The 59132-nt window shown below is 44.5% G+C and overlaps 2 protein-coding genes across 4 annotated transcripts; one reads left to right on the forward strand and one right to left on the reverse strand.

Annotated features, from left to right (window-relative positions):
* Positions 1–22493: 22493 nt before the first annotated feature.
* FTSJ1 (FtsJ RNA 2'-O-methyltransferase 1) lies at positions 22494–30723 on the reverse strand. 3 transcript variants are annotated; one of them, XM_079124675.1, is made up of 11 exons: positions 30338–30723; positions 28417–28616; positions 28075–28144; positions 27897–27987; positions 27373–27451; positions 24399–24451; positions 24259–24312; positions 24071–24173; positions 23883–23966; positions 23072–23169; positions 22494–22988 (listed from the first exon to the last, which is right to left on the reverse strand). In XM_079124675.1, exons 2-11 carry the CDS (start codon positions 28535–28537, stop codon positions 22761–22763), a joined length of 981 nt encoding a protein of 326 aa, XP_078980801.1. In that variant the 5' UTR covers positions 28538–28616; positions 30338–30723; the 3' UTR covers positions 22494–22760. The 3 variants fall into 3 exon arrangements, with proteins under 3 accessions (XP_078980801.1, XP_078980800.1, XP_078980802.1); XM_079124674.1 differs by having other exon boundaries at positions 23072–23175; positions 30338–30722; XM_079124676.1 differs by lacking the exon at positions 30338–30723 and having other exon boundaries at positions 23072–23175; positions 28406–28460.
* An 18251-nt stretch (positions 30724–48974) lies between these two features.
* Positions 48975–54935, forward strand: SLC38A5 (solute carrier family 38 member 5; the record flags this gene model as incomplete). Its single annotated transcript, XM_079124253.1, is given in 16 exon segments — positions 48975–49120; positions 49208–49277; positions 50629–50636; positions 50978–51042; positions 51528–51586; positions 51685–51822; positions 52036–52115; positions 52695–52795; positions 53025–53140; positions 53914–54058; positions 54152–54159; positions 54163–54190; positions 54417–54478; positions 54837–54853; positions 54855–54895; positions 54898–54935. Coding segments are annotated over 16 exon segments (1122 nt in total).
* Between the last annotated feature and the right edge of the window lie 4197 nt (positions 54936–59132).

Consider the following 59132-nt stretch of genomic DNA (forward strand, 5'->3'; position numbering starts at 1 on the left):
ATTTTACTTTCCCAGTAACAGTAACTTTCTCCTATCCTTGTCAATTTTATTTATTTTTAAATGTGAAACATTGAGATAGTTTTAAAAGTCAGAACTAAACCAAAAAGTATTCTCAGAGAAGTATCACTTCTCTTTCTCCTTTCTCCTATCCCACTCCCTTTTTTTTAATTTTTGTGGTGCTGGGGATTGAACCCCAGGGCCTTGTACATGCCAGGCAAACTCTCTACCACTGAGCCATGTCCCTGGCCCACGCCTCCCAACCATTACTCTCAAGGAACCAATCTCACTAGTTTCTGCTTTATCTTTCCCGTGTTTCTTTTTTGTAATGATAAACAAATACATGTATATTTTCTGTCATCTTATTTCTTATAGGAAGGTTTGCATACTATATTTATTTGTTTGTTTACTTACTTTTTTTTGAGATAGGATCTCCCTCTATTGCCCAGGCTGGCCTCAAGGTCTTGGGCTCAAGCAATCCTCCTGCCTCAGCCTCCCCAGTACTTAGGACTGTAGGTACACACCAATATGTCTGTCTTCTATACACACTTTTTTGCACTTTGCCTTCTTTGATTAACAGTAGTCAGTTCATAGATTTCTTTCTCAGTCGTTTTACAGCTGCATAGGAGCCATTGTGTGAATGTTCCACAGTTTATTCAACTACTGGGTGTGTAGGAACTGGTATTGTTTCCACTATTTTGTCATAAACCATGCTGCAATGAATAACCTCGTGTGCATGTATTTCCACATAGATGGAGGTGTCTCTTCACAGTAAATTGCTGAGTGGGATTGCTGGTGCAAAGGAGAAAAATGTATTTTTGTTAGATGACAAACCCTCCTCCATTAGTGTGATAAAAGGCCCTTTAAAAAAAAGTATGCTCAAGGCCCTGGGTTAAATCCCCAACATCACAAAAAACAGATAAGTAATAAATAAACAAATTAAATGAAAAGCACAAAGAAGAAAAAAGCTGTTCTTCACAAAAGAAACCAGTCTTTCTTGTGGCCATCCAATAGTCCATGTTGGTTTTAAGATTGAGGGATTTAATTTCACAAAGACTGGTTTTTACAGAGTGATTTATTTCACATTGTTGGAGACTCGGCTGGTGGCTCCACCCTCCACATAGGACCTCATCCAGCCATAGGAGCTTGCTATTTTACAAAGGTTGCAACTGAGGCTCCAATGTGATAAACTGTTGATAAGCAACCCAAGGGGCTAGATATATGTGACTCAAAGCTTGTTGGGGCTGGGCATGTATCTTAGGAGTACCACACTTACCTGGCAAATGCATGCAGCCCTGGTTCCATCCCCAGCAACACACACACACACACGCACACACACACACCAAACACACAGCTATAGAGATTAATCATTTGTTTCTTTGTGAGATCCCAGATCTTCCAGAAAATTTGGTGCAAACTAAGATTCTCAGTGTGTCATGCTGAGAAAAATAGCCCCCTAATAGCTGAAAGCTTGTACTGGCACCCACAACTAGGCCTTGGTGTCCTCCTGTTGAACTTGAACAATTTCACAAAACATCAACTTCAGACCAGCCTGATGTAATTATAATGGATCAAGACAAAAATAAGACCTGGCTGCAATCTTTCTTTTTTCTGGTACCAGGGATTGAAAGCAGGAGTGCTTATTCACTGAGCCACATCACTAGCCCTTTTGTTGTTTTTAATTTTGAGACAGGGTCTCACTAAGTTGCTTAGGGCCTCATTAAGTTGATGAGTCTGGCCTCAAACTTGTGATCATCTTGCCTCAGCCTCCCAAGTTGTTGGGATTACAGGCATGCACCATCATGCCTGGCACCAGCCTGTAGTCTTCTTGCCTTAGCACAGACACATGAACATTTTCCAAGCCAAAAAAAAAAAAAAAAAAACCAAAAAACCAAATATCCCCCTAACCCAGCTGATGTGGCTTTGTTTTTATTTTCTGTGGATCTGGGAATTGAACCAGAGACTTGTGCATGATAGGCAAGGGCTTTGCCACTGAGCTACATCCCTAGCCTCAACCTGGCTAATATGCAACTTCATTACCCATTACAGCTTTAGTCTCCACCCTAGTGTACATCCTGTATATTATTTATTAAGATACCTAATCATAGACTTACCTCCACTTCCTGTCTGGAGCAAATAAATCCCTGCTTCCTTAAACCCTCACCCAGCCTGGGAGCAGTAGTGTGCACCTGTAGTCCCAGCTACTCAGGAAGCTGAAACAGGTGGATCACTTGAGCGCAGAGATTCAAGAACAGCCTGGGCAACATATCAAGAACACATCCCACAATGAACGAGAAAGGAAACACAGGGCACAGGATGTAGCACAGTGGTAGAGTACTTGCCTAGCTAGGGCCCTTTGGCTGGAGGCTTTAACAACACTTGCAGAGTTGGCCACAAGTTCAAGGACTCATTGGAACCCCATTTATGGATACTTCTAGTCCACAGACTCATTTAAATGGCCTCAAGCCTAGAGCATCAATAATATTAAACAGATGGAGAAACTGAGGTTTAGACAGATGGACTTCTTTCGAGTTCCACTGTGAACTAGTTGCTGGGTGGGAATTGGAAATTTACACTGACTCCAAGGTGAGATATTTCCAGCAGATACAGGTCCCATCCCCAAGCCCATCGTGACCAAGACAGTGTCCTCCCTGCGTGAGTCACAGAACTTCCCAGCAGGACATGCGCATGCTCATCTTTCAATTACGGCTTCATTCCCTCCCAGCCCTAGCTTTCTTCCTATAGAATGCAGCAATGAGATCCCGGGTGGAGGTGAGAGGTTAAGGGAACCCTCACACTGGGGTGGCCCCATAAGGAGGCTCAGGCTGTGAAGTCTCATCTCAAAGGAGCTTCATCTTCCCTGTCCAGCAGCTCTGTGTCCTGAAGTCTGTACCGTCACAGATGCTGTTGCCAGGAGCAGACCTTGTTTCCTTCCCCCTGTTTCCCTCTTATACCCCCCTGCCTTTGCCATAGCCATGCTCTCTACCTGGAATGCCCTCCCTTCCCTTCTTATCTTGGAGGTGGTGCCATGTTCCTTCAAGCTCTATTGCAATTCTGAAGTGGAGGAAACTTCCCACCTCCTGCCTGTGGGGTTCCCTCGCCCTGGCCAGGTCATTTCTGGCCAGTAGTGTGCAACGGTCTCCCTAGGTGACCCCACTGCAGCCAGTGCATTGTGCTCAGCTTCCAGGTGATGCTTGACTAGTTTACTAGAAGACTTCATTAGCCAGCCGAATAGCAGGGCTGAGGACCGGGTATGTGCCATTGGCATCTCCCTGCCTGGAAAGCACATGGGATGATTTGCCACAGGACTCTCTGGCTTAGTGGGGAGCCCTGAGGCCCCTTCTCATCCTGTAGCCCCATTGTCCTAGCCTTCTTGACTCACCCCACCTGCGGACTGCTGCCCACTTCATTCCAGAGCCAACTGGTGTCTCCCCACAGCACTTGGCAACCCAGAACCTCCCAGCACAACATCCTCTGCCCCAAGTTCCTCTAGCACCCTAAGATCTGCCTGCACAAGCTGTTAAGTTTGAGGGCTTTTTCTGACCAGGCGTGATGCCTGGAAACCTGGCAGCATTGGGCAGGAGGTTGGGTCACTGAGCCCTATCCCCTGCCAGGTGTTATTCCTAGGACACATTCTCAACTGTTCTATCTCACTCCCTGTGAGAGCTTCCTTTGATGGAACCAACAGTGCCCAGTGTTCCTGAAAGAGGCCTATAGCAGTTTCTTAGACTCCAAATTGAGCTAAATTCAAAATAATTGAGAAGGTGCTGTCCTCTAAGAAATTCTTAGAGCCCTAGCTGGGAGTGGTCTTGACTTTATGGTTTTCTTCCCTTGGGGATATGGCTGGGTATCCTGTGAGTCCCCCAAGCCCTGTGAAGCCAGGTACATTGGGATGCACATGCCTGATGCTCCTGGCCATGTTGGATCACTGGCTCGTGTCCCCAGACTACATGGTGTGGACCAGAGCCCATGATTGCATCTGCACACCCACTTGTCTATCTGTCCAGCCATCCCTGAGGCAGTTCCTATGAATGGCATCTTTCCTGAGGTTTAAGGTCTTTTTATTTCTATGAGTTATAGGCTGGAATTTGGCACCTATGTATCCTTGGAATCTTGAATGGGAGCCTGATGGCCATCTTGGGCCTCTGGTCACAATTTCTGGGTGCTGGTTCTTTTGCTGAAAAGCCATCCCTGCTCCTCAGGCTCAGGAATTAAAGACCCCTAGTCAGCTTCCCACTCAACTTCTGCCTCAGCCCTCCATCCACCCTATGCTTCAATCCTACTTGTTTTCTTTTACACATCCCAAGGTTTACCCATGCTGTTCCCACTTCAAGGAATGCTCTTCCTCTTTTTATCTCCTGGAAAACATTGACAGATCTGTCAGTATTCAGTTATAACGTCAATGTCATAATCAAATGGTCCTTTGGATGTCCACAGCATTGATCACAGAATCATGCTGTGAGATACACCTGTGGATGTCTCTCCTGCTAGACTGGGAGGACTTCAAAGGCAGGGGAATGATAGTGTTCACATCTGTGCTTCCAGTGTGCACAGAAGGCTGGATCTCCAGTAGTCATAAGGGATGTGGGTGCCCAGATAGGTATTCAGACAGATGAATGGAAAGGTGGTTAGGTGGTGAATGATAGGTGGATGAATGGGTACAAAACTAGGAGAGTGGTTAAGTTGATACACTGTGGCTAGATAGAAAAGCAGGTTAATGATTGATGATTATTCTTTTTTTTTTTTTTTTTTTTGGTACTGGGGATTGAACCCAGGTGCACTTAACCACTGAGCCACATCCCCAGCCCTATTTTATATTTTATTTAGAGACAGAGTCTCACTGAGTGGCTTAGGGCCTCGCTATATTGCTGAGATTGGCTCTGAACTTGCAATTCTCCTGCCTCAACCTCCCCAGTTGTTGGGATTACAGGTGTGTGCCTTGCACCCAGCAGGCTGATGATTATTCTAATAATCTAACTTGTCCCATCTCTTTACTGGTCCTTCCCTCTTACCCTCTCACACACAATTCATCTTAAATTAGTCCATAAGAGTAGATCTCCCTCTTTCAAAATAATCAGTGTTAGATGCTTGGAGTTGAGGGTGTAGTTCCTGGTAGAGTGCTAGCCTAGCATGTATGAGACACTGGGTTCAATCCCCAGCACCACCAAAAGAAAGAAAGAAACTCATGATTAATGAATACATACCTACACAACAGCTTTGGAACATAGCTGAATTGATAGGATGACAGGGGACAGACAGATCCCTCAGAGAAAGGGAACAACAGAGCCAGAAGCTCAGATGTGCCTGGGAGGGCCATCTGCTCTGCATGGAGACATGAGCTGGAAAGGAGGTTTCTCTCACCTCCCAGGCTGTCTTTGAGCTGCTAGGTCTGTTGGGTACTTGTAAATCTCCCCAGAGATCTCTCCTGTCCTTTTTCCACACTGCACTAAAGTCCACCAGAAGATTCCATTAAGTCCATCAAGGCTTTGCCTTTTCTAGACAGCCTGTTTTACCGTTTCTGGGAGCCACTGACATTTTAATATAAATTACCTTACATGGCTCCTTGGCATGTACCTATAATCCCAGTGATTTAGGAGACCGAGGCAAGAGGATCACAAGTTTGATGTAGCCTGGGCAACTTAGCAAGACCCTATCTCAAAGAATAAAAAAGGCTGGAGTTGTATCTCAGTGGTAGAGCATCCCTGAGTTCAGTCCTCAGATATATGATCTCTTTTCCATCTATCATGGGTGCAGAATTTTGGTGATTAAGAGAGAAAGGGCAACTTTTTTGTGGCATAAACCCGGGGACCTCCAAATGGTGGGTAGAGGGAGTACAGCTGAAGGTGTTTTTACTGAAGGATTGAGTGGTGGCCTACTGTAGTAGGCACACATTCCTTTTGCCTCAGCATCCCTTCCTGTTTTGATTAAACACCACCAACCCTCCACTTTCTTTCTTTTTTTGTTTGCTGTGCTGGGGATCAAACCCTTAATGTGCCAGGCAAGTATCCTAACACTGAACCACACCCCACATTTTTTTTTCCTGGTTCAAGGAATGGAACCCAGGGTCTTGAACATACTAGGCAAGCACTCTACCACTGATCTACACTCCAGTCCTTTTTACTTTATTTAGTGAGACCGGGTCTCACTAAATTCCCAGACTAGCCTTCAACTGTGATGCCTTGAACTGTGATCCTCCTGCCTCAGGCTCCTGAGTAGTTGGGATTAAAGCCATGTGCCACCATTTTTTTTTTTTTTGGTGCTGGAAATTGAACCCAGGGCTTCATGTATCCTGGGAAAATGCTCTGCCACTGAGCTACAACCCAGACCTCCATTTTTTTTTTTTCCTTTGGTTGTGCTGGGGATTGAAACCAGGGCCTTGTGCGTGCAAGGTGAGCACTCTACCAACTGAGCTATATCCCCAGCCCTCCATTTTCTTTTGATGACATACTTCACTCTGCTCAGCATATGCAGTTCTTCTGGGTTTGGAATGCCCCTGAACTTCCATCCAAAGCTACAGGCATGGACCCATGATTAGTCTTGCCAATCAGAGTAATTTGTCATCCTGACTACAGGATCAGGAATGTGCATGTGACCCAAGTCAGGCCACATGACCTAAAGCTGGAACTGAAGATAATGAAACTTCTCCGTGATTGGTTCTCCTGGCTGTTAAGGGGTAGGTGAGGCAGCCCTACCTGGAGAACTGAGGGCCAGGATGTCAAAGGCAAAGCAAATCCCCCTTCCCAGAGACAGGTGGAGTGCTTGGACAAGGTATGCACATCTAGAGCTCACCTGGCCCCAGGCCTTGTCTGTTACCTGGTGTTTGTCTGTTACTTTGTGTTGCCATAACCAAAATATCTGACCAGGACAACTTGGAGGAGGAAAGGTTTATTTGGGGCTCATAGTTTCAGAAGTTCAGTCCATGGTGGGTCATGTCCATTGCTTTAGGCACAAGATGAAGTAGAGCATCGTGGGGGACAGGCCTGGGGGTTGCATGGGGCAAGAAGCTGCTCAGCTTACAGCAGAGTCAGGAAGCAGTGAAAGAGGAAGGGGTCACCAGAAGAACAACCCTTCCTGGGCATGCCCCCAGTGACCTACCTCCATATCCTACCTGCTTTAAAGTTACCACCCAGGCAGTCCATTCAAACTAGGATGGACTCATTAGATTACACCATCACAATCTGATCACTTTACTTGAGAACATTCCTACAATGACACAGGAGCTTTTAGGGGACACCTCATATCTAAACTATAATACCTGGGTAATTTCCTTCTACCTTAAGATGGCTTGACTTGTCTTTCTGCCACTTAAAACCCAAACATCCTTGGAGAATACATCTGCCTTCCTGTCATCTCAGCCCAGGTGGGGTTATCTTCTCATTTCATAGATTGGTCCTCTGAGGTCAGTGCATGCCAATACCACAGACAGGAGTTAGGAAAGGAAGGGATGACTTTAGGTCACTGAATCCATCCCCTGGCCCCCACAAGTTCCCCAGTCAGGCCTCAGGAGTGGCCTGGATCCAAACCTCCTCTTCACTGGCCTAGAAACTTGGGCAGGCAGGCTCTTTGCTGCTCCACCTGCTAGGTAACTTCCCACGCTGTGCAGGGGAGTATGTTTTCCCTTATTGTCTGGTGAACTTTGTCTCCAAGAGCAGCACCTGGGCTGGGGGAATTTCAGCTTCCAGGTGTTAAGCTTGTGGAGACCATCTGTTCTTTCCCCAAAAGGTGGTTGCAAAGGTCCTTAGCAATTCACAACTCCAAAGTGCCCTTCGTGCAGATACAGAAACCAAGGCCCTAAAAGCCAACTTTTAACCCTAGGACACCCCACAGTTACCTATTGGGAATTCACCTCTGTACTTACTCCTTCCTCTTTAATTCCTGGATGGGCCCTAGAAACCGCTGGATGGCAGCATGGGGGTTCCAGAGAGAGCAAGACAGGCACGTTTTCCCTGGTCAGGGTCTGACCTATCTCATCCATCACCCAGGACAACTTTTTGTGTGTCTTATCCAAGAATGGAGCAGCTGGGTCCTGCTAGGCAAGCATCTGGAAGAGGTTCTGAGGTAGGAGTTTAGAGACGTCAAGATAGCGGAGACAGGATACGAAAAAATGCTGACTGGAGTACAAGACAAGGAGAGGAGTCATCAGGTCCCTGTTTTTGATAAGTCCCATTACCATGACAATTCCTGCCACTGAGGGACTATCACTCATAGCAAAAATAAAATAAAATATTCAATGGGAAAAAAATGGGGTGAGGTCTTCAATCAGGTTCATCCAGAGAGGGTAATGAGACATAGCTCAGCATATAAGACAATACTTCCTGCTGGACCCACCCTGCTCTACTTCATGGGTGTTATTTTCACTTTCATTGTGATGGCAAAACCAGACCTGTGTTGTGAAATGAAATTACAAAACTTTATGGTAAGAGTCCAGTGCCTGGGGAAGGGGTCAGTTCCCCTCTCTCTCTTAGCCTTTCTCCAGGAAACCTGGTTAACCATGGGCTGCTACCTTTTGCATTGTCAATAACTGCCCTAAGAGTCTCACTACATCCTCCTGAAACGTAATAGATGTCTGTGAACACAGCTGTTTCTTCTTATCTGTTCTGTAAGCATCATTTATGTTAGAGACCCTGCACAGGCCTTCAGCTGCATAGATTAGGAATTTCTTTAAAAAAGAGGAAAAAGCCCCAATGATAGGATGGGTCTAAGATGACGTCAAATAACCTATAAATACTGTGAGAAACTGTGGATCAGGGCTCCGAATTAGGAGTTTTTGTTTTCCTCTTCGAGTGCTGCTTGCTGCTTCTCGACCAGTCTGTTTCTCACAACATAATAAATGTATGCTCTGCCCGTTGTTTCTATGTCTTTTTTTTTTTTTTTTTTGTACCGGGGATTGAACCCAAGGGCGCTTAACCACTGAGCCACATTCCTGGCTCCCCAGCTTTTTTTAAAAATATATTTTAGTGGGCTGGGGATATAGCTCAGTCAGTAGACTGCTTGCCTTGCAAGTGCAAGGCTCTGTGTTCAGTCCCTAGCACTGCAAAAAAAAAAAAAAAAAAAAAAATATATATATATATATATATATATATATATATATTAGTTGTAGATGGACACAATGTCTTTATTTATTTTTATGTGGTACTGAGGATTAAACCCAGTGCCTTACACGTATGAGGCAAGTGCTCTACCACTGAGCCACATCCCCAGCCCTTTTTATATTTTATTTTAATACATGTTCTCGCTGAGTTGCTTAGGACCTTGCTAAGTTGCAGAGGCTGGTTTTAAACCTTCAATCCTCCTGCCTCAGCCTCCTGAGTTGCTGGGAATACAGGCATGCACTACCACACCTGGCTGTCTTGCTTAATATTTTGTTCGGCATGTCAAGAACCTGGACCCCAGCTGGTCCCCCCACCAGTATCAGTCCCAAGCAGCCTTTCAAAAATATTTGCCATGCTGAGTATGTTGGTGTGTGCTTATAATCCCAGTATCTTGGGAGGCTGAGGCAGGAGCATCACAAGTTCAAGGTCAACCTCTGCAACTGAGTGAGATCCTTCCTCCAAAAAATAAAATAAAATAAAGACTGGGGATGTCACTCAGTGGTAAAGCACCCTTGTGTTCAATCGCCAGTACAAAAACAGCAACAGCAAAACTGCCTCCATGCTGGGCGCAGTGACATGCACCAGTAGTCCCAGTTATTCAGAAGGCTGAGGTGAGAGATTTGCTTGAGCTGTGGATTTCCAGACCAGCCTGGGCGACATAGAAAGATCCCAGCTCAAAACAAAACAAAAACAAAAAAATGTGCCACTGGAAGTACTGCAAAGGCAACACATATAATGACTAACAGCTGATAGATATTGAGTGCTTACTCCGTACTGGGTGATTTGAAGTGCTGCAGGTCTGTTATGTCATTTATCTTCTCCACATCACTAGGAGGCAGGAACCATAATTATCTGCATGTTATTGATAAGGAAGCTGAGACTCTGCAGTTGAAATAACCTGCCTGAGAACAAAGCCATTCCCACAGGTGTCTCCAGAACTGTAACCCAGGATGACAATGCGGGTATTTCAACACCGCCACTGGCCAGAATGGCCTCGGGGTGGGGAGATTGCCGAGTCTTGGATGTGAATCAGGGCACAGCACAGACAGTAGGAACCAACAGGGAGACCTTCATCACAGAAGGTCATTACACATCGCCATGGTGGAGGTGTCACAGTTCCCCAATTCCACACCCTAGGCAAGGCACAGCCCCCTCCTTCCAGGAGCACAGCAGAACCCCAAATAGCCTAGGTTTAGTTCTGTGTCCCAGTCCTAGTCCCTAAGGGTCACTTCAGCTAAGATTCTCTCCTCCCTCTTTGGTGATCTTATTTGTATTATAAGCTGGTAGATGCAGGGAAAGGATTCTTTCCAAAATGGTAACATCATAACTCATGCAAATATAAAGGGAACACACATGAAAGATTTTATTCAGCTGAGGGTGTGGCTCAGTGGTAGAGCATTGACATAGCATTCATGAGGCCCTGGGTTCCATCCTCAGCACCAAAAATAAATAAAACAAAACAAAAAAAAATTATTTTGATCATTTATTAAAAAGGGAACTGGTAAAATGTTACAATTAGATCATTTATTAACGAGGGAACTGGTAAGATGTTACAATAGGTTCAAAGGAGAATCTAAAGACATACAGCCTGGGTGTGGTGGCACATGCTTGTAATCCCAGTTATTCCAGGAGGCTGAGGCAGGAGGATCACAATTTCAAGGCCAGCCTCAGTTACTAAGTGAGGCCCTAAGGGACTTAACCAGACCCTTTTTTGAAACAAACAAAAAATAAATAAATAAATAAAAAGATTAGGGGATTTAGCTCAGTGGTAAAGCATCCCTGAGTTCAATCCCTGATATTAATAATAATAATAATAATAACAACAACAACAGCAGCAGCAGCAGCAACAACAACAGACATTCAGACCACTTGGTAGACCAAAATGAACTTGCCATATATTTGGAAACATCTTTATCTACAGGGTATAAATCAGTTATATCCCTACAGGACAACATTCATTTGCATCTCACTTTTTTTTTTCAGGAATTGAAACCAAGGGTGATTATACTGAGCCACAACCCTAGCCCTCTTTCATCTTTTTTTTTTTTTTTTTTTTTTTTTTTTTTTGCATACTGGGGATTGAACTCAGGGGCACTGGAGGCACATCCCCAGTCCTATTTTGTATTTTATTTAGAGACAGGGTCTCACTGAGTTTCTTAGCACCTCACTTTTGCGGAGGCTGGCTTTGAACTCACAATCCTCCTGCCTCAGCCTCCTGAGTCGCTGAGATTACAGCCATGTGTCACCGTGCCCAGCTCCCAGCCCTTTTTAAATATTTTATTCAGAGACAGTGTCTTGTTGAGTTGCTTAGGACCTTGTCAAGTTGCTAAGGCTGGCTTTGAACTCGGGATCCTCCTGACTCAGCCTCCTGAGCCACTGGGATTATATGCGTGCACCACCATGGTCAGCTGCATTTCACACTCTTTTTGTTTGAGATATGGTCTATGTTGCCCAGCTTGCCTCAGGGAGTAACTGGGCCTACCACGTCCTGCTTCAGTTGCATTTTTGTGTATGGCAGTCATGAGTCCTGCACAGGGTAACTTCTACAGTTTGAAAATGGCCTAACCTCCAGAGCATGGTGGCACACACCTATAATCCCAGGGATTTGGGAGCCTGAGGCAGGAGATTGCAAGGTGAAAGCCAGCCTCAGCAACTTAGTGAGACCCTATCTCAAAATTAATAATAATAATAATAATAATAATAATAATAAAATGAACTGGTGGCTAAGAGGTTTAACACCCCTGGGTTCAATCTACAGCACGCAGGTGCGCGCGCGCGCGCGCGTGCGCACACACACACACACACACACACACACACACACACACACACAGACCTACGGGAAGATAAAAGCACAGCCCCTTAGAATCAGATAAATCTTAAGGATCTGCTAGACTGCATCCTACTTTCCATTGCAAAGGGCACCTGGGGGATTGATTTGCATTGAAAAGCTTTATACATTTTTTTCCCCAACTATGCATAGGGCTGCACAAGATAATGGCTGAGCATTTTTTCCAGCTGAGATATCACTGGTATGAAGCCTGCCCAGCCCTCAGGCTATATCCACTTTCAACCACATCTCCAGGTTTGCTTTTAAAGACCTGGACGCTGAGGGGCGCCACCAACTCACATAGTGGGAACTTTAGAAAAGAATGTCCTTTCTCCTGATGGACACAGCACCAAGCTAGGACATGAGGATGTTAGAGGAACCTGGGCTGTTTCTGTCCAGGCTTTTACTTTTTGTCTGGGTGTCTTTTGTCAGGGCACAGCCCACACAATGGATGGAGGCCTGCTGCTGCCTGACATTCTACAGTCAGTATTGTTGAGCCCTTTAAGGATCTAGAAGAAATCTTTGGCTTGAGTTGAAGTGGGAGGACAGGGAGGTCTGTGTCTCTGGGAGCGGCCACCGTACCTGTTCACTACCCACGGTCTACTTGGTCAGGTTAAATGCCTCCCTGGTCCTGGGCATGGACAGATTGGCCATATGACAATGGAGAATACTAAGGCACTTTACCCTAGGCCCCAGGGGCTCCAGGATTCCTGGGCAGCTCTTCAAATTTAAGGGACCTATTCCAGGAACAGATAGATGCCCACCTACCTCCAAACCCTCCTTCATCTCTGGGGTACTCCCAGGCCTGTGCACTTTGTCTCCTACTGGTCATGAGAGTGCCAGACACAGCTTCCTGGTCAAACTGATTTCCCATTCCAGGCCTTTCCCTTGTTAGTGCCCCTTGCCTTGTCATCTGTCCCCAGGCCCCAATGATGCATATACAGCTCCTTCCCATTGCTGTGGTCCTCCTTCACTGACTGTTCCTGCCCTACCCTCTAGGAAGCCTTCTCTGAGTATCAGGCACAAATCTCTTTTCCCTGCTCCCAGGGCCTTTCTGGCATCTCTGCCTTATATCATGGTGGTTTACAAGTCTTGCTCATCTTTCCAGCCCTCTGGAGTTTGGCCATGTTGTCTCTGGGTTGCCACAGGTCTTAACTAAGGGGAGGAGACCGAAGGAAGGAAGGGTCATTTTCTAAGCTGTAGCTTTGTCCCAAATAACAAGGTTTGAAACAAGAAAAATGGTCCCAAATTTCACTCCTTTGGCTCTGCCAAAACCTTGATTCCTAGAGGAAGTGCATTCCTTGGTTTCCTTTATGATCCCTAAGCAAGTGTAGTTGGAAAGAACCTGTATACCTATTCCCCCACAAGGCCACATATACATGGATGAATGTCATATACAGGCTCCCAAGGTACATGTGCATAGGCACAAAGATCCAAGCCCACTGTCAACAGCTGAATACTCATGCACAGACTCCTAGACATATACACACATGCCTAAACCCAGGTCCATGGCCACCCCGAAACATGCCAACATGTATGCATAGGCCCCTGCATTGTACATGCAGACACATGCAGGCCTAGCCCTGTAGGCATACTTGCCCTCATGTATACACACATGAATAGGCATCCAAAGGTACATCTGTATAAGCACAGAGGGCCAGGTCCATGGGTATACCTGATCACTTCCACACACACATGCAAGTTCACACAGGTATATGTGGAGAAACACCCTGCCCTGGCCCCAAGGACAAATATTCACCTGTGTACACATATGTGATTATGGGAACCCAGGGGTATACGTATACTCAAGCCCAGGCCAATGTAAATTCCTGCAGATGCACATGTGCACACACGCACACACAACCACACACACACACACACACACACACACACACACACACACACAGAGTTGTGCATAGGTTCCCGGAGATACACATGTACAAACATCCAGGCCCAGACCTGTACATGTTAACTCACACTAGCACATGCATGGATGCCCAAGGGTTTGCATGAATATATCCCAGACACACCAGACTGGGTTAATGGGCTCCCCTGCACCTATGCATTCACACACAGTCAAGCATATGCACACTGTTCTACATATATAAACAAAAATACTATACTCAATCTTAGCCAAAAGGCCAAGAAGTAATACTACACATAATCAGAACACTCAGGTTAGCACGCATGGCTATAGGGGTTTGCATATGGTATCTCATGCATAAGCACCCCCAAGTATATATGCATGTTTTTTTTCACATATACCTTTGGCAGAGTCAGCCATGGTGGTGCACACCTTAATCCCACTGGCTTGGGAGGTTGAGGCAGGAGGATTGCAAGTTCAAAGCCAGTCTCAGCAATAGTAAGACCCTAAGGAACTTAGTGAGACTCTATATCGAAATAAAAAATGAAAAGGGCTGGGGCTGTGGCTCAGTGGTTAAGCATCTCTGGGTTCAATTCCTAGTACCAAAACACAAACACACGGGCACCCTAGCCTCTTCATAAGAATGTACACTTGCACTGTGTAGCACACATGTATGTGTAAGCACACCTTTATCTTAAACAGCAAACAGGAATGCACACACATATATCATGCATGCATGCATGCACAAAAGCATTACAAATATACACACACAGAGACATGAATACACTGTGCACACATGCACACAACTTCACACATACTGGGATGCACACATGTATGTACATGCACTTTTGTGCAGGCACACACAACCAGTTATTCTCTTAGGCTTTCATCCACCAATCCTGCTTGGCTAGCAATGGCTCCCAACTCCTCTATCAGGCAGAACTTTCTGGCAATTCACAGGCTTGACCCATGATTCCTGTCAGCTTTCCTCAGCCCCTATGTTGTCTCCTAGAGAGACTTACATGTATACTCCTCCCCTTGAGCTACCACTGGGCCTGAGATGACACCATTATGCCTACTCTTCTGATCCAAGGCATAAAGGGCTCTAAAACTGAACATGTGTTGTGAAGGAAAATAACCTGGCATGACCAGGTTTGGGTGGAGCATTAGAAGATGACTGCAGGCAATTCTGAAAGTTCCCTAGGTAATTATTACTCTACATGCAATATAGCTGAGGATGTTCCATGGACAGCCCTCAGGACCACGGAGTGCTCTAAATATCATCTCTGACTTTCCCTGGGCTGTTCAACCACTCTCTCAGCTCCAGAGCCCCCTTCTACTAGATGAGGAGGCTGTGCCAAGTTTTCCTTCCTTCATTAGCCTGCCTGCTCCCTTCACACCTGGGCAAGATGAGTCTCCTGATATCAGCCCTGAAAATGACAGGTTGCTTTGGTGCAATAACAAAACCCCATAGGCTGGGTGACTTGCACAATACACATTAATTTTTTCACAGTTCTGAGGTTGGAAGTCCAAGGTCAAGATACTGGCAAAGTTGGTTTCTGGTGTGGTCTCTCCTCCTGAGTTGTAGAGTTTCTTCTCATTCTGTCCTCGTGTGGCCTTTACTTTGGGTGGGTACAGATGATGAGGGCTCTGGGGTTTCTTCTTTGTTTTGTTTTGTTTTTGGTGGTACTGGTGATTGAACCCAGGGTGCTTTACCAATGAACTACATCCCTAACCCCTTTAATTTTGAGATAGAGTCATGCTAAATTGCCAAGTTTGACCTCTCTCAAACTCCTGGATTGCTGGGATTACAGGTGTGTGCTATCAAGCCTGACATTTTTCTTCTTATGACAACAATAGTCCTATCAGATTAGGACCCTACACTTCTGACTTCATTTCACTTTAATCATCTCCTTGAGGGACAGCTCTCCAAATACTCAATCCTTTGTGTCTGCATATTCTGCTTCTGTTGCGGGCTGGGGATATGGCTCAGTTGGTAGAGTGCTTGCCTCGCAAACACAAGGCCCTGGGTTCAATCCCCAGCACCACACACAAAAATATTCCACATCTGTAGATTCAACCAATTTCAGATTGAAAATATTAGAAAAAACTGCATCTGGGCTGGGTGTGGTGGTGCACACCTGTAATCCCAGCAGCTCTAGAGGCTGAGACAGGAGGATGACAAGTTCAAAGCCAGCCTCAGCAACACGAGGTACTAAGTAACTCAGTGAGACCCTGTCTTGAAATAAAATACAAAATAGGGCTGAGGATGTGGCTCGGTGGTCGAGTACTCCTGAGTTCAATCGCAAGTACCTGCTGCAAATGCATTTGAATATGTACAGACTTTTTTCCTTGTCATTATAACAATACAGTATAACAGCTAGTTACATAGCATTAACATTGCAGTAAGTATTATAAGTAATCCAGAAATTATTTAAAGTACATGGGAAGATGTGTGTAGGCTATATGCAAATACTGTGCTGTTTAAGAGAATGGGGATTTTGGTGGTGGTGGTAGTGGGGTCCTGTGAACAGTTCCTCATGGATATTTAGGGTGACTGTATAGTCACATTGGGGACTAAAGCTTCACTATTTGAATTTGTTGAAGTCACAATTCAGTGCATAGTAGACAACAAAGAAAGTGCTACTTCAAGCAGCTGCAGGAAGGCCAGGGCTCCCCTTCCTCCTCAGGCACATTCCTGGACATGTCAGTGCAGAAAGCACAGGAGAGGAGCAGGAAGAACAGGCATGACTTCAACAGCCTTTCCTTATAGACAAGTAATTGTTTTTTGTTTTGGCCATAAAATTTCTGATGGTATTGGGAATTGGACCCAGGTACACTCTTTATCATTGAGTTACATCCCCAGTCCCTTTTTATTTATTTATTTTTTAATTTTGAGACAGGGTCTCACCAAATTACCCAGGCTGACTTGAACATGCAATCCTGCTGCCTCAGCCTCCAGAGTGGCTGGGATTACAGGCCTGAGTCACTGTTCCTGGCCAGCTATATAACTCTTTATTCCATGCAATGCGTTGCACTTAAAAAAATACATCTAAATTTAGAGTTATAATTTATGTACAGTAAATTTCATCCTTTTAGAGTTCTCAGAATCTGTCAGGTAACCATCACCACAGCAAGCCAAAGGGATTGTGTTACAACCTAAGTCAGCTATGTCCCTTCTCTGCACAGAGCCCTTCCCTGACTGACTCCTGTCTCTCAGAAAAAGTCAAAGTCCTCTTCATGATCCAGGTCCTTTCCTACCTCACCTACTACTGGGCCTCCTGCTCACTCTTCTCCAACCCCACTGATCTTGCTATTCCTCAAATGTGCCAGCCAAGTTCCTGCCTCAAGGCCTTTGCACAGATTTCCCCTTTTGTCTGGATACTTCTTCTAGTCATCCCTCCTGGGATCACATTGACTTGGAAAAGGATATGACTGGGGTCACAGAGACTGGAGAATGAACACTTCAGAGGTTGCTGGACTGGGGCAAATTCATTCTCAGAACACTAGACTGAGCTGTATACTCCCATGGGTTCACCCAGATTGGAATGTAGAAATGTCTTTGGTCATAATTTGAGGTATGCACATGCATGGCACCACTACAACTTGGCTATGGAAACTCCTGCAGCTACAGACTAAGCCATTGCCATTGCAGGACTCACAAAGCCTGGTGTGGGGGCACTTGCAGGGTCTCACAGGCTCTTGCAGGCAGAATTCACACTATAATGGGTTATGGCTATGCCTGTGGTCATACAAACCTTTTGTGTGAACACTTCTGCTGCTATTCTAGGTTGTACATATTCTGGGGTCAGACAGACTGGTGTGTGGACATTCCTGTGGTCACAGTGACTTGGGTAAAAAGACTCCTGGGTTAAATAACTGTGGTGTGGACTCTATCCTAGACTCACAGAGTGTGGAATGGACATTTCTGGAGTCACACATAGGTGTGATTATTCTTGTGGCCAGAAATTGAAATATAGATACACCTGTAAACACACACTGCAGTTTAAATAGCAATTCCAACACAGATTGGACACTGCTTCTAACAGACTCGAGAATGTACATTCCTGGGTCACACAAACTGGGGTGTGGAAACTCCTTGGGTCACAGCCAGATATGGAAATGCTTGGGGTCAGTCTAGGGTGTGGATGGTTCTTGGGTCACAGACAGTGTGGGTTCCTAATAATACAGGATTAAGTTGCAGAAAATGTTCTGTCTGGCTAGAAGTCTAGTCACCCCCACAGTCCCATACTGGAGATTTAATCAGGGTGCTGAGCTATATCTTTAATCTTTTTTAAGTTTTGGGAAATGGTCTTGCTAAATTACCAAGGCTGGCCTCAAACTTGTGATTCTTCTGTCTCAGCTTAAGAGAGGATTTTCTTTTTTTCTTTTTTTTTTTTTTTTCTGGTACCTGGAATTGAACCCAGGGGCACTCAACCACTGAGCCACACCCTCAGTCTTTTTTTTTTTTTGGTATTTTATTTACAAACAGGGTCTCACTGAGTTGCTTAGGACCTCACTAAATTGCTGAGGCGGGCTTTGAAATTGTGATCCTCCTGCCTCAGCCTCCCAAGCTGTTGGGATTACAGGCATGTGCCACTGTTCCAGGCAAGAAAGGGATTTTGAATCTAAAAAAATTATTTTGGGAAACCCTTTAACATCTCATCAAATCTGTGGATCTCTTCACTGATTTTTTGTTGAGATGGGGTCTTGCTTGTTTGTCTGGGCTGGCCTCAAACTCCTGAGCTCAAGCATTCCTCCTATTTCAGCATCCCAAGCATTGGAATTACATGTATGCCACTGTGCTGGGCTTAGAGAAACTTTTTTTTTTTTTGGCAGCACTAGGATTGGAATCCAGGGCATTGCACATGTTAGGCAAGCACTCTACCAGTGAGTTGCACCCCCAGCCCTTAGAATATTTAAAGCAAATGTGCATGTGTGCTTGCACACACACACAAAGAATTACAATGAAAATCAATTATATTGAATACAATTATCACTATATATTAAACTAAAAAAAATTGGGATGCAATTGGATTTTTATTACATCAGATTATAAGATCTGTTGTCATCCAAAGTGGTAAGCAATATAATATTTCAACCTGTCTGCAACAACTGTAATGAAATATAAAGGTAACTGACTTGCATTGGTAGGAAAATTGCACGTACCATTTTTACTGTTGTGACTTGTGGCCAGCATTCATAACTGGGAGTAAAACTAAATTTCAGTTTTATTGGTGAGAATAAAGATATGATCAAGTATACTGGATACACCTGACATCTATCCAGGTTCAACTCCTGCTTTCAGGGAAAGTTCTAGAAACTCCAAGAGAGGTTTAGAGAAGAGGCAAGGCCTCACACAAGTTCAGGAAAGTTCTACTCTATTGCAGCAGACTTCTACACGAGTTCTTTCCTTGTTGTCCTTGTGGACGTTGTTGTAGGTTTTCACACAGACTTGTTTGTTCAGTTCTTGCTGATGTTTGAAAATAAGTCCATCAACTGAAGTTCTGGTTTACCTGACAGGCAGCAGCTTCGAAGTTGTATCAGCATGCCAGCAAACCAAAGGTCAAAGAAAGCAAGTTTTAAGCAAAAATATATGTTCTCAGGAGCTGATTGTACAGTTTAGTGGCAGAGTGCTTACCTAGCAAGTGATGATGCTGTGTTCAATTACCAGCATTGCAGAAAAGGAGAATATTCCTGCTTTCTTTCACTATAATCATTGTTCACTAAGCTGCTGATATTTTTAGTGATTTTCTCCCTTACTTTTACTGTGAACCATAACAGAAAAATGCATAAAACATATATGTTCAGTTATTAACTGTAAGGTGTTATTTCGTATAATTACAGGTTGCTCATTTTATTGCTGTGTAGTTCTCTACTGTGAATAGACCATGATTTAATGGGGTGCTGCTATGAACATCCAATGCCCATAAAAAATTTTAATTTCAAAAATAGTAATTTTCGGGGGGGTTGTGGCTCAGTACTAGAGCACTTGCCTAGCATGTTTGAGGCAATGGATTTGATCCTCAGCACCACATAAAAATAAAATAAAGGCATTGTGTTTAAGACTAAAAAATATTTTTTAAAAATAGTAATTTTGAGAGTATAACAAATGGTAGGTATACTCAGTGTGTGGAGAACCAACAATACAAACAACACAAACTGTTAGCCATGTGAATGCCTATGGCCAACTCTGTGGACGCATAAGCAATACCAACTGTATCATGGCTACCTCCAGGAAGATGGCAACTGAGAGGCCTGATCCATTCTAATACTCATTTCTTAGGAGTGCAGTTGGCATACACACAGCTTTAGTAAATGCTGTCTGAACAGTTTTCCACAGTGGCTGCAACTTTTATATTCCTAGCATTCCAATAGTACTTTTGTTTCTGGTACAATTGTACCTGGTTTCAAATTGTTGCATGTCATTCCAAACACTCGGTGTTGCCAATATTCTTGTTTCCCTGACCAGCAGCTTTTCATGTGCTCACTGGCCATTCTTATTTTTTTTGTTTCTTTATTGATTTATAGGACCTTTTATTTACTTAAGTAGCAGGAATTGAAACCAGGGGCATTTTATCACTAAGCTACAACCACAGTCTTTAAAAATTTTTTTTTTCTGGGAAACAGGGTCTTGCTTGCTAAGTTGCTGAGGCTGGCCTCAAATCTGTGATCCTACTGCCCCAGCCTCCTGAGTCACTGGGATTTCAGGTGTTTGCAATCACATAGCTATTAGGACCTTTTAAATATTAAAGGTGCTATGTATAAGGATTATAAATATCTTTCCCAACTTTGATTTGATGTTTCAATTTTTTATTATTTTTTAAGTTATAGATGGACACAATATCTTCATTTTACTTATTTCTGTGTGGTGCTGAGGATCAAACCCAGTACCTGACACGTGCTAGGTAAGCATCCTAGTACTGATCAGTAACCCCAGTCCCTTGTTTATTTTTTTAAAAAATAATTACTTTTTTATGCAGTGCTGGGGATTGAACCCAGGTCCACATACATGCTAGGAAAGTGGTCACTCACTGAGCTATATCCTCAGTCCAATTCAAAAAATTGTTCTGGGGATTAAACCTAGGACCACTGAACTACATTCCCAGCTATTTCTTTCTTTGTTACTGGGGATCGAAACCAGGGTGCTTTACCTGGAAACCAGGGAGCAATATTCCCAGCCCTTTTTTTAAAAAAATATTTTTTAGTTGTTCATAGACCTTTATTTGTTTATTTATATGTGGTGCTGAGAATCAAACCCAGTGCCTCACACATGCTACCACTGAGCCACAACCCCAGCCCATCTCAGCCCTTTTTGAGACAGAGTTTTACTAAGTCACCGAGGCTGGCCTTCAACTTGCAAATCCTCCTGCCTTAGCCTCCCTGGTAGTTGGGATTACAGGAGTGAGCCACTGCACCTGGTCCCAGGCCTTTCAATTTTTAAAAAAGGTGTCTTTTTAACAAAAGAATGTCTGAACACCCTGTTAGGCCACTGTCAAAACATGGGCATCCTGACTGGGGTCTAGCTCTGTGGTAGAGTGCATGCATGAGGCCCTGGGTTCCACAGTGCTGTGGGGGAACACTGTGGGAGCCAGAGAATAAGGAAAGGAGGGAGAGTCCTCCATCGTCTGGAGTTTAGCCTAATGTGCCAGAGGTCAACTGGCCCCAAACTGTTCCCTACCACAGTTCTACCTTTGAGATTTTTCTGTGTCCTTTCCCTGGTATGCTCTCTGCTAGGTCAACACATGGATTCCCTTCCCCAGCTACTTCAGGTCTTTGCTGAAGACCTTCCTTGACAACCCTTTAAAAACCCCCAAACAAGTCTGCCTAGAATCCGATTCCCTTTACTGTGCTTTACCTTTTTGTTTTTCAAATCCCATATTCCTTTTACTTATCGAGTCACTTAACAAAAGGGACATGTGAGAAATGTGTCCTCAGGCAATTATGTCACTATGATTATCATAGTCTGTATTTACACAAAACAAGATGGTTACAATGTCACTCCGAGATATCTTTATATATATATATATATGTTGTTGATGGACCTTTATTTATATGCAGTGCTGAGAATTGAACCCAGTGCCTAACACATGCTAGGCAAGTGCTCTACCACTGAGCTACAACCCCAGCCCCACTGGGAGGTATCTTATGGACCACCATAGTATATGCAGCCCACTACTAACTAAAACTTCATTATGCAATACATGTCAGTATTGCAAGATATATAGTGATTCATAAGTTATTTATAGTATGTGTGCATTCAAAGACTGTTTTACTCTTCCCAAAGTAGTAGTTCAGTGAGGGCTACTGACCTATTTTGTTCTATGCTCTATGTAACTAGAACAATGCCTGGCACATTTCAAAGGTGAAATTTAGCTGGTATAGTGGTGAAAGTGTCATCCCAGCTAGGAACTGAGACTGAGGCTGAAGCGAGAGGCTCACTTGAGCCCAGGAGTTTGAGACCACCCTGAGAATTATAGTGAGACCCACCCCCTACTACCATCTCAAAAACAAAGGTGAATTTTACTGAGCTTTTTCCCTTTACTCTCAATCCCTTAAGATAAAAAGGAAACTTACCTAATGTGTTAAAGTAAAGAATCATTTCATTATCTTCCATCTACCCAAGGAAAAGAAAAAGGACTCAGATATTTGGTAAAATCATTTTATTTGTTTTACTTGGGTAGACCCATTATTTTTTTTTCTTTTGGTTCTGGGGGGGTCAAACTCAGGGATACTTTACCACTGAGTTACATTCCTGGTTTTTTTTTTTTTTTTTTTTTTTTTTTTTTTGAGACAGAGTCTCACTAAGTTGCTGAGACTGGCCTTGAAACTTATGATCCTTCTGCCTTGGCCTTTCAAGTAGCTGGGACTACAGGTTGCACCACCATGCCTGGATCAACCCATTATTTTTATAGCTATTGGAAGGCAAGAAAGTAGAAGCATGTGACTCAGGGCAGAAAGAGGTACATTGGGAAGGGGTCTATGGGGGCTCAGAGCCATGTTTCCAGACCTCAGGGCCCAGCATGGTGTGGCACTGAGGTGTGGCCAGGGGCTGGGGTAATGTGTCTACTCTGCTGATAGGGTGGTCCTGGGGACGCGTCTCCTTGGCCAGCCGCCCCTTCTTCTTCAATGTGCAGGCCTCCTGGTATGGGGGTGAAATGGGAGGCTGTGTGGGTGGAGTGTACTTGTACTCAGAGCCATCTTCCAGCTGTGGGGATACAAAAGGGATGAACATGGTGAGGGTCTGGGAACCTAACTTCCCCCAATCACCTCCTGCTGGCCAACACTCACATCCAATGGGTAACTGCGATCCGAATCATAGGCACTCAGGTCCCCACAAGTCACGAAAGGCACAATGATGCGGGTGGGACCATCCAATTGGTTGAAATCTGAGTCTTAGGAACAGGCAGAGAAAAGACTGAGGACGAGGCCAGTCATAATTCAGGCTGTAGTATGGGTGCCTTATCCTCCCCACACAGCCACCAGCCACTCTCTTAGTCCTCCACCAGCAACCCTTTTTTGGTTCAGATCACCTCTTCAAGGCGGGCCCTCCCCACCACCCCTTCTAACACACTGGTCTTTGCTCTGGGGTTTCAGTGCACACGTGTTCACCCAACATTCTATTATACACTGCTTGCTCCTTGTCTCATTGAAATATGATGCCCATGAGGGCAGGCTCTGTCACTTCCCACCAGGGTCAAGGCTAGAGACCCTCATGGGGGTTGGGGATGTGGCTCAGTGGTAGAGCACTTGCCCAGTGAGGGTAAGGCCCTGAGTTTCATTCCCAGCACCACAAAAAAAATACCCTCATGAGGTAAAAGTTTGACAAGGGTGAGCTTTCCACCTGGGGGTGTGACTAGGGTCTTCCTAAGACAGAATTTCCTTAGGTAGCAAAGTCTTTCCTAGGACAGGGCTCAGGATCCTCCAAGGACAAAATTTTCATCAGGATCAAGAGTTACCACTAAGGGACTAACTGGGTTGAAGCTCTCCTGAGACAAAACAGCCACCAGAGGGTGAGGCTGAAGGCTAATTACATGAGACATCAATTTCGTGAGGCTGGGGTTAGTTTCCCCAGGGATGGGCCCACAGCTTTGGCTCTCACCGTACGAATGGTCCAGCAGGGGTTTGGTCAGGTCTGGCACAAAGCCCTCAGGAGGGTCATAACCCTGACAGACAGCAAAGGCCTCTGTGGGGGGAATCTGGAGTGAGGGGTAAAGGACTGCCACCTTCACCCCATGCAGGTTGAGTTCCCAAGTATCCCCTTGCCAGCCTGGCCTCCATTGCACTGACCAATGCTGGAGTTGCGGCTGCTCCTGGGCTTGGCGCAGAGCACGCTGGAGAAGAAGACCCGCAGCTGGCTATAAAGCAGTGTCACATCCCGACCTCGGAATATCTGTAGGGTGGAGAGGCCGAGAGCAGGGGTGAGGGTAGCCCTCAGTGACCTCTCTCTATACTCCATCAGGTTCCCCAAAACTTACCTTGGCCACAAAGCAGCCCCCTGGCTTCAAGACATGTGTGGCAATGTTCAGAGCCTGTGAGCAGGAGAGATGGCTGAGGCTGAGGTGCACACAGTTGGGAGGGGACCAAAGAAGGGCAGGGGTGACCAGGCATTACTCACGGCTAGGAGGAGCTGGGCCTGCATGTACTCATCCACATCATGAAGGCCAGTAACTGCGGTGAGAGGAAGAATATTAGGGGGCCTGTTTGTATGCTTCTTGTACCAGAGATATTAGATAGCTAAAAACAACAGTTCCCAGGCTTTTACTACTAAGATTCTGGATGCAAATTAGTATCTGCCAACTGGATGCGTAGTCTGAGCTCCCAACTCTTAGGAAATCACTACAATTCTCCAAACTCATGTACAGCACAAGCAGCATTATCATTTCCACCTCCAGCCTAGATGGTTCCTCTGAGCTCCAGATTCACAGACAAGATTCCACAGCTTCAACAAGTCCAAAAGCAAACTCCTGACCTCCCTTCTCAAACCTGCTCCTCTCACCATCTTCCCCATCTCACTTGATCCTTCCAGTTGTTTGGGCCCAATCCCTTAGTTCTCTTTAAAGTCCTCCCATCATCCTCACCTTGTACCCACATTACAGCCATTAGCAACCTGTCAGCTCTACCTTCAAAACACCTCCGGAACGGACCTTCTCCTTTCCATCACAGCCACTTATCGCTCACCTGGACTACTACAGTGGCCTCCTTCTCCTGGGGTCCCATTTCCACCCTTGTCCCTCCCACTGCTTAAGCAGCCTGTGGATCTTGTCACAACCTAAGCCAGACACAGTCTTCTGTCCATGACTGTTTGTTTTTGTTTTTGTTTTTGTTTGGTACCGGGGATTAGACCCAGGGGCTCCTAACCACTGAGCCACATCCCCAGCCCTATTTTGTATTTTATTTAGAGACACATTTTATTTTATTTGTGAATTTTTTCCCAACAGGTGTTCAGTTGCTTAGTGCCTCGCTTTCATTTAAAAAAATTTTTTTTGGTTGTAGATGGACACAATAGCTTTATTTATTTTTATGTGGTGCTGAGGATCGAACCCTGTGCCTCACATGTTCTAGGCAAGTGCGCTATGACTGAGCTGTAACCCCAGCCCCCCAGCCCTCTTTTTAAAATATATATTTTTTATTTGGAGACAGGGTCTTGCTGAGTTGCTTAGGGCTTTGCTTTGCTAAGTTGCTGAGGCTGCCTTTGAACTCATGATCTTTCTGCCTCAGCTTCCTGAGTCTCTGGGATTACAGACATGTGCCACCACACCCAGCCAGTCCTTTTTATTTATTTATTTTATTTTGAGACAGGGTCTTTCCTGAGGCTGTTCTTGAACTTGCCGTCCTCCTGCCTCAGCCTCCCGAGTCCCTGGGATTACAGGTGTGCATCACCGTGCCCAGGCTCTTCTGGTTTTCTTCAAGCATTCATCCCAGTGAAAAAGCCAAATCATCACTGTGTCCCACCAGTATCTGTTTCTTGTCACTTCTCTTATTTCCTTTATTCTGTTTTTTTTTTTAAATGGAACTAGGAATTAAACTCAGGGTATCACACATGCCAAACAAGCACTTTACCACTGAGTGACATCCCCAGTTCTCTGACTTATTTCCTATCATTGTCCCCCCTTACTCTGTTCCAGCCCCACTGATCTCCCCACACTTCCTCATACATACTGAGCACCCTCCCACCTCAGGGTCAGCATGAGCTGAAACTTTGCTTGGTTCACTCTTCCTCCCGATGTTTATCCATGGCTTGCTCCCTCACATCCTTTAAGTCTCTGCTATCAAGTTGGTGAGACCCTCCCCTTCTATATTCAAAACAACAACACATTCCCCATTTATCTGCCAGTTTCATTGATTTCCCTGTGGTACCTATAACATTGTGTGTGTGTGTGTTGCTGGGGATTAAGCACATGTCAGGCAAGTACTCTACCACTGAGCTACATCCCCAGTCCTTACCTATTACTTTTCAACATGCTACATATTTAACATGCTACATACATTTTGTTTTACTATTATTATTTTTGGGTACTAGGAATTGAACCCATGGATGCTTAATCACTAAGCCTCATCCCAGCCATTTTTATTCTGTATTTTGAGACAGGGTCTCACTAAGTTGCTTACAGCCTCACTAAATGGCTCAGGTTGGCTGTGAACTTGTGATCCACCTGCCTTAGCCTCTTGAGTTGCTGGGATCACCACTAGAACATGATCTCCATGAAGTCAGAGATCAGTGGAATTTGTGTGTGTGTGTGTGTGGTACTAGGGACTGAACCCAGGGCTTGATACAAGCTAGGCAAGTGCTCTACAACTGAGTTACAGCCACAGTCCTCTTTTAATTGTTTAAATAAAACAATTTGGAAATAGGGTCTTGCTAAATTGCTCAGGCTAGCCTCAAACATATGATCCTCTTGCTTCAGTCTCCCAAGTAGTTGTTATTACCAGCTTGTATTACTATGCCCAACAGATCAATGAAATTTTATTTGTGACTTTTTTCCCAACAGGTGTTCAGCAAATTTTTGTGTGTGTGTATAGTAATGGGGACAGAACAGGTTCTTGCACATGCTGGGCAAGCGCTCTACCACTGAGCTAAGTTCCCAGTCCTTTATTTTTTAAATTTTATTTTGAGACAGGGTCTCACTAAATTGCCCAGGCTGGCCTATAATTTTTGATCCTCCTGCCTCAGCCTCCTGAGTTGCTGGGATTAGAGGAATGTGCCACCACATCCAGACACAAATGTGTTTTAAATGAATGGCTGACTGACTGAGGGGAAAAAAATAGTAAGCTGGAATTCAACTGGTGCAGAGAATAGAAGAAGGAAGCGTGGACAAGAGGCCCGAAACTGAAAGGAAAGGCTGGGGACATAGTTCAGTGGTAAAACACTTGCCTAGCATGCATGAGGCCCTCGGTTTTATCCCCACTCCCCTGTAAAACAAAACAAAAAACAAAACCACAAGGTTGATAGGGGTGGGAGTGAAGAGAGGCAGAGAGCAGGCAGCAGAGGTGGGCATAAGCTGCCAGATGTGGGAAACGCTGAGAACAGAAGGAAGAGGCAGAAAAAGTCAATTCAGGTGAAAGACAGAGGACACCCCTCCCCTGTTTACCGTCAGGAGCCCCATCGCACACCACTAGGTCCGCAGGGCAGCCCTCAAAGTGCTGGATGATCTCCTTGGCAGTGGAAAGCTAGGAAGAGAGGGATGATGAGTGGCCCCACGGCTCTCCACTGCTTCCCTTGAACCCCACCTGCCCATGACCCTGGACTGGAAGGTTCTGGGTAATCTAAGTTTTTAAAGAACAGGGTTCCATCTCTAGGGACCCAGCCTCATCATTATTTGTAGTTGCTCTGTGGTAATAACCTGCTGGCTGTTTCTCTGCTGGTAGTCTCTGTCCTTCTAGTCTGATTCTTTCTTCTCTCTCTCTCTCTCTTTCTCTCCCTCCCCCCCTCCCTCCATTTTTGCAGTGCTAGGGATCAAACCCAGGGCCTTACACATGCTAGGCAACCACTCTACCACTGAGCTACAGCCCCAGCCCTCTTTCTATTTCTACTGCTCTATCTTCCACTTTCCACAGTCCCCAGGTGGTGGCTTTCACTCAGAATACTCCCCAACACCCTTAACCACACTCTCACCTGGGTGATGTCTCCCTGGATCTGTATCACACCTGGCAGTGGAGCCATAGCTTGCAAGTCCACAGCCACAACTTGGCCAGACCTTTGGCTCCTGTGGACAATGTGGCCCACATCAGCCCAGTTTTCATTCCGGGCCCTTCCCCCACCTGGTCCCTCCTGACCTCTCCTCACCACTTACCCAATCTTCTGGCTCAGCACCTGGCTCCAGCTGCCCGGGGCTGCACATAGATCAACTGCCCGTGTCACGCCTGGGCACACACGGTGAAAGTATACTGGTCAGCTGCACCCACCTCTTCAGCCTGAGAACCCTACAAAGTTTTCCCCTCTCCCTTGGGGAGCATTCATGTCTATCTACTGCCCAGGAGCCTACTTCCTCTTGAGTATTTGACTCATCTTCCTGCTTGTCCCAGAGACCCTCCAAATCAGCCCACCCATGGCCAGGGAGCTCTGCAGACTTAGGCACTTGTCTGTCTCCTGTGCCCATCCTCCCCCAAGGGTGACTTGCCCACCAGTTAGGGACCTTGGAAGAGCTGAAATTCTTCATCGAGTTGTAGCAGCTTGAAGGCACTGCGAGCCCGCCAGCCATTCTCCTTGGCCAGACGGTAGTAGACATCCCGCTTGTCCTTTGAAGTCCGTCCCATTTCACACTGCCCAAGGACCTGTCAGCAGTCAGCTGATGCCACGGAGTATTTGTAATCAAGTGAGTGGGCCACCACCTACCTATGCAGGGCAGAGAGAACCATGCACATTTAACTGTGCTCTTGGGATGTACAAGACAGCTTGCTCAGCTCCTGAGAAAACTGAAGTTCACCCACTGACCCCACTGAACTCATGGTGCCCCAAGGACACTACTACTGAGCTCTCAGGCTTCATTGCTCACCACAGACTCCCATCACTTACCCCACAGATCCCACAAAAGTTATTTCATAGAATGGCCTGTTACTGACCCTGTCCACCATCCGCCCCTGTTACTGACACTCCATATAGTAATCTCTATGACTCTCTGATGGTTCTTTTCTTTTCTTTCCTTTTTTTTTTTTTTTGTTTGGTACTAGGGATTTAATCCAGGGATGCTTAACCAATGAGCTTAACCACTGAGCCCTTTTGTTTTTTAATTTTGAGACAGGGTCTCACTAAGTTGCTTAGGGCCTTGCTAAATTGCCAAGGCTGGTTTTGAACTTGCAATCCTCCTGCATCACTGGGATTACAGGTAAGTGTCACAGCACCCAGCTTTCTGTGACTCTATGAAAATTTCTCTGCTTGCGTAATCCCCATTAACATCTCACTGACCATTTCTTCAGCTCTACCAAAGAGCCCTATTAGTCCTCCACTAGCCCCTTGCTTTTCATCCATTTTACCCTCATTGTACTTCCCATCTCCTTAATCTTTCTCTTTCTACCCTATCTTCCATTAATCCCTTAAATGATTAGGCTCCCAGTAATAACATTGTTACATACTTAACACCTGCTAATATCCAGAGGCTTATGACCTGTTAGCTCCCCATTAAATTCTAAATTATTGATTTATCAGACCCCATTAACTCAGCCCCCCAATTGGCCACTCATCTACATCACACCACTAGTCATCTGGTAACCCCTTCCTTCATTAACATACAGTGGCTTTACTCCCTGATGCTCAAACATCAGTTCCCCATTCTCTCCTTACTGCCCATCCTGCCTTCCACTGATCATTTGATGACCACATCCCAATAGTTTTCTATTACCCACTCTTTGCTCACTCTGTCCCTATTAATTCCTCCAGGGTCATGGCACAATATCCCACAGGAACATCAGCCTCTTATTCATCACTACTCCTGTTGGTGCCTTGATCATGACTACCATTCATCTTTGTTATTCCCTCTGTAACCTCACCATTTTGATTACTATGTCCCATCACTCTCCATTAACCCACCAGATATTATATCTTCACCAATTCCTTGGGGAGCATACCCCCAACCACCTATCTTCTAGTTGCCAACTCCACAACCTCGTCATTAATCAATTAATGAACACAATCCACAAGCCCCCATGAATATATTGACTAAAACATTCCTAATTAGCTCCTATTGATTCCCCAGTAACCTCATCAGACTTCTCTTACCCCAGAGGTCCCACAAACCTCCCATTAGCAGCCCTCTGGCCATACCCCCTGTCTATCTTTATCAACTCACAGACGGTGGCCCCTTTGGGACCACTAGATCCCTTTCAAAGCGGTTCCGCAAACCACTGTGTTGCCACGTGCTCCACTCCCACAAGCTCATCTAGCATTCCAGTCCTTTTCTGTAGACAAACCTTGGGTCTGGAACCTACCAGGTGCTAGATGCCTAGACTATGTACCCACGGCACCAAAAGCACAACTTCCTCTATCCCCTGACGACGGGACAGAGCAGGGATGCCTCCAGTCAGGGCCCGAATCCACGTCTTCCATACCCCGGGGCCTACCTTAGCTCTCGGTGCCGGTAGGAACAGGAGGATAGAGGGTGGTGCGCCAGCAGTCAGAGCCACAAAAAGACTGTAAACTGGTGAAAAATGGTAGGGCTTTAGTTTGTTTTAGTAGTTGAACTGAATGTCTGTCACGCATGCCTAAGCGGTATCGCAGCGGAACAAACTTGACATCCTGGAACGCCAAGTCCAGATCCGATCTGAACGCACAACGTGTGTCCCATCGCCTTGTGTCGACATCCGGGTCACGAGAACTCCGTTCCCGGCATGCAATGGGTACGATCAGAACGGCTGAACTCGCGCACTGCGTGTTCAAAACGTCGCGATGCAGAACTGATCCTTTGTTCTTTTGTTCCAACACCGAGCTCGGATTGCTCCTCCGCTCCTCCCAATTTGAATCTGGGTGTCATTGAACCTATGGACTACATTTCCCAAAATGCAACGGGCACGAGAGCGCCCATTCATTATACGCATGATGTGAAGAGAAATGACTGCTGGGGGCTTGAACGTGAAATAGAGTGCGTTGTTAAAGTGCCCAAGCACGCGAAAGCCACTCTGCTCCCCTTTTTAATTCCACCTCCGATATTTGGTTGCGCTGCCTTTAATTTTGTCATCTCAGAGCTTCGGTTTCCCCCGGCTGGAAAATGGGGGATTATCAGTGGTTTAGAATTTACAGTGTCATTGAGAGGGTTAAAGCGCTGTAGTTTAGAGCTGGGGAGATAGCTCAGTTGGTAGAGTGCTTGTCTCTCAAGCATGAGGCTCTGAGTTCAATCCTCAGCACAACAAAAAACAAAGAAAAGACTTGTAGTTTAAGGACACTTTCCGTCTTCTCATAATTGTGTTAAACATTTTTTTCTTAAAACATTCTTAACTCCTGCCCACCAAAAAGACTACATGTGCATCAGGACTTAGTGCAGAAAACATAAATGTAATAATGGAAAAATTATAACATTTACCGTGTTCTAGGCACTATTCTAAGTGCACCGAGTTGTGTTCTGGTAACCTCATTAATAAATGAACATACCCCGACTTTTCACAGCCAAGAGGACTGGATTCTTCTAACGTGCCAGTTTCCATGGTTTACATTCGATCAGCTTATCAGCTTTCAAGTTACCGATGTATAGTCTCCGAACATGGGATGCAGCGGCACACCATTATATACCTACCATACAGATGAAATAAGGGGCAAATGACCTCAAGATCATTGAGAATGAGTGAAATGTAGTAAAATAAGTAGTGATAGGGTTTGAGTATTTATTATCTTAAAAAATCAAGTCCGCCGGGTGCGGTGGCACACGCCTGTGGTCTCAGCGGCTTGGGAGGTTGAGGCGAGGATCTCAAGTTCAAAGTCAGCCTCAGAAATGTGTGAGGTGCAAAGCAGCTCAGTGAGACCCTGTCTCTAAATAAAATACAAAATAGGACTGGGGATGTGGCTCAGTGGTTGAGTGCCCCTGAGTTCAATCCCTGGTACCCCCCTACCCCCAAAAAAATCTCGTCCAAGCTGGGCACGGAGGTGCACACCTATAATCTCAGCGATTTGGGAGGCTGAGGCAGGAGGTTTGTGAGTTCAAACCCAACCTTAGCAATTTAGCGAGGCTCTTAGCCACTCGGCAAGACACTGTCACTAATAAAATATTTAAAAGGGGTTGGGGATGTGGCTGAGTGGTTAATCACCACTGAGTTTAATCCCTGGTACCAAGGAAAAAATCCAACCCAGAGGTGGAGATGAAGCTCAGTGGTAGAGCACTTGCCTAGTATGTGCTAGGTCCTGGGGACAGAACCCAGGACCACAAAAATTATGCAAAAAAAATCGAGTTCTCTTAATTTTAAAAATATAGCATTTCATTTTTAGCAATAGTTGTTTCACAGCCAGTTAACAATATTCCTGATAATTGAACAAGCAGATCCTGCAAACCTGTACTAGTTTTTTTCAGCATACTGCTGAATTAGTTTGTTGATTCATTTTAAAAATTATTTGTTCTTTTTAGATATACATGACAGTAGAATGTGTTTTGGCATAGGCATATTATACATATTCTCTCTTTTTATTTTTAGTACAGGGAATTGAACCCAGGGGTGCTTAACCACCGAACCATATCTGCAGCCCTTTTTAATATTTTATTAGAAATTAGAGACAGGGTCTCACAGAGTTGCTTAGGGCCTCGCTAAGGTGCTGAGGCTAGCTCTGAACTTGTGATCCTCTTGCCTCAGCCTCCCAAGTCCCTGAGATTACAGGTGTGTACCACCAATGCCTGGGTGCATATTCATTTTAATCTTTACAGCAATCAGCAATCATATAAGATGGTTATTGTAATTGTCCCCCATTTACAGATAAGGAACTGAGGCAAGGGAGAATATCTATCTATCTATCTATCTATCTATCTATCTATCTATCTATCTATCTATATAAAATGAGTATAAACATATGGCATTTAGCACAATATGTATATGATTATATAGAAATATAGTGATGTATAATATTTACTAGTACAGAAATGATGTATTAGTAAACAAATAATAAACATGAATATACCATATGTAAATATTAAGTATATAATGTATATAGTTTATACATTTTGTATCATGTATAAAACCTGCATATTGTCATATATTTATAACATATAAATGTATATGTTAACATATATATGATAGTATCTCTATACATTTACTTACTACAGTAACTGTACTAAATACACAATTAAATTAGTAAATATAGGCCAGGTGCCATGCTGTATGCCTGTAATCCTAGCAGCTCGGGAGGCTGAGGCAGGGGGATCAAGAGTTCAGAGCCAGCCTCAGGAAAAAGTGAGGCACTAAGCAACTCAGTGAGACCCTGTCTCTAAATAAAATACAAAATAGGGCTGGGGATGTGATTCAGTGGTGGAGTGCTCCTGAGTCTAATCCCTGGTACACCCCCCACCACAAAAAAAAGGTAAATAAAGCTGTTGTGGTGTAAACCCAGTGACACAGGAGGATCACAAGTTCAAGGCCAGCCTTGGAAGCTTAGCAAGACCCTAAGTAATTTTGCGAGATCCTGTTTCAAAATTTAAAAAATAAACAAATAAAAAGGTCTGTGGATATAGCTCAGTGCCCCTGTGTTCAATTCCCAGTATTGTGGGTGGGTGGAAGCTATGAAAACAGTAAAATATCATGAAAGCAATGGAATAATAGAGGGGTTGATTTTCTTTTTCTTTCTTTTCTTTCCTTTCCCCTCCCAGCATCTCACTAAATTACTCAGGCTGTCCTGGCACTTGTGATCCTCCTCAGTCTCCTGAATAGCTGTGATTAGAGGCTTGCATCTATCACACCCTACTGAGTTAGTGTTTTTAGACAATGTGGTCAGGGAAGGTTTCTCTGAGGAGGTAATATTTGAGATGAGACCCAAAGGGGAGCCAACTCTGGAAATATTGGGAGGAAATGCATTCCTGGAAGAAGGAAAGCTGAAAGCAAAGACATGGGTGGCAACCAGTTTGGTAAGCATTCTAGAAACTGAAGAATTGATTCCTCATTCTGAATGTGAGCTTTGCCAGTCACGGATCCCTATTGTCATATTTGCCACTGCCTCCCAGCCCCTAGAACGGTAGCTGGTACACAACTGATGTGCTATGAATGCTTCCTGAAACAACGCTTTTGTGATTTTGTTCCTTCGTTCTTTTTTTAAAATAAATTTTTAGTTGCCAATGGACCTTTATTTTATTTATTTATATGCGATACTGAGAATTGAACTCAGTGCCTCATACAGGCTAATCAAGTGCTCTACCACTAAGCTACAACCTCAGACTGTCTTCATTTTTTTATTAATGGTGCTTTCTGTATTTTTGCAAAGCCCTGGGAGGAGGAGCAAAGTGAGGTTAGAAGTGACTGCTTGGGGTATAGCTCAGTGGTAGAGTACTTGCCTAGCCCTGGGTTTGAGTCCATCACTTCAAGTAAAGGAAAAAACAACAGCAGAACACAAGGGCCTTGGGGGCAGTAGGAACCCAGGTTACCTGCAGAGGTGAGTGAGTATGAGAAAGGAAGGGTTTAAGCCACCAGGCCACTACTCCACAAGAAAGGAGGGGACTGCCAGTCATTGGAAGTTTATGTTCACCCAGTGGGACACTTCCTACTGTCGTGTATCAAAAGTCACATATTAACCAGGCTCATTGTTCTGTGAGATTCTCTCCTTCTACCCACAGTTGGACTTGGGACCTTCCAGGTAACCTGCTGCAGCCCAAACCTCTGAATGCATATTTTGACCTAATGTCAACTACCTGAGACCTGCTTACCTGTGGTGCAACCCCTCCCCCTCCCTAAGGGACCTTGAAAGGACACCTTTTGCTTTCCCTGGGCTAGCTGAAGCTTAACTTCAGACCCTGCCATGCTATAGGCTCTAATAATCTTCTTTGCCCAAAGGTTCATCTGACTCCATGCCCTTCTTGAACATCTCTCCCTCCCTCCTCCTTCCTTTTTGAACATAACATTTGGCGCTGAAACCCGGGAGAGGTATTCTTGAGGCAGATTGCCCTGTGGGGTTCCTCCACCCTTGCCACTGCTTTTTCTGCATCCAACACCAGACTAGTGTTGTTGTCTGGTGAGTCTGGGTCCTCTGGGACCCCCTGCATGTTAATCCTAGTGCTAGGTCAGGGGTTCCCTGCTTTGGGTCTGTTCCTTCGCCCTGATCTATGGAGTAGATCTTGAGACTACAGATCTACTCAAGATCTGCTTCCTCTCTCCAGAAGGGAACCCAAAGGACCAGAGCATGCTTGTCTCTCTCACTCCTTTTGCTCAGGATCCTCTTGACTCACCAGGGCTCATAATGGGTACCTCTCAATCTCATCTACCCAAAGACTCCCCCTTAATTGCCTTCTCTACAACCTGAAAGTAATTCTGGGGGTGATAGTAAAGGTAAAAAAATCAATCTTTTGCAATACTGTCTGGGTACAAGGCAAGCTGGATGACAATAGTCAGTGGCCTGAAAATGGTAACTTTGATTTAAAACTTCTGAGAGATCCAGACAGCTTCATCCAGTACAATGGCAAGCGGCCAGAGGTTCCTTACATTCAGGCCTTCTTCTTTCTCCATAACCACCCCTCTCTCTGTCAATCCTACGTCACATTCCAAATTCTATTACTACAAGAAAAAACAACAACAAAAATGAAAAAGAGATCAGGCCAATACCAATTAATTCCAGCCCTATCCAAGGTTATCATCATTACCTAATTACCCTAATTATTTTTTTTTCCAGGGGGCGGGTTTCCAGGGATTGAATTCAGGGGCCCTTGACCACTGAGCCACGTCCCATTTTGTATTTTATTTAGAAACAGGATCTCACTAAGTTGCTTGGCACTTTGATGTTGCTGAGGCTGGCTTTGAACTCGAGAGCCTCCTCAGCTACTGTGATTACAGTGACCACGCCTGACTCTAATTCTCTTCTTTCATTCAACCTTTTCTGAACCTCTATTCTCCCATCTCAAATTCTTGGTAACTAGAGGAAACATCTTACAATACTTGATGGTTTTTTGGCTAGAGCACACTCTGGTAAAACTTGAACATATCTTGATCAGAACTTGAACACCACAACCCTCAGAGTAAGAATTGAGGCTTTCACCCTCAATCTTTGTAGGGGACAAAGTTTGTGTACTGGGAATGGAAAGATTCTGGGCAAGGGCAATATCCTTGTAGAATCTGAAGGTTAGTGAGTATGACATTTTAAACCTCAAGGCCCTTTAGGGTAAAGAGACCTGTCTTCCTTTTACCCTCTCACATTTATTTCCAGACTAAAAAAAATGTGTGGGACCTCATTCAACACTCAAATCAGTGGGAACACTAATTCACATCTAAGATAAAGGGGTACCCTCCATCTCTTTGGGTCAGGATGCCCTTTTAATGTCTTTTGCCTCTCATGCTCAAAATGGTAGCTTACTTTGCTCCTTAGCTTTCTGCCCAATATTTATCTCTCTCCAAGGCTTGCATCTGGAATGTAAGCTGCATGAGCAATTCTCCAAAACTGGTTTGAAACCAGAGTAGAAACAGTGTCACTTTTAAATCCAAGCTGTTATGGGACATTAATGTCTGTTTTCTTTCTTTTCTCCCCCCCCCCTTTCTTTCTTTTTTCACAGGGGTGTTTAAACACACTGAGCCACATCCACTACCCTTTTTATATTTTATTTTGACACAGCTTCTTGCCAAGTTGCTCAGGACCTCACTAAACTGCTGAGGCTGGCTTTGAACTCATAATTCTCCTGCCTCAGCCTCCCAAGCCACTGGGATCACAGGCGTGCACCATCATGCTTGGAAAAATGGCTGTTTTCTTGAGAACCTTCTCCTGAAGTCCACCCTCTCCTGGACCTCATGGGCCCCCACATTCTTTAAATATCTGGACTGACTCAAATCTGATCCTTTAGAAGTGTGCTTGGGTCTTATATAGATGTCCCATGTGCTCCTTTAGTAGATTAAAGATGTGTTTAAAATTACTCACCCACATGTTTTCCTAAGTGGTCAACCAAACAAGAGAGCATTGGTTTCTATAAAATGTTTAAAGGATAATGTTCATTGCTTTTAGGATTTTTCTTCAGCAGGAAAAAAAATGTTAATTAGGCTTCTCTGATACCTTGGTTTTCATGGGTAACCTAAAGTTAACATTTAAATGGGCAAATTAGACTTAACATAAGTGGGATAAACATTTATAAGTGTGTTTGTTGGAGGAGACAGCTGATTAATTTGCAAAGTTAAAATACTAAAATATCAACTGCTAAACATAAATTTAAGTACTCCTGGCTTCTTAAATTCTATGCAGTAATGTGTATTTGAATCTGTTAAATGCATTCTTATAAATTAATTATAAGTGGAAAAAACAGTAATATTGCCTTGTTTCTGAGTCTTCACTAAAAGGAAGATTACTAAGAAATAAAATTCTACTTAACAAATGTAATTCTATATGCAAAGAGTACAAAATATTTTGTCTGTTTTGATTAAACTATGGTAAAAAGCATAAAGTATTTCATCTTATTAAAGAGAGAAATTTGTTCAAATTAAGAAATTTCATAAGGATTGATTCAAAATATAAACTTAAAAGTTCAGCAACTAGGAAAGGGGTGTAAGAAAGTTATGCGTATTGAAATATATTTCGGTAAGAAAAATTAAAGGGGAATGGGAATGTTTCTGGATGAGAAAATATCTTACAGGGTAAAGTAATATTTTTGTCCTGAAGTTCAAGATGGAAGAAAGGATAAAACTAAGGATGAAAACAAACTGTAAAATGTCTAAGTAAGTTACAGAAGGTCTGAGAAGATAAATCTTAAAAGGTTGTATTTATGGGCTGGGGTTGTGTCTCAGTGGTAAAGCACTTGCCTAGCATAAAGCACTGGGTTCAGTCCTCAGCACCACATATAAATAAACAAAATAAAATAAAGATACCATGTCCATCTATAGCTAAAAGTATTTTTTAAAAGTTTGCATATATGATTAAGTTGGTTATAAATATTGTAAAAGAATTTTAAAAGAAAGTAAAACTTATGTGTGATTTCTTTTTTTAAATATATTTTTTTAGTTGTTGAAGAACTGTTATTAATTCATCTATATGCAGTACTGAGAATCGAACACTAGAGCCTCACGCATGCGAGGTAAGTGCTCTACCACTGAGCTACAACCCCAGTCCTACAGGATTTCATATGGGATTGAGTAGATATATTTATGGGTTTTTATAGGGGTTAAATAGATACCAAAGATACATTGGTATTATTATAGAAATTACACTTTTTGGTTCAAAGCTATTATATAAACCAAGTATGTTTTTTGCTCTTGCTAATTTTACTTTATAATTTACTTGTTAGTGTTTTGCAGAAGTACTGCTTCTAACAGAACAACCTGACTTAAGAGAACAATTATCACCTATGGGATTGTTAGGATATAATACTGACTTCCTGTACTGGTACTGACCCAAATCAAATGGAAGGGGTAGCTATAAAAATTATAGACATTAAGGTTAAAACCCACTGCTCCCACCTCAAGACTGATGAAACTGAACTACTGGATGTTTAAAACCAAAACTTGGAGACCAATATCAAGGAATTAAAAGGGTTAGGGGAAAAAGCAGCCAATATTTTGCCTTTTCCCTCTAAGGTCAGCCAGAACCTGTGGAGTGACAGGCCCCTTGAAGGGCCTTGCAACTTCCATGAGTCACCTGACCTACTGGTCATGGAGATCCTAAGGGCCCTAGAGAACAGGAAACCAACTAGTGCACATTATGCAAAAAGGAGGGTGTTTGGAGAGAGAAATGTCCCTGATGCTTCCAAGGGAAGCCACATGAGGTCAGTAAGACCCTGATTCATCCTGGGAGATGGCACAGCTGGTAAAGACAAGGCTAAAGGAGCTAAGCAGCTTCTCACAATTTCCTATGAGTGGTCCCTGAGAAATCTCAGCTGATCTGAAGAGTAGATAGGATCAAAGTCAATGTTTTAACAACTTGGTCTTAAACACCTGGCAGGAGAGTACAACCAAAGCACAAGCACATATGTACATTTCAAATGAAAAACATTGGTTCTTTTAATATTACTTACTTGAGATGTACACTTGTATCAGTTCTCCCAAAAGTAAGTAAAACTGGAAGGTAATAAAGAAAGGATTCTTGTGTGGGAATACCCAATAACTATCACAAAGGACTCTGTAGGTTCACAAGTTTGTTCTGAGTCAATTTGAATGAAACCTCACAGACTTACAAATCTTCCTAACCTCCTAGATAGGCAAACTACATCTGTGTTTCTGTTTTTCACTGGTGTGATTATTTAGCCCTTATATTCATCATTCAGATTGGTCTAAAAGATGTAATGTGGGCCGGGCACAGTAGTGTGTGCCTGTAATCCCAGCAGCTTGGGAAGCTGAGGCAGGAGGATCACAAATTCAAAGCCAGCCTCAGCAACTTAGTGAGGCACTTAGCAACTCAATGAGACTCTGTCTCTAAATAAAATATTAAAAAAGGTCTGGGGATGTTGTTCAGTGATTAAGCATCCCTGAGTTCAATCCTCAGTACCAAAAAAATTTTTTAAAAACATGTAATGTGGCACATGGAAGCCCTAACTAAATTTACCAAGAGAGCACTAAGTGATGCAGTTAAAGGGATCCCTTTACTAACACAGAAATCACACCAATGAGAAAACTAATTTACAAAAATCATATGGCATTAGAGTTCTGAACTATAGCCCAAGGGGACACCTGTGCTTTATAAACACTAACTGTTGTGTATATATTTCTCACAACTCTGCTAATGTTCCTAAAGCCTTAAATGCCCTCTACTCTCAAGTCAATGGCATGATTTAATATTTAATGTGTTAGAGCTTTGATGAGTTACTGTCTTCATGGTTTTCAGGGATTAACTGATAATACTGATTGTTTTTGTGCTAATTGTTTGCAGACAATAATACCCTGCTCTCTTCTTTTTGTTGTTCTAGCATGATCCCAGTCCTGTGAACACCTCATCCAGTCACCTGCCAACCAGTCACCTGCCAACCACCTCCATGGACCTCTGGACCTCCCTGATGCTAAATACACTTAACTGTCCATGCCTCACTTGATAGAGAAAAAGGACTTCAGGTCACTTCCCCCTAACTTCACCTTCTTTTAGCAGGAAGCATTCAGAAATATCTCAAAGTCCCTTTACCACTTGGACAGTTCCCCTCCCTTCTTGCAAAACCATTATTCTGTTTGTTCGTTTCCTTCCTTCCTTCCTTCCTTCCTTCTTTCCTTCCTTCCTTCCTTCCTTCCTTCCTTCCTTCCTTCCTTCCTTCCTTCCTTCCTTCCTTCCTCCTTTCTTCTGGTACTGAGGATTGAACCCAGTGTTGCTTTACCACTGAGCTATATCCCCAGCCTTTATAATTTTTTTCTTTTGAGACAGGGTCTCTTAAATTGCTTAGGGCCTTGCTAAGTTGCTGAGACTGGCCTCAAACTTGCAATCCTCCTGCCTCAGCCTCCAGAGTCACTGGGATTACAGGTGTGGGTCACAATGCCTGGCACTCTGTTTTTTTTTGAAAATGTCACATACCAAAGGTCACATATTAACCAGGCCCATAGTTCTGTAAGATTCTCTCATTCTACCCAAAAGTAGACTTGGGACCTTCCAAGTACCTGCCCCAGCCCAAACCACTGAATGCATAGTTTAACCTAATTTGGTAATGTCTAGAGACCTGAGACCTGCTTCCCTGTGGTGCAACACCTCCCCCTCCCTAAGGAACCTTAAAAGGACATCCTTGATTCCTTGGGCTAGCTGAAACTTTACTTCAGACCCTGCCATGCTATCTGATTAACTTCTTTACCTGAAAGGTAAACCAACTACATGCCTCTCTCTCACTCAAGCTTGCCTGTCTCTCTCTCTCTCCCCCCGCAGCCCTCCCTTTCTTAACCTAACACTCTTGTCCTATTTTCTTGTGGCTCACAAAGAGGATATTTAATTCTTAGCAAAGAAACTTACTTCCTCCAGCAGAGCTGGGATTTGGGGCACAGGATCCAGGCTCTGAACTCCTCAGGCTCTTCCTGAAGTAGGGTGTTGGCCTGGAACTCCCACCCGGCACCCCACTGAATGTAAAGGTGTCCTCCCCTCAGCCTCCTGAAGAGGTCAAGGATGGGGCATCTTAACAGGGGCATCTTAACAGTGAGGGGGAAAGGAGGGTGGCCTAAGGCCTGAGCCTAGTGTAAGGCCCCCAAAAAGGAAACCCCAACTCTGTCCCATGGATGGACGGCAACCCCAATCAACCGCAGGAGGTGTCACTTGATGCAAACCGCAAGAGGTGTTTATTCCAGCGCGCTGGGACCCAACTCCAGGAGTCGAGTCCCTAGCAGAAAATCTTGTAGGTTTATAAAGGCAGAAACCACACATTGGGAGGGGTCACACATGAAAGGGGGAAAAGGGGGAACAAAGCTGCCAGGAAATTTCAAAGGGGGTCTGGGTTTGCTGACAAAATGTTTCACAATGTTTTACAACAGGCTATAGATTCCGGTCAATAGTTTCTGGTAATCCTACTGTTTGAGCACTATCTGGCTATCAGGCTCAATTTACTCTTTTACTCTCTGTTTGGGGCTGTTTCCTGGAACAGCTTTAAGGGCTTTGTTCCCATTACTGGGAGGGAAACCTTAGGGAGTTGAGATAAAACAGACAGCTTAAAAAAATGTCCATTCTTTCACTAGTACCATCCCAAGATGCTTTGCTGCCCAGGGGCTACTTTGAGGGAAAAGCCTGGAAAGAGATACTCAGTAGGGAGCCTGCATGAAAGGACAGATTAGAATTCTAAATGCAGTGGGAGGGGGGTTTGCTTTACAGACCCAAAAACAATTCATTAATTCCTTTCACAAATATGTAATTAGCAATTAAGATGGGTCAAACAGTGTTCTGAGTGCTTTACCTGTACAAATTCATCTGGTCCTCTTTTTAGCCCATGAATTAGATGCTTCTGAGGAAGGTGAGAGGCAGTGAGGTTTAGGAATTTGCTCAAGGTCACACAGCTAATCAGTGGTCTTGGGAGTTGGGAAAGGTTTTGCTGTAAACTACTTTATTATATTGCTTCCTCTCTGAGTGCTTCTGAGCAGTGACCCATTTTAATAAAAATCAGGGATCTCCTTACATAGAATAACTGATAAGGACCCCAAATGCTTTTCCTTATGGTATGGGGGATGGAACCCAGGGCCTTGCACATGTTAGGCAAGCACTCTACCACTGAGCTACATTACACCCCTTTTTATTTTAAGACAAGGTTTAGCTAGGCACAGTGTACATGCCTGCAATCCCAGTGACTTGAGAGGCTGAAACAAGAGGATTGCAAGTTTGAAGTTAGCCTCAGCAATTTAGTGAGACTCTCAGCAAGTTAGCAAGATCTTGTCTCAAAATAAAAAGGACCAGGGATGTAACTCAGTGGTAAAGAGCCCCTGGGTTCATCTAGTCTTTTTTTTTTTTGGATCTGGGGGTTGAAACTAGGGCTTTGCAAATGCAAGGCAGATGCTTTGCCACTGAGCTACATCCCAGCCCCTGGGTTCACCTAGTAACAACAACAATTAAAAAATGACAGGGTCTCACTAAGTTGTTGAGATTGGTCTGAAACTTGGGGTCCTCCTGCCTCAGACTCCTGAATAGCTGGGATTACTGGTCTTTGCTTACCACACTCGGCCCAAAATGACGTGTAATAGACTATAGGAATCTCGAATGTCACACAAGAGCCTGCTTTACCGAACCCCCCCCCCCAAAAAAAAACCTTTAAATGACTCTGATAAGGGGTCCCACACTGATGAACTAACAAAGTGTTCTTTTCTCTGGCCCAGCTCCAAGGCCAAGGCCACGGTCATGTTTAAAGAACATTTGTTCCTTCTAAAGCAGGTTGTCCTGTGCAGCCAGATTACATTTTCCTTTTGTTTTCCCTTCTACCAGAATATGATGAATATCGGCTATTGCAGTGCTCTGAATCTTTTTAAACATTTTTAGTTACAGATGGACACAATACCTTTATTTTATTTATTTATTTTTATGTGGAGCTGAGATAAAACCCAATGCTTCACATGTGCTAGGCAGGAGCTCTACCACTGAACCATAACCCCATCCCAGTGCTACAGGTATAGAAGGTTCATCCCCCTCCCCCAGAAGAGTTTCTTTGGCAAAAATGAAAATAATAATAGTAATATGACACTTGGTAAATGACATTTATGGACCACCTTTCATGTGCTTGGTAGCCTTGTGCGGGGCAATACTGGATGACTGGGAAAGGCCCTGGGAGGGGAGGGAAGTGATCAGAACATGGGGCTATGACTGGGAGGTAGTAGATGGGTGGGTGGGCATCAACATTTTGTTCAAGGTACATTAATTCTTTGGATAGGCCACTTCAGACTTTTCTTGAAAAAAAAAAAAAATAGTCACCTGAGCCAAGGCTTCTGCTGACAGTTGTCTATTTCCCAGACCAGTCTAATGCAGAGACACTTAATGGCACTGGGTGGGGGAGGAGTATCAGAGGAGAGAGAAATCAGAACAGATCAGGATAGCTGGGGAAATTGTGGGACACACAATGACTGGCAGGCATGTGTGTGTGAATACTATGAGTGGATTTTATTGTTCTGTTCAGGTTCTCAGCTACAACATACATGGCAGCTGCATGTATGTCTTCCCATATAACTTGTCTGGTTGTGTCTTCTGTGTGTGTTGTACTGTGTGTGTTGCATGTGCTGTACTGTTTGCATGTGCAATTTGTCTGTATGGAACTGTGCATGTATATATTGCTCAGGAGTTTATGTGTCTCCTTTGTAAGGCTTGTGAGTGATGAAGGTGCTTGAGTTTTTGTCTCTCCTATATATCTCCCGTGTGTGTGTCTTTCTTCACTGTGTGTCTGCCCCAGCTGTGTTTGTATCTCCCCTTGGTGAGTGGGTGTGAAGTGGGTGTTTTTCTTGGAGTCATTGCCTATGTGCTTGCTGATTCCCCTGTTTCTTCCTCTTGAACATTTAGGTATATTTTCTGGATTTCCTCTTTGCAAAGATAGTAAGTGTACTCTTAGCATTCCTGCATTTCCTATTTATGATTTTGTAGGCTTTCTCTGGGTGTCTCTTCTTAAATTCATTGATTGTCAACCCCCTTGTGTACTCAGCTCTATATAGCCATCTGCTTGCAAGCGGTTGGGCTCATGTATGCCTGGGCTGCTTTGTTTGTACAATCATATCTGCCAGTGAGTGCCTCTCTCTTTCTGTGACCAGAGTGTTTACACGTGGTCACAAGTTCACACATGATTCACATGCACAGAGGTTATCATTTTAGAGCCTAAATCTGGAAGTTGGCCCATGGGGCCATCTGAGCCTAGAATCCTGTGTGTGAGAAAGATGCATAGGGCCCATATACAATGTTGTACACCCTGAACACTCATCTTTGCACTCTTTTTGTTGTTGTTTTGTGTGTTGGGGAATGGAACCTATGGCCTTGCATATGCTAGGCAAGTACTCTACCACTGAGCCATATCGCCAGTCCTCATCTTTGCACTCTTCATGTGGCTGTGAGTCTGTGTTTAATTGGCCAGTTGGTTCTCTTTGATCTGGCTATGTGTGTACAGGTAATGATGTCTATTGATGTGTACGTGCCTATCCTTTTGTCAGTCTGTGCTGTCCATGTGCAGCTGAGTCTGTAGATGATGATACCTCTAAGACTATCATCACTCTGTGTGACCTTGAGTAGTCACACGACTACTCCATGAACCTGGCTTTTAGTGTGCACTTGTAAGTCTATGTGTGTTCATATCTGTTAGCCTGAATTTTCTATGTGTGACTGTGTGTGCACACATTTGACTTTATTTGTTTACATCTCTGTGGGTGATGGTGAGTTCCCTCAGCCCCCTACCATCTTTGAGCCCCTGGATGGGGCTGTGATGGGGCCTGTGTAACTTTGATCCCTGAGTGTGCAGGAGTCTCTGTCCAGCTGTGGGGAAGTAAACACCCCATCCCTTTCCCTCCTCCAACTGCAAGTGGAGTGGGGGCATCTATGCTAGCTTTGAAGGCTCCTGGCCTTTCCAGGAATTCTGTGCTTCCTGTGGGGGGTGGGCAGGCAGAGAAGAGGCCACACAGAGGCCTTTTGTCTACCTGGTTTTCAAGCAGCCCAGTCCAGTTGAGCCCAGATCTCAGGTCCACTCTGCCTGACTCCATGTAAGGGAGATATATGTCAACATGCCTGTGACATGAATGGGAATGAACTGACAGACCTCCACATAAGACAGATAGTGAGACAGACAGTGGGGCTCCTCAGTTAGGGTGTGGACAGGTCCCACCCTATACCCGGGCTCTGATCCAGGACTTTGGGACTCACCCAGTTTATGGACACCATGTGTCCCTACTCTTTGCCCAACTAGAAATGCCCTTCCTGTCCCTTCATTCTAGAGTCCTCTCATGGCTAGAATGTCTATCTTACGTCTGTCTAGACAGACACCTGACTGTGTCTAACCCTGTACTTGTCCCAGTGCTGTCCCTAGGCTTGTCCATCCACACTGTGTGCTCCTCTGCCTGAATCTAATTTTCTCAGCCTGTTGTCTTCTGTCACATTTGGTGTCTTTCTGATTTAACAATTCTTTCTGATTTAACAATTCTTTCTGCCCCTTTGCCTCTCTGGGCTGGTGTGTCTGGTCCCAACCTGTTTAGAGATGTGTTTGGCTATAGGCACCTGACTATCTGCCAGCTGCTGTCTCCTGTCTGTTACTGTCCCTGATTGCCTGTTGTCTTCCTCCATGAGCCTATCCCTACCCACCTGTCTGAGTCTGTCTCTAGGGAACTTTCTCCCCCGACTGTCCCTCCCGCCTATCACCTCATCTTTCTTTCCCTGCCTCCTCCCCATGTGTCTTTCTGTCCCCTGTGATCTTGCTGTTCATGTATTGTATCTCCTGCCTATCTATTTGTGACTGTTTCTCTGTCTCCTCCACACGGTCTGATCTCCAAGTCCCTTTTTCTCCCTGTATCTCTCTAGATGTGGATCTACTCCCTAAACCTTTCAGTTCATCTTTCCCACCACCAAAACACATGAAAACCTTTGTCTTCCTCCATGTGGGTTCACATATGGGTGCCCCTCCCCCCACATCCCCCGCCTGGGGCCAGAAGCAGAGAAACTCAAGTAAAATTAGCCCTTCTTCCCAGAAAAAAAAAAAAAAAGCGGTGGGCCCCCCTATGGGGTGCTGGCAACGCAGATTAGCTGCTGAGCCTAGTGGCCAGAGGGCAGGGCAGGGGCAGCATTGGGGTCCCTGAGTCCAAGTGGTAGTTGCTGCGGGTTCAGGAACTGAGAGGAGCAGGAAGGTGAGAAGGGTTTGTAGGCCGTGGGAATGGTGGCTCTAGAAACCCAGAGATATGACTGGGTGTCCTGGGAGAGGGATTCAGGAGTTCTTGGATACATTGGTAGCGCTAGTGGGGAATTGAGTGAAGGGAGGATGTCCTGTTGGTACTCCGTTTAAGGAAAGAACCAAATGAAGGAAATAGAGAGGAGAGGCGGCTCCAGAGTGTCAATGGTTTATTTGGGACAAACCTACGGAGGGGAGCCCAATGAAGACGGAGACCCATCTTCCCCTTTCAGCCTGGGGTAGATATAGGGGCATGAGGGAGTGTGGGAATTTGGGGGGTTAGTCCATTACTAAGGGGTTGTCAGGGAAGGGTCCTCATGGTCACCTCCATTTTTTGAGGTAGTCACTGTTCCATGACAAACCAGCTGCTTTTCAAGATTTTAGTTCCAGATAACAATTTTGTTTCTTTGCATGATGATGAAGTATTGTTTGGGGTTTCTTTGCATGATGATGGAGTACTGTCTGGGTTTAGGTCAGGCTGAGTCAGAGTGACTGTGAAGTGACTTTTCTAAGATGAAGGATATGTTTCAAAATGGTTTTGCCTGTGTCGAATTCTTCCTAACACCTCTGTCCTAAGAAGTGAATACAGGACAGTGGTGAGGGTCGCCAGAGGGTGCTCAAGCTGAGGAGGGAGCCCCTTGAGACCCCTCCCCATCCAAGGAAAAGGATTTGTTATGGGGTGCAACTTAAGAACAGACCGATCACCACTGAGAAGTCCAAATTTGAGAGTCTTTATTAAGCCGGACGGCTGACTGTCTCACACAATGCCCCAAAAAATGGCTATTGGGAGAACAGCCCTGACCACAGGGTTGTAGGGGTTCTTATACCAAAAATCACATCAATCATAAGTGTCTGTTGCTATGATTCGAAATTACACATTAACATCATGAGATCATCGACAGAGGGGGAAGTGGGTCAAAATGACCCTTATCTAGGTACAAACTAAAGAATGGTTACTAACATCCACACAATCACTGTTCACATGGTACATTGTTTAGGAGCAATAGGGATCAAAAGAGAGCAATTCTTCACTACATAGGAGTTGCCATTGTATATTATTAAACATGTCACACTAAGTAACTGATGATGGGCACAGAGGCAGGGTGTTCCCATGGGAGAAACTTATTTCCTATATAACATGGGGTCTCAGAGCAAAATGGAGTCTGTTTAGTCATTTCCCTTAGAGTCTGGCCTATAACATTCTCATGGAGCCAGATCTGTCAGCCCATCACAGATTCATGACTTGGGGAGGGGGTTTCCTGGAGCCAGTTTTAGGTCTGATGTGGACCTTAAATTAGGGATTTTTCAGATACTGCATTTTCAGGAAGTGAGTCCAGGTTTGGGGATTTCTTCAGAGAAGAAAGATGAGGCTCCAGGCTTGGACAGGGATGGCAGAGACACCCTAAACTTAGTAAGGCAGGAGAAAGTGTTAAAATGGACAGGCAGGAAACATGGGCTCCTTTGAGGTCAGGTCTCTGAGTAGCCTGGCTGAGAAACTACAGACATAAGCCAGGCCCCATCAAAGTCAGACTGACTCCTGTGTAAGCAGAGAGGGGGAAAAGAATTAACCAATAGTGAGGCATCTACTGCCTGGTAACTAGACCCTCACCAAAATAGGTACCAGAACTTGATTGGACAAAACGAGGCATGAAGAGCTTATGGACACTGAATGCCTTGCCCAGGATTGGGTTGGGGGCTAGTTCCCTTAACCCTGTAGGATCTATATAAACCCCTAGACAATAGCTACTTTCTGATATCCCTCTTTGGGGACCCCTCTTCTTGGGAACTCTGCTTGCTTTCTATTACTCTAATAAATTCTATTACTTTACTGTCACCTTTGTGTCCTTTGATTTCATTCTTTGAATTCAGGAGACAAAGAACCCAACCCTACACTCTGTGAGATACATTAGACCCCGAGATACATTAGACCCCGAGAAGGGGGCTTTCTTTCAGAGACTGCTTATCCTCAGGAAGGGGAATGGCCAAGCTCATGCTCAGGTCAGGTTCTGGAGGTGCCCCAAGCCCAGGAAGGGTCTGAGTCTTGGTGTCTCCAAATTCACTTCTGGGTAGAGTATGAAGCAAAAAGTTATGTTAAACTGATATTGAAAAAGGTATTGGCTGTGTCGTGTAGCCTGAGTTTTAATCCTTCCTGTAACTCCCATCTGGGTTCATTCCCACCTCCCATTTTCTGGCTTCTGGGACAAAGGAGCTGGCCTGTGAGTGTTTCCACAGGTGAGCCTCATGGTCTTTTACATTTGACATAGGCCTTAATGATGCCATTAATATTTCTACTCCTGATGTGGTTTCTCATTTTTTTTTGTTACTGTGGGATCGAACCCACAGGCACTTAACAACTGAGCTATATCCCCATTCTTATTTATTTATTTATTTATTTTGAGACAGGGTCTCAAATTATTTGAGACAGGAGTTGCTTAGGGCTTTAATTAGTTGCTGAGGCTGTCTTTGAACTCATGATATTCCTGACTCAGTCTCCAGAGTTACTGGGATTACAGCATGTGCCACCACGCCCCAGCTGGTTTCTGCATTTGAAAAAGACTTCAGTTGGGGTCGTCACTTCTGATTGTTGACGATTGACTATTCTTATTCACCACCTCTAGTGCTCCCCACTTCCAGATGATTGCCATCCCCAGATACTACCTTTGCCAACCCTGTTCCTCCAGTTTATCCTAGTTTTCCTCTTCCCAGCATTTTTCCCTTGCAGCCTCCTCACTCTTCCCATAGCCCTTCCCGGGCTTCTGCTTGCAGAGTTACCCTGACCCTAAGCCAGATTACTGGCCCCAGCAGTAGTCTCTTTACTGAGTCCCCCTCCCCACATGTGCCTGGACTTTGCCCCTTGCCTGCAGTTCGAGGGTAAGATGTCACTTGGAATGTCAGTGTTCAACCTCAGCATTGCCATCATGGGCAGCGGCACCCTGGGGCTGGCTTACGCCATGGCCCACACAGGAGTTCTCTTCTTCCTGTATGTCCCTAGTGGCTTGGTGGCCCAGGGGTGTGGTGGGCAAGCGGGAGGCTTGGGGCCAAGTCTGAGCTGCTCCATCTGCCACAGGGCCCTGTTGCTGTGCATCGCTCTCCTGTCTTCGTATTCCATCCACCTCCTGCTGACCTGTGCCAGTGTTGTAGGTGAGATGCAGAGCCTGGATCCCCTCTCCTTTGGACCCCAGACTCTAGATACCCTTCCAGAGCTCAACCCAGACCTTGGACATGCTAGGGAAGCATTCTTTCACTGAGCTACATGCCAGTTCTAGAGCTTGCTTTTTATTATCTGTGTATATCCTGCTAGATTGTTGGCTTGATTCCGTGAACATCCAGATATTACTAGGTATATTTAATATTTTTTTGCAGTTCTAGGATCAAAGTCAGGTCCTTATGCATAATAGGCATGTGCTTTGCCACTGAGCTATATCCTGTGCATTTATTATAATTAAGTCCCACTGTGTGTGTGTGTGTGTGTGTGTGTGTATGTATACACAGTGTGTGTGTGTGTGTGTGTGTGTGTATATATATATATATAATGGCACTTGGCTGGTTTATTTCTGTGTAACTGTATGTATGAGATAGAGAACATCCAGGCGCAGTAGCACATACCTATAATCCCAGTGACTCAGGAGGCTAAGGCAGGATTGCAAGTTCAAAGCCAGCCTTAGCAACTTAGCAAGGCCCTAAGCAACTTAGTGGGACCTTGTCTCTAAATAAAATATAAAAAAGGACCAAGGATGTGGTTCAGTGGTTAAGTTCCCCTAGGTTCAATCCCCAGTACCCCCCCCCCCCAAATGTGAGTGCCTGGAACCTAGTAAGTACTCAGTATAAGTTCTATTAGCTGAGTGGGGTGGCACACTTATAATCCCAGCTACTTGGGCGACTAAAGCAGGATTCCAAGTTCAAAGCCAGCCTGGGCAATTTAGTAAGACCGTGTCTTTAAAAAAAAAAAGGCTCAATGTTAGAATGCTTGCCCAGCATGTGCTAAGTGAGGTCTTGGATTCAATCCCTGGTACTGCAAAAAAAAAAAGTTGTTTTGAATGAATATACATTTGTCCAGCCAATTGTGTACTAAGTGGCTATCTTGTCTGGGCACTTCCCTATAATATGTGCAGAGATCCCCATCTTGCTTTGAGCTTGGTCCTAACAGTGTGGTCATTGGCCTGATTCTGTTTCTATTTCAGTCTTTCCTTTTTAAAAAAAAAAAAGTTCTTTTTTTTATACATTTTTTAATGCAGTGCTGAGGATCAAATCCAGTGCTACCCACATGCTAGACAAGCACTCTACCACTGAGCTACAGCCCCAGCCCCTATTTCAGTCTTTCTTTGGCTGTGTGGCCAAGTCAGGCATCCAACAAACCTTAAGCTCTTAAACACATATGTATGTTTCTGACTTTTCCACCTACTCTGCTTCATTGCCTGTCTAACCATCAGACTGTTTTTCTGCCTGCCAAACATATCAGGGTCATAACACACTCTTTGTGTCTGACAGATTGTGTTGTACTGATTTTTACATCATGTCTGACTGATTGGGGTACTTGACCATCTGATTTTATTTCCACTTGGGAATCTGATGGTGAGTTTTGTCTAGCTGTGCTTGTGTTTTTAACTATATCCTCCCAATGGTGTCCAACTGACAATCTTATAATCACTCTACTTCTGTCAATCCTGTTGTGTGATTTGTCACTAGAACCACTTGAATGACTTCACACAGCTGAGATGTATACTCATTTATCCTGACTGGGGGGCAGAAATCTGTCCATCTGACTGTCTTCCATGAGTGTCAGCCTGAAAGTTTTCTTTGACTGGCAACTAATCACTATGTCTTCCTGTCTCCCTAGGGACTGGTTCTTGAAAGGAAACATCTTTATCATCATCCTGCCCCTGGCCCTCATGAAACACTTGGGTAAGACGCTTCCTGGTTTGGTCATTGGGTAGCAGAATTAGAGTGGGAACTAGACTAGAAAATCCCCACTTTCAAGGGCTATGGAACACTAAGGGGTAACACGTTTGTGTGTGTAGAAAATTAATAGGAATTTGCTATGAAGGGGAGACCTGTTCAGGTGGAAGTAAAAACTTATGCAAAGGAGCTGGGCACAGTGGCATATGCCTATAATCCCAGTTACTTGGGAGGTTGAAGCAGGAGGATCTCAAGTTCAAAGCCAGCCTGGGCAAATTAGCAAGACCTTTCAAAGTAAAAAAAAAATACTTAAAAAGGGCTGGGGATATAGCTCTGGTGAAGCATCCCTGGGTTCAATACCCAGTACAACAAAAGAAAAAAATTTCTGTAAAGGTATTGAAGTAAGGAGACCTTGAAGGCCAGAGTAGGGGTTTGGGATTTGCTATAAGGGGATATTTGATTTCTGAGGCTCTGTATATTGCCCCCTGTAGTTTATCTGGGATATACCAGTGGTCTCTCTCTGACCTGCATGCTGTTTTTCCTCATTTCTGTGAGTCTGAGAGGGGAACATGAAAAAGTGGGGAAAGGGTTTGGGACATTGGAAGATAGCCTTCTCCATGACCTCATGTCCCCACCACCCCACTCTAGGTCATTTATGAGAAGTTCCAGATTGACTGTCCTGTAACTCACAATGAGACAATAATAGAGAGTGAAGACCCCCCAGTCCTCCGTGCTCAGGGCTTCAACAGCAGCTGTGAGGCCCAGATGTTTACAGTTGACTGTCAGGTGAGTATACAGGCATGTGGGAGCACACATCACATGGAGACCCTCTGGTTCTGTCCCACACTGCATCTTGCTCAGGGTGGAGTTAGGTATTGGGCCTCAGGATCGGTCATGTGTCTGATATGGAGGGCAGTGGTGGGGTCAGGGGTACAGGGAGAGGGGGATCCTCTAATCCCTTGTGGGCTCTAATCCTGTGTACTTGAACTATACCCGCAGATGTTCTATACAGTGCCCATTGTGGCTTTTGCCTTTGTCTGCCACCCTGAGGTGTTGCCAATCTACACGGAGCTCTCTTGGTGAGTGGGCATGTGCAATAGGCCAGCTAGAGTCAGGGTCATAGTCATAATGTCTAACACAGTAGCCCCAAGACTATGTCTAACACAAGCCCCAAGCTTGTGCCAAGAGAAGGGTTTGGGGTGGCTATGAGGCCTCAGTGACTCGGGGTTGTAACTTTACTAATTAGGGCATAATTAGTGCATTTCTTTAACATCTAGTATGAGTGTGAATGGACAGAGTTGGAAGCAGAGATAGGATGATCAGATTTGGAGGGGTGGTAGTCAGCATGGATAGGGTTGGGGTGACAGAGGTGTTCAGTGGACAGGGAGGCATGGGTAGACAGGGAGAGGCAGGGATGATGTAATAGAAGGATGCATGGGTGATCAGAGAGAGACTACATGGGTGCTCAGATGGAAGGGGGAGGCAGAGATGGTCATATGAGGTAAGATATGGATGAACAGAGAGGGGAAGACTTGGCTAGTTGCACAGGTGAAGAAGAGTTGGCTGAACCATCAATCTGGGAGGAGGGGACTTGAGGATGGTGGGTTGGCCCTTTCTAGGCCAAGTTCAGGGGTCTGAATATGACCTGTATATCTTAGGCCTTCCCAGCACAGAATGCAGGCTGTGGTCAATGTGTCCACTGGGGCCATGTTCTGCATGTATGGGCTCACAGCAACCTTTGGATACCTCACCTTCTACAGTGAGTGTGACTGGGCCCAGTACTGGGGGGATACGTCAAGGGGCCAGGGCCAAAGTTGGGGCAAGAACCTCTGAGATCTCTTCCTCTTGAGACCTTGAGCCCATCCCTTTCCAAAGGCACATATGCAGCACATGTTTAGATTTTTGTCACCACAGATGTGGTGATGGGTTTTAGGGACACTGATTCTGGTCCTCCTGTCACATTCTTTATCCCCTGTCTCCTGTCCCAGGCAGCATGGAAGCAGAGACGTTACACAGGTACAACCAGAAGGACCCACTCATCCTCTGCATGCGCCTGGCTGTGCTGCTTGCAATGACCCTCACTGTGCCAGTTGTGTTCTTCCCTGTGCGTGGGAAGGTTGTGGGGGGGCAGAGTAGGGAGCAGAGGGACATGGATGGATGGCTAAAGGGCATAGGTACAGATGTTTGAATGGAAGATGGAGATAGGAGTAAATGAACAGATGGAGGAGGCAGAGATGGTCAGACAGGGAAGGTGGAGTTGTCAGATGGACAGAAAAGGCAAAACAAAGATGGTTAGACAGAAAGGGGACATGGATAGCAGAACAGAGAGGGTCACAGGGACAGGGGTAGTCAGTTGGAGGAAAGAGGCACAGGTGGATGGCTTGACAGAAGAGGGAGCCAGGAATAGTCAGTCAAAATGAAAAAATGGGATGGACCAGAAAACAGTGGAGGCTGAAGTGGTGAGATGTAGGCTGAAATGGTGAGAGGTAGGAAGGATGAAGCTCTCAGCTGGGGAGGTGAGAAGGATTCAATGGAGGAGGGTGGTAGAGGTAGTCAGATGAAGAGATGCTGGGATTTTGGACAGGGTGGAAGGACAAGTGATGATCAGATGAGGAGGCAGAGATGGGCAGAGAGAGGAGGCAAGGATTTGAAACAATGGTGGAAACACAGATGGATGATTGGATAGAAGGAAGAGAGACATGGATTTTCAGAGGGGGTGGAGGCAGGAAGCTCATCAGAAGGTAGAGACACAGATGGATAGCCAGATAAGGTGGAGCCATAGATAGTTTGAGGGGCAATCTAGGATCTTGGGGTGAAGCTAAAGAGGAGGAACAGCACTTGAGGCCTTAACACTGTTTTGCCCTTCTTTGGCTACAGATTCACCAGGCCCTACAGCAGCTACTCTTCCCAAGCAAGGCCTTCAGCTGGCCACGACATGTTGCCATAGCCCTGACCCTGCTGGTGTTGGTTAATGTCCTTGTCATTTGTGTGCCCACCATCCGGGATATCTTTGGGGTTATTGGTTAGTATCTCCAACTTTAATCCGCCGACACACCTTATATGGGCCTTGTACCCAAGATAGGGTGGATTCTTGTCTCTCCTTTGTGTCCTACAGGTTCCACATAAGCCCCTAGCCTTGTCTTCATCCTTCCCAGCATCTGAATTGTACCCTCTGAGGTGGAATCCCTCTTTTCCTGGCGGAAGATCCAGGTGAGCATCCCAGGAGAATACTGGAAGAGGAGGCATTCTGAGGAAGGAGTGCTCACTCCAAGATGACTGGAGACTGAAGGAACTTTCTCAGGAGGGGGTGGGGTTGGGGGAAGAGGAGTCTCTAGAAGAGCAGTAGATGATGTGGAAGAATGAAGAAGAGATTGTTGTAGGAAGCAGCAGAACAGACACAGCATCAGGAGGGTCTGGGAAGACAGATGGAGGTGACCAGCAGGTCTGGGTGTAGCTCAGTGTTGGAGCACTTACCTAGCATGTATGCAAGGCCCTGTGTCCTGGGTTCTATTACCAGTACTTAAAACAGAATGAAAGACTGGCATAGAGGAAGTATTCTGCAGATAGATGGAAGGAACACTACTGGGAAGAGGTGGGAGCATTTTGAAGAAGGATGGAGGAGAGTACTCCCTGAAGGGTTCTGGGAAGGTGTAAGGCTCACTTTAAGGAAGAAGAGGGAGCATAGAGGAGGTTAAGGAATGGAGTAGACACTTGGGAAGGGAGAAGGCTTGAGGAACAGGCTCTGGGGAGTTTGAGTGGGGAGTCCCAGCCAGCTCCATCTTCTTCCCTCTCATCTACAGGTCCTGTGTTTTGGTAAATGGAGTCCTCTTCATGTCCATCAGTCTGGGTTTTATGTTTGCAACTGGGCCACAGGCCAGAACCATGTGTCTGGACACTGACCTACCCTGTCCTGCCCCGCTCAGTCCCTGTGTATGTGTGGAGGGATTTGGGGCCACTCTCTTGGGACCTTCCTTCCTGTAATGTGGAGGTGACTGGTTCCCATTAATATGACAGTCAAGGTGGGGGACAGCAGAGACTGAGGAGTAGTCCATTTCCCTCTTTCCAAGGGATGCTGAGCTTGGATCATGGTCCTCCATGGGAGGAGGAAGGGGAGGCTAGGTACTTGGGGAGTCCTAGCCCAGCCCAGTTCTTTCTGCCTCCTCTTGGTTGAAATTGTTTGTGAGGAACACCCTCTGACTAAAAGGGGGAAGAATAAAGATACTGAATCATGACTCTGGCTTCAGCTTTTTGATAATTTTCTAAGACTTCTTGGGGGACTCCACCTAAGTACAGACAGGGGTAAACTGAAGCTCCAAGTAGCATTGCGCCCACTCTGAAGTATTCACTCCTCTACTGCAATGGTGACTTGGTACTTGATTCACTCACTCATTCACCCACTCAACATCTATGGAGAGCTTATTGCATTCCAGGTTGGGGGTATACCAGTAAGTCAAGCAGACTGCTATTTAAGAAGGTATTGTTATTGTAGCACAAGAGTAGGAAAACAGACTTGCAGGCCAAATTTGACCTGTGGCCTTTTATGTTTTGTGCTGGGGATTGAACCTAAGGGTGCTTGATCACTAAACTATACCCCAGCCCTTTTTATTTTTTATTTTGAGATACGGTCTCTCTAAGTTACTGAGGCTGACCTCAAACTTGTGATTTTCCTGCTTCAGCTTCCCAAGTCACTAGAATTATAGATGTGTGCCACTGGACCTGGCCTTGCAGCCTATTTTTCCCTTAAGCTAAGAACATTTTTTATATTTCTAAATGATTGGAAAAAAAATCAAAGAGTAATATTTTGTGACACATGGAAGTTATATAAAACTCAATTTCCGTGTCAGTTAAGTTATATTGGAATGGTTAAGCTTGATCATTTACATATTGTTTTTGGCTTTGCATGGAGTTCAGAGTCTCAGTGGAGACCATATGGCCTGCAAAGCCTAAGCTATTTACTCTCTGGCTTTTTTCTTTCTTTTTTTAAAAATTTTTTTAGATATTGATAGACCTTTATTTTATTCATTTATTTTTATGTGGTGCTGAGAATAGAACCCAGTGTCTCACACATGCTCTACCACTGAGCCACAACCTCAGTCCTCTGACTCCTTTCAGAAAAAGTTATCTGTTCCCTGATCTGGTAGAAGAAAGGAAAAAGGTCATTTCTGATAAAGTTGACCACTATGAAACAAATGGGAGACCTCACCCAGGCAGGGGACAAGAAGCAGAGTTTTAAGCTGGCTGGAAGGAACAAACCCCACGGTTATTCTGGCAGAGTATTTCCAGGAAGGGGGAGCAGCAAGTACAGTGGCCCTGAAGTAGGAATGAAAATGGCAAATCCAAGCAAAAATGAGGAGGATTTGTGTGAGTTTTGAGTGCTATTTTCACCAGAGCCTTACCAACAAGCCTGAGTTACCAAACATGGATTTTGCCAACCTAACAGGTGAAAATGGTAAATACTGTTAATGTTTATGTGTTTATGAGAGGATTTTCAGGTGTTTAAGTGACAGACATTTGTTTATCTTTCCAGATAACTTTAATTTTTAATTTTAATTTTTTTGTGGTGCTAGGGATGGAACCCAGGGCCTGTCACATACTGGGTAAGGACTCTACCACTGAACTACATCCCCAGTCTCCCAGATAATTTTTATGCATATACAAGCCATTCTGGATATAATTTCCCCCCTTCTTCCTATTCTTTCTTTGATCTCAGTATGTTGCCCAGGCTGCTCTGAAAACTCTGGGTTCAAGCGATCTTCCCATATCAGCCTCCCTTAGCTGAGGCTACAGGCATGCAACAACACACCCAGATTTTCCCCTCTTCTTATTTTTTTAAAATATTTTTTAGTTGTTGATGGACCTTTATTTTATTCATTTATTTATATGCAGTGCTGAGAATCGAACCCAGTGCCTCACACATGCTAGGCAAGCGCTCCACCACTGAGCCACAACCCCATCACCCCTCTTCTTATTTTTAAGTAGGCAGTTGACTAGTATATACCCCTTATTTCATTGTTGTTCATTTTTTTTTGTACCAGGGATTAAACCTAGGGGCACTTTACACTAAGCCACATTCCTAGCCCTTTTTATTTTTTTATATTGATACAGGGATCCACTAAGTTGCTTAGGGCCTTGCTTAGTTGATGAGGCTGGCTTTGAACTTGTGATACTCCTGCCTTAGCTTCCTAAGTCACTGGGATTAAAAGTGTGCACCACCATTTCCAGTGTGCTCTTCATTCTTTACTGTCACTAAATGTAAGCTCAGCAAACCTACTTTTGTGTGTACGGTGCTGGGGAATGAACTCAAGGTCTTGTGCATGCTGGGTACATGCTCTAACACTGAGGACCAGCCCCAGACCCTCTGACATCTATTTTATGAAATTTCCATTTCATGTAATTGTCTGTTTGTTTAATTCGATTTGTGAACAAAATCCAGGTGGGATTTTCTTTGGATTATGTCATATTGATTCTAAAATTTGCCAATGGAAATCTAAGTGACAGCAGAATAAAAATGTAAGAATAGCCAAGAATTTTTTTAGATTAAAGAATAATAAGATGCATTTGCCCTAGTAAATATTGAACTATGCTGGGTGTGTTAGCATAATCCCAGCTACTTGGGAGGCTGAGGCAGGAGTATTGCAAATGTAAGGCCAGCCTGGGCAATTTATCAAGACATTGTTTCAAAATAAAAAAAGTAAAAAGAGCTGGAGATGTACTCTCCAGTGGTAGAGTACCCCAGGTTCAATCCCCAGTACCAAAACAAAAATTAAAAAAAAAAAAAAAACAAAAAACCTCAAACTGAAATATACTTTAAAATCAGTAATGGAGCTACAGTAGTGACGTAGGCAGAATAAGCCCCACTGCCAAAGATGTTCACATCCCAATCAACAGAACCTCTGAGTGTGTTAAGTTACAAGTAAAGTGGAATTAAAGTTGCAGACGGAATTAAGGTGGCTAAACCTTCATGTAGGAAGATCATCTTCGATTGTATCTTGGTGGGTCCAGTGTCATCACAAGGGTCTTTATAAAAGCCAGGCAGAGGAAAGAAAGAGGATGACAGAAGCAAGGCCAGGGGGATGTTCTATTGTTGATTTTGAAGATGGAGGAAGAAAGCCATGAACCAAGGAATGTGGTCAGGGAAAAGCAAGGAAGTGGTTTCTCTAGAGTCTCTAGAAAGAAGTACAGCCCTACAAACACCTTGCTTTTAGCCCAATGAGATTTGTGTTGGGAATCTTATTTATTTGCTTTTTTTGGAGATGCTTGGGATGGAACTTAGGATCTCACACATGCTCGGCAAGTGTTCTACCACTGAGCTACATCTACAGCCCATTGTTGGATATCTGACCTACAGAAGTGTAAGACAATACATTTGTGTAGTTTTAAGTCTTTTGGTATAGCAGCAGTAAAATATGAATACATGTAGAAACTGATCTGTTCATGAAATAGAATAGAAAGTCCAGAAAGTCTAATTTATATACAAAACTTCAACTTGCATTTTCAAACAGTGGGAATAAGATGGATTGTATGACAAATGATGTATGACAAGTGCCTATCCATCTGAAACAAAAGATTAAATCCTTACTTCTCACCACATGAAATAATAAAGAAAAATTAGAGGTTTAAATGTGAAAATATAAAGACATAAGAAACTGCTTGGAAATTTAGGAAAATATTATAATAAATTTTATGTTGCTTGTTGGCTTAGGATCAGACTTCCTTAACAGGACTCCCGTAGCACAAGAAATAAAAACAAGAACCAATAACTGGGATAGATTCAAACTAAATAGCTTTCTCTCAGCAAAGGAAACTATCAGCAATGCAAAGAGAGAGCCTACAGAGTGGGAGAATATCTTTGCCACTCATACTTCAGATAGAGCACTAATTTCCAGAATATATAAAGAACTCAAAAAACTCTACACCAAGAATACAAATACCCCAATCAACAAATGGGCTAAGGAAATGAACAGACACTTCACAGAAGAAGATGTACAAGCAATCAACAGATATATGAAAAAATGTTCAACATCTTTAGTAATAAGAGAAATGCAAATGAAAACTACCCTAAGATTCCATCTCACCCCAATTAGATTGGTGATTAT

This window comes from Sciurus vulgaris (assembly GCF_902686455.1).
Source record: "Sciurus vulgaris genome assembly, chromosome: X".
NCBI classification, from domain to species: domain Eukaryota; kingdom Metazoa; phylum Chordata; class Mammalia; order Rodentia; family Sciuridae; genus Sciurus; species Sciurus vulgaris.

Bases quoted from the DNA above. Each gene is read 5' to 3' on its own strand.
- FTSJ1 (XM_079124674.1), bottom strand. From the start codon at position 28,537: ATGGGACGGACTTCAAAGGACAAGCGGGATGTCTACTACCGTCTGGCC. The intron at 27,988-28,074 runs GTAAGTGGTGAG...CATTGTCCACAG, and splicing joins GTGCTGAGCCAGAAGATTGG to GAGCCAAAGGTCTGGCCAAG. The intron at 24,174-24,258 runs GTAAGTTTTGGG...TCCACCCTACAG, and splicing joins GGGGCTGCTTTGTGGCCAAG to ATATTCCGAGGTCGGGATGT.